This window comes from Semicossyphus pulcher, unplaced genomic scaffold, assembly GCF_022749685.1.
Source record: "Semicossyphus pulcher isolate SPU_LCO1_2020_fin unplaced genomic scaffold, fSemPul1.0.p SCAF_12, whole genome shotgun sequence".
NCBI lineage: Eukaryota > Metazoa > Chordata > Actinopteri > Labriformes > Labridae > Semicossyphus > Semicossyphus pulcher.
The window spans coordinates 8,521,818-8,593,855 of NW_027211626.1; the positions used below are offsets into that span (position 1 = coordinate 8,521,818).

Consider the following 72,038-nt stretch of genomic DNA (forward strand, 5'->3'; position numbering starts at 1 on the left):
AGTTAAAGTTATAATCTCGAAGATCTCAGTTTTGTTCTCTTTGGCCGCACCTATGGTGATAAACGGTAATTGTGGGAGCAATTTGACGTCTACGGTTGGCTCCGGTTGTAACTCTTGATTTTCCTCGCTGACGGTCGCTTTCCTCTTTAGACTGTTTGCTTCATCTGAGCGTCAAATTTGTTTCTTTTTCTTTGGATTTTCACTTCTTTTTGAAGTTGTATCTGTAGTCATCCATCTTTTCTTTGTTTGTTCAGCCATAGTAGATTACTGTTTACTCGCAACACTTGCAGAGAGCGGAAAAGCAGCCGCTTAGCTCCGCCTACCCTCTCTGGCAGAACAACCACTGCTGGCTGATGGAAAACGAGTCACTAACTGGGCGCCGCTTGTGATTTTTGTTACATACCTAAAAGACGTTGTAGTTTGTTTTAAGTTTATCCCACATACACCTCATCCACAACATCCGCAGCTGAAAATAGTCCCCAACAAATGCGCTTATCTGTTTTTTATAAGCTGAACTATATTTGTGAGCGATTATTAAAGATTTATGAGTTCAGTGTGAAAGTATTGAGAGACTCGCTAATGTAGTGATGTTTGTGGTTTTATTAGAGGAGTCTAAAACTAGAGAGAGTCACCAGCCTGGTCCCTTTAGTTGGAAACAATCTTAATGCTTGAACACAATGTATTATTTTGTCTGACATGTAGCAACTCACTTCCTGGGAGAGTTTCCGTTACGTTTGGCCTTTTGGGTTTGTCACTTGTTACCGGGTAAATTGAATCTAGCTGCACAGTAGTCAATGGTTAAATATTCTTTTTATTGTTATTTTCATGAAGCCCTACAACACATTTTATTGGTTGGTCTTAACATCCTCTCATTTACCGCGCGCTCTCCACCAGAATAAAAGAAATGATTGCACGCTTCTCTTCCTGAAATGTGTCCGTCAGCATGTTTAAAGGCTAAAACAGAGGGATTGTTTCGTAATAGGTCTGAGTTTAGTAATCTCTCCAGGCTCCAAAAAGCATGTCTCACTGCTTTATGAAGCCATGACACACTCATATCATCCTTTATGAAGCCAGAAAGCAGCCTGCTAACACACAGGGCCCATCAGAGCCGATCCCATCAGAAGGATGTGGGGCACAGATGAAATTGGGCTCTTTAACTCCCTGTAGCGTAACATGCTAATGCAGGACAATGACTCGCTCATTGCCTGCTATTATAGAACATACCGGAGGCCCAACATGAGAGCTGTGACACAAATGATTGCATGATACATGGAAATGCATACCAGGCCTCTTCTCAAAGCGAGACTCCAACTTTCACTCTCAGGTGTGCTGCTGTTGAGAGTAAAGTTAGAAAATGAAGATTGATGTCTAACATCGCTGATATTAATATATTGATGGTGCTGTCAAACACATTACAAATAACATTTTTTTACTCTATATTGATACATTAGCTCAGGTAATTGATGAAAATCCTGTAAAACTCCTTAATTCTCCCTCTTTAAAGCTATTTGTCTGCCATCTGCTCCACTTAGAGCTCCCTGGGGACGCTCGTGAGCGGCTGAAGGAATCACTGCTGATGGGAGTCCTGGGTGCTCAGGAGGAGGTGAGTCTCTAAGAGAGCGTCGTATTCTATAAAGAACACACATATTTAAACATAGAACAATCAACATTTAGCATTACATAATAATTAAGCAAAATGAGCAAACACGGTTTAACACCATGAGAGGTAGACACTTTAAAGTAGTCCAAACCACAGTGTTAATTTAACCCTGTTTAAGGTTGTAGGATTGTTTCATTATAGTGGACTGTTTTTGACACTGTTGGCTCTGATTTGAGGGACTCAGCGCTAACGTGCTTTGTTAGAAATTAAGTCTGTCACAGTGTCTTTTTACATAAGTTGCACCTACTGTATGTTAACACTGTAAAAGCATCTATGGTTATAATATTGTCACATCTAAAACAACAGTGGACACATAAACTACGCTAAAACAAAGATGATTGTTTTTTTACGCTTCAACACGTTTTATTAAAACAGGCAGCTCAAAGATATTTTCAGAAATGTAGCAACATTTGCCATGAGCGATTCAAAGTCTATATTAATGCTAAGTCCATAAAGTCAGTGTAGATAGTTTAGTGGCGAGCTTTACACCTTAAAGGGATTGTTCAGTTTGTTTGAAGTGTGGTTCTATGAGGTACTTATCAATAGTAAGTGTACTACGTACAGTAGATAACAGTCAGCACGGTCCCTGTTAAGAAGCCGGCTGGAGTTCCTACACGGAAGCTAAGCGAAGCTCCGCTGCAGACGGGGTCACGAATACCGCATACTTTAGCCACTTAAAACAGTCCTACATATAAACAAACATTTCAGTTTAAGACAGCCCCTTCCCACGGATCTATGTCTTATTCTGCACAACGGCCCTCTATACCTACGCATGCAGCGCACGGTATCGGATCAGCTGTTTGTGTCAGCGGTTTGTAGAAGAGACAACAAATAAAAGAAGTATCACTTTAACTTCCTGTAAAGAAACAAGTGAACTCACGGCTCTGTGCGGCCTCAAAGACCTTGAATCTCAATTTAAGCATCTCCTGTTGTCATTAGAGGGATTTATGAGGATAATAGCAAAGATAAAATAGGAAATTAATTTATTTGTTCAGTCAAACCTTCATTTAAGGCTTGAAAAAGTTTTCCCTCATTTGCAATGATACAGAAAATAAGCTGCAAGTCCACAGATTCCACACGAGCCACTGCTATATTTATGTACTCATTTTTTGAGATCAACTTTTTATTGTTCATTTCTTATATTCATGTACATATAACAAGGGACACACCAAACAAATATGAGAAAAAAAAACAAGCAAACCAAAAAAAACAAAACAAACTGTGGCGACAGAAAGTGCAATAGGAGAAGGAAACGACATTAGACGGATTCATATACTGGTAAAATTGTGGGGTTGAAAATGTGTGCAGAAAGTGTGCAGTCATTTTAGGAAATTACTTGAAAAAGACTGCAGACAGTCAGCCTGCTGTAGATCAGGCTCAGAGGCCCACTGTGTTAGCATCCATGGACATATTGCTGTTAAAGTAAGAGGAGGAGTAAGGCACACATGAATGGAGTGTACAACCCAAATACTTACTTACAAAAGTGATTAGGCTGAGAGGCTGAGTCAATCAGTAAACATTCACAACCAGTTGTGACATCATGAGAGACGACACTGTCAGAGTTAATTTGTACGTCTAATTATTAAGAGTTCAGTCCAACAGATTTTAACTCAAACCAGAGATACATAACGCCACAAAGATGAGATTTTTAATGACGTTCTGAGTAAATGTTCTTAAAGATATCCATCCGATCCAAACTATGTATGCTGATGTGATGGAATAAGCTGCAAAGTAGAAGAAGGGGGTTATTTAATCTCTCCGTAATCACGCCGGGCGTTGATGTGAAATGAACTGTAGCCACTCTCCTTGACCAGTTCGCGGTGGTCAGCGGCCCACGTCCACGAGACTAGATTGGATTTATTGCTACTGGGCCAAAGGTAACAAATACATGCAGTATAAAGGCGGAGATGGATGCTATTATCACGGGATGGATTTTGTGCCCATCATGAGGGGCAATCACACGGAATAGATTGATACTGCAAGCAATACTTTTATATTAGGATTATATATCTTAACTGGACGATTCGCTCACACGAAGGCAAAACAGGAAGTGCTGGAACAGAGCCGCTCCGAGGGAGGTGAAGACATCTTCTGCTCATTCATAATGTTTCTGAATTTCTCTTTATACCTTTAAATACAAATATCCGACAGGTCAGACTCTGACTATTATGATTACTCAAGAACCATTATAGCCCAGAGGTTTCAGAGGGCCGAGGTGGAAATATCTTCATCTCATCAGCAGGGTCGGCCGGAGGTTCCCGGGAGTCCGCGGAGAGTCGAGATGGGGTTATGAGAGGTCATGTAGAACAGCTCAGTGTGACAGCAAATCAGAGGCCGACCCTCCGGACGGAGTCACGTGAAACAAAAGGAAACAAGGAGAAGAAACACAAACACAAACCTCTGTGGGCAAACTCCATCAACTTAGAGGTTTCTGCAGCACCGGTGACGTTATGTCTCATTACATCGTCAAATTAAGAAAGATGTTCGTTTAACACAATAATCTTGGATTCTAATGTGATTTTTATTCGGTCCTCCTGCAGAAATTTGGCTACAGTGCTTCTCTTCTTCGTAATCTTTTATTAGGAGCATAAAGAAAGCCTACATATATATTTTAAAGTGTCTGGTAATAGATTTTTAATGTTCATTTGTCTATGCCCGGCAGGCTTGGATCTTTGACATTTGAAATAATTGTTGTTCGAAGGATCATCACCAGGGGAGGCTTGTGAATAGTGTAGGGACGATTTGAGTAAATGACTGTGTCAGCCTGTTTATTTGTAGCATGATTGCCTGAGGCGCTGCCGCAGGACAGCTATTAGAGGGTCTGGCCATAAAGAGATAGAAAGAAAAGCCCAGCGATCACCCAAAAGTTAGCACTTAATGTGACAACTTATCAGACAAAAGCTCCCCACAGAGAGCGGGGAAATGAGAGGGAGAGAGGGAGGGAGGAAGACATCATTGCCCTCAGACAGAATTGCCGGGTGATATAATAGCACAATGACGAGGAAGAAACTGTATTATAATCACAATTATCTGAAGTGGCTGCAGTGTCAAAGATCACATGTCTATTCAGAGTCCCGAGCATCGCCCCATATGTGTTAGCATATTGCACAAAGCTGTCCGATCCATGTCGGCCTGAGGGGAGGCGCGGGGCGCGGGGCGCGGGACGTCCAGCCCTGGATTTAATTAGATCACTCTGATACCCCTCGCCTGTGGCAGGGCCTGAAGTGGTGGTGTTACTGCGTCTGTAAGGGCTGCTACATAAACACTGCAGGTCCCAGTGGGCCTGAGAAGATGCATGTCACTCCCAACATGTAAACACAGACAGGAAATAGACGAGCAGACGGGGGGAGGGAAGGATGTCATAGGTTTTGTCTGCATCATACTTTCAGTTATAATTCTATTATTAAACAAATCACAGCTTTGCATTTATGCGATAATTATCCGAGATGAGTGATTCCTTAAAGTGCATCCCCTTGGTTGGCTGCAAGATTTACAATAAATATATTAAAAATGTTTTATTTTTTCAATTTTACAATTTAAATTTGCACTAGCTTTGTTGCTTTACACAATACTTTGTTTATATAGATGGATTTATTATTGCACTGTGTTGCTGTAGGCCTCACATTCACATAGAATAGTGTTGTTTATGAATTAAATATATTAGGGAAGTTCCTCATTTTAGTCTCAGAGTAGTTTGAGGTCGGAGGTAGAGGTTTAGGTCGGCCCTTAGAATACTGTTGGATTAAAGGTCGGCCGCTAAAGTTTGGGAATGGCTGGCCTCTATAATAATCCACACATTAATATCACAATTCGCAGGAAATTATGAAAAAAGGAGCATCTCAAAATATTGCACAAATGTGTCTCCTATTGGCAAACTGTAGTGCTATGTCGATACTTAAGTTAAGTACCAGAAATACATTTTGATGCATCTTCTTCTCCAACAAATATAATTAAAACCTGACACCCTGAAACCCTCGAAACCAATGAAATACTCTTCTTAAAGGCACAGGCATGTTCAGAGAAGTCTCCTCCGAAAGCTCCCAGCATCGCAGGTCTCCGTGACAACCCCGGGCCGGCCGAAGTATGCTTGTAATCTCTTCTGGCGGGGACGCATCCTGTGGCTCAGGCCGGCTGTGGAGTGGACAGTCCTATTGTTGCACGAAACCTCAAAGGAGAGGAGGAAGATAGGAGGGCACGCGGGAGGCAGGGTGAAAAGACGGGGAGGAAGAGGGCTGTGGATGCAGATGAATATAGAGCAGGTAGTGTCTTCCTCCTATCCTCATACAACTTATATTTTCCACCTTTAAGTTAGTCTTCAATCATCTGAGGGTCAGTTAGTTTTTTTGTGAACTATTTAGTCTGAAGAAAACTACTTCCTGTTGTATTAATAAGGTGCTTTGATATGACAAAGATGCGACTTCCCACGATGAGACGTAGAGGAAGAGTTTCAGCACAGAGAATGAGTGTGTGCTTGTCAGAGGCTGAGGGGGAGGGATCAAGTTTTTTGGGAGATTATGCAAAATCAGGGCCGGTGAGAAGAGGGGGTGGAGCAGAAGGCCAGACAAAGACTGAAGAGGATGCTGCCACTGGCATTTAAATGGGCACAGGATAGTGAGGACTCGAGAAAAGCAGCAAAGGGAAGAAGAAAAGAAGAGGGAGAGAAAGCGTAGAGTTTCTCCGGCATGGCAGACACTTTCTCTGGCTCCTCAAACAGATGCTGAGGCAGATGGTGGTGAATTAACAGAAGATGGGAGAAGAAGAAATGAGAAAGCCTAAAACGGGCCCATGGAGGGCAGACATTAAAGCATTGTGTGTTTGTGTGTGTGTGTGTGTGTTTGTGTGTGAGTGCGCAGGTCCAGGGGAGAGGCTGTTAAACAGTATCTCAGCTGGGAGGACTAAAGAGGATGGGTGGAGGATTCCCAGTCAGAGATAGAGCTCGCGATAATAATCACAGGCGTGAAATTACAATGCTGATATTTGTTGCACCCCAGGGTGTGGTGTGGTGGGGCTACCGGAGCTCGGAGGGCCCACATATCACCAGAGGCCGGCGCAGGCTGACGGTCATCAATGATCAGAAGAGCGGCCCCTCGGCCCCTCCTCCGCCCCGGCAGATCCAAATCAGTCAGCAGAGTCGCAACTTTAAACACCCTGAGCGGTGGAGTCTGAGATAACACAGGAAGAATTTAATTCACAGGAGTTTTAGTTGTATTATTGCTGCAATTAAAATGACATTCATAAGGTTTGTATTGAGTGATATATGCAGGTTTGGATGGTGTTTCCTTCCCCGAACATAGCCACGCTTCATATTTTTTATTGAGTCCCAACACTCTTAAATCCTCCATTTAAAAAAGAAGGTAATAAAATCTTATTTAGTATGAAAAAACAAAATATTTTGAGCTGAATTTGGCTTTTTATCAAGTACAGAGGAATATATTTTTAACTTTAGAGATGGATTTTTGTTATTCCATATGTAGACCATGTTAGTTTTAGAGAGATGTATAATGATCTGGTCATGGTAGCCACACCCACTCGATTGTATTGTGAGTCTTTGGGAGTCAGTTACAGTTTTTGGACTTTAAAGGGGCCATATCTTTGGAATGAGTCTCACATTTTTGTGTGTTTATTGTTCACAGTGAAAAAGTGAAAACTGCATAATTCAATAGAGTTACATGTTTAAAAAGGTCGCCTCTGAAATGGGCCGTTCAGAACCGCTGCAGGTTTCTACGTAGAACCTTGCTTTCGCTGAAATCGACCAATCGTCATTCACCGTCATTGACCTCAGGCTGCCTTCTCGCACTAACTTGTAGTCAAGATTTCAACTTACCATTCCGATACCTCCTGGTGATTCTGGCTCGTACATATAAGGCCGAATAACCGGTCCTAGAGCAGCCGTGTTTTCTTTGGAGTAACAGTGCCGTGCGGCCGCTCCCCCACCTGGGATCGCACATGTGCGGTCACTCCAAATACTGTCAGCCAATCGTGGCTAAGGTCTGACCTTTGAATGGGAAAACGGCTTGATCATTTCAGGAGGAAGGAAAATATATATATATATTTTAACATATTAAAATATGTATGCAGTTTCTTAAAAGAAACAAACTTTACCAACGTGATTCAGGAACACATTACAATAATAGAAACTTGATTGCATAGACAAAATATGTCCCCCGTAAACCTTTATTGTACCAGAGTGAGCTTAAATGTCTCACAAGATTTATACTGTTATATTTAGATGATTGAAGCAACAAAACAACAAACTACATGAGAGACTAGTAAAAAAAAATATGATTGCAGCAGATTTTAAGGGTTTCGTGGTCCACAGACGGCGTTATGAGAAGAGGGGGAAACACTTTGATTTGTCTTTAATTTAAATTAGTTGTAATGAAAAGTAAAATGTTGCTGAGGAAGTTGAAGAAAGTGTTTGTTTACTACAGTAACTATGCAGACATTTGCAACACAGTGCATTTCAATAACCTCATTGTGTTGTCAGTTCCTCTTGTTAAACAGTAAAATCCGAGCCGGAGAGGTGGCTGGACGTTCCTCAGCATGAATATCCTCTTGGCCACGAGCCGAGCTCTGACAAGATATGACACCACATTTTCTTCCTTCCATTCAGCGCAGGAGGTGAAAAAAGAAGGAGCTCATTTTCATGTCCATCATCTCCTGCTCCTGCCTCTGCCTCTGTGAAGGCCCCCTACGCCTCCCCCATTTGTGGGGTGAAAGTGAAAAGTAGATGTGTTGTCAGGGCAAAACTGATAATGGCAGTGAGACACAGACTGATCCCAATTGCCCTGCTTTCAGCCCCTGCCACCCCGGTGCTCCCCGCCACTAAAGGGTCCACTGACAGACGGGACGGGGCGCTGTGGGACTGAGTGCTGAGTTGGCATAAAAACAGGACCAAATAGGCCTTTTTCTTGGCATCGCAGTCTGCACACATAGTTGACTGTTGGAATCGTTACCATCTGCATTTTTACTTCACTCATCATACAAAAGGTCAAGAGTTCAGATTTTTAAAAAGAAAATGAACTAAAGGCCACTTCTTCTTCTTCTTCTTCTTCTTCTTCTTCTTTTCTAAGGCTTTGGACATTAATACAAATGCATAAATGATATCAAAGTTAGTCTCAAGTTTCCACAAAAAACATACACTTGTGTAACTATTCGAAAAAACAATTCATTTTGCCTTTTATACCACTTTTCAAGACTTTGTGGGGTCACGTTTTGATTGACATCTACCTGGCTCCACCCACAAAAACAGCACATGTGACAATCAATGTACTTTATAAGTCTGAGTCATCTGTTTCAGAATCAGAGGAGGAAGAAGAAGAGTTATAAACCAAATTTAGCATTTAGCATACACATGCTACATTAGCTGTGATCTCCCCATTTGCTCTGTAACATTAGCTAGTGCTTTCTTCTTCCCAAACTGAACTCCCTCAACACCAGCATTGTCAATAATTAGCGTCAGCCGCTAATAATAACTTGCAGTGTGTGAGCGTAAAGAGCTAAATGCTGCAGTGCGACTAACTAAGATTCTTACTAAAATGTACAAATTAGTCTTAAAGTTGTAATCTCGAGGATCTCAGTGTCGTTCTCTTTGGCGGCACCTATGGTGATAAACGGTAATTATGGGAGCGCACTTCCAGGATATCCAAACAGTGTCTCATGTGTGACGTCCACGGTTGGCCCCGGTTGTAACTCTTGTTTTTCCTCGCTGACGGTCGCTTTCCTTTTTAGACTGTTTGCTTCATCTGAGCGTTGAGTTTGTTTCTTTTTCTTTGGATTTTCACTTATTTTTGAAGTTGTATCTGTAGTCATCCATCTTTTCTTAGTTTGTTCAGCCATAGTAGATTACTGTTTACTCGCAACACTTGCAGAGAGCGGAAAAGCAGCCGCTTAGCTCCGCCTACCCTCTCTGGCAGACCAACCACTGCTGGCTGATGGAAAACGCGTCACTAACTGGGCGCCGCTTGTGATTTACTCTGCGAAAGTCGCACCAGACACCCAGTCTGTAATACTGCAAATGCAAAGGCTTTCATCAGTGGGCCATATGCTCAATCACCATTGTGTTACCTCATTCGGCGATAGATAGAGACTTAACAGACATTTATTTTTCTTAAAAGTTGAAAATAGTTTGTTGAAAAGTTAAACTAAAGCTAAACTTTTTTTACGTTGTCAGAAGTGTCATTGCTCGTTGATTCACGTTCATACCTCCTGTCCTTTGACTCCTTTTCATTCGACGTGCCTCCTTCTTAACTTCTTATCAGCTTTGGGAAACATTCAGAACCACATTCTAAACTTTGACGTGAATCTGGGACCGGAGCCAGTCGAGCACAGTGCCTCCACTCTGCTCGGCCGTGTTTATTTTCCCCCGTTCGTAAAGTAGCCGAGCGCCCACAATGCACGGTGGTTATCACTTCACAGGCCCATTGCAGCCTGATAGTGTTCACCTCTCAGCAGAGGGAGAGATAACTCAGGGGATCTATCAGCAGAAGGAGCAGAAAGTGAAGGTCATTATAATGTCATCACAAGTTATCCTGCCCACCCCGAAGAGATTTCATATTGTCGTGTGGAGAGTGGATACGGGACATGAAAGGAGGGGAAGGAGACATGTTGACAGACAGGAAGTGAGAAGAGAAAATACTTGGAAATAACAACATGTTACTGTAACATATTTATGCAGAACTATGTTGCATTGGAACAGGTGTAATGTATAAGCTGCCTGTTAGATTTATTCCACAGAGAACAGGCTGGTAAAGATGCACTTTATCTTCAGACATGAAAACAGCCCTTCTGCTCCGGCACAATCCCAGCAGGGGCTTGTGGGAAATTGCTGTTTTTACATTTCTGTATCATTTTCCCACAAGGAATATGGATAACAAATGAAATATTCAGCCCCATTGTCTGATTTATTCCTTTTATTATCCACAAATATCCGCCCGGCAGTCAAAGGATGCCTCGCCTCGTTCAAGGAGGGAGGAGGGGGGAGGAGGCCGTTTCCACTTGGGGCCTGACAGCCTATCAAGTCTGCTCGCATAAACAGGTCAGGATGAGCGCTCCAATATGTTATACTTTAAGCTTCTCACCATGCACAATCACTAAACAGAAATCGAAAATTACTGAGGAAAAAAATCCCACAGGTACGTTTGCAGGTCCCTCTGCAGAAACGACGCACACACGTGGAAGAAGAAGTCAAATAAATAACATTTAATCCACGTAAGAGTCTTAAATAATGGGTCCCTCACACACTCCTTTCCAGCAGGAAGTGTGTCATCCCGCTGCAGTAAAAGCCCCCACATTGTTGTTATGTCTGTTTGCAAAGCGGCGGCGACAGATGCCCCCTTTACGGCGCTGTCGTAACACAATAAGCCTCATCAGATATTAGTAATTGACCATTAATGAACTCCCTATGATAGCCCACTGAGGAATACACACAAGGGCCCCCTGGGAGCACAGGGCAGCGGGGGGAAAGGGCCTCATGGCATTAACATACTCCCAAGGCTACAAGAGGCTTTTAAATGTCCAATCAATAAAGAGCATTAGTTCATCGCGCCCTCTCAGGGACCCTGGAGGTGTCTGTTGTGTGTCGAGAGGCAGCACAAAAAGGGGACGTCGAGAGGCCTTTTCTTTGGGAAGATGAATGTGAGAGTGAAACATGAGCTGCGTGGATTTAATCCTCAATTATCTTATTCATCAGGGACAAATTCACAGCAGTTTTTGTGTGGCTTAACTTCACCTGTGCTGCGTCCCAGAAGCCCTTCTCCAGCAGGACAACATCAACATTTTAAGCGCTACTGTAAAACCAGGACAAGGGCATCACAAATATCATGTGACATTTACTGTACATATCCCATTAGATAGCTATGAATAAAAGCTAGACCTGCTCGGCGCCCGCCGGTTTTATTCTTAATTTTCTCATTTGTGTTATATGGCACAATGAAACGGATATCATTACATAGAATAGCACGATCGTACAAATACCACGCGGTGTCCTTGAAGGCGGCATAATAAATGGTTCATCACTGGCAACCAAATGGCAAGACAAATTTATGGCCGCTGATCTGGCTCATCATCAGAGCAAAGTACTCGGTAAAATTTCATTGTAACTTCCAGGGAAATAAATAAATTTGGCCCCTGACCTTGAGGGGGAAAAAATCTCCTCCCACCCGTCGAGCTGAGATGATGGACCCCCCCTCCTCTCTCTCCCTCTCTTGTTCAATCACCCCCATACATCTTACCTTCTTTGGCACTGTGTCCATACATAGATAGTAGGCTAAAGATAGGTGTCCCACCTTCACTCGCTCCTAACCCCCCTGAGATTTGTGTGCCGTCTCTCTCCGTCTCCTCTCTTTCTTTTGGGCCCCCCCTGAGGAGAAACGACAGAGATCTAGAGGGAGAGAAAGAGAGTGTGCAATGGGCGGAGGCGAGAAAGAGGAAGAAATGACAGCAGAGGAATATGCAGAAAGTCTCCGTTTAAATCAAGATAAAAGACAGAAATAGAAAATAATCGAGGGAACAAACCCCCGGACGCTCACTCCTAATGGAAACACATGGCTGAGGGCTGAGGTGTTGTCAGCAGTCTGCCTCCACACACTGACATTCCCGCCTGATAATCTGGTCCTGCCATAAAATTAGAATAGCAAATACCCCACTGACAGAGATGCATGTCCTCCCTCTCTTGTGCCACCATAAAAAACTCCTGCCGGTGTCTCCCAACGCCACAAACTTCAATTTAAATTTACAGCGCCGCAAAAGGAGAAGTGATATGCATTCAAAGATTTTAATAACCTATTAAGTTATGACTTCAATTTCGTTTTTATGAATATTTTCCTTGGGGAGCGCTGCCATCACCGGAGAAAGACAGAAATTTAAAAAAGACAAATAGTGCCATTAATCTATAACATTTCTCTCCCATTATTCCTGAAAATGAGAAGTTATTTCTGCTCACGCCGTCTTATAATTAGCTCCTTATACTTGACTCACAAGCCAGAAAATGACCGCGTTGGAAAAATGTGAAGTCTGTCATTTGACTGGGAATAAAATCATCATTTGTCTTAATAAAATGTCTCTGTGACAAGCAGCGTTTGAAGTTGATTAGCTTTCAGTAGCTTTATTAATAACAGCTCCTGGATCAGAGGAAGTAAGCCCTCTAATCGGAGCCGCCGCCGAGGCCAAATCTCTCCTTTTATTTTGAAAAATCGCACCACTATAAATCTTGCGACGTCGTTTATTACCCAGCATTGTTCTTTTACTGCATAAACCGGTTTTAAGCCACAAAACTATTAAACTAGTCATCACAACTGCACTTTGTAGAGGCTGAACGTGGGAGTGCAGCGGGCTATAATAGCTTTAATCTGTCTGTTGTTTGTCTCATGGGCATTAAACACCATCTTGATATGAGTGAGACTACAGTGCACACAGGAGGGGGTCCTCATAATATTTAATAGGTCATCAAAGGGAATGGGGGGTAGACTGCTGACATTTGCCGGGATAGTTAGGAGAAACCCCAGGAGTTGTCACATGACTCATTACCAGAGCGCAGTCGACGTGACACTCGCTTGCATCATCGTTCAAAGAGAAAAATCATAATCCGAAAGATATCACCGTTCAAGCCACAACGGCCCCATTAACTAGCATGAGATTCTGATTCTTGTTTCCCCTCTGAAAATAGAGACTAATCAGTTAATAAAACTCCATTACTGCCACTGTGAGTGAGATATTAGCTGTGAAGAACCCTGTGAGTACAGCAGCGATGCTACACATGTGGACTGATTATATTTTCTTTCACTCTTAGTGCAGTTCTCCCTGAAGCATCCAACCAGCTGCCTCTCCAGCTCCCCGTCCTCTACCTCTGGTCAAAGATTAAACCCAAAGGAGATGAAGGGACGTCATTTGGAGCTGCAAGATTTTCCATAAAAGAACAAAATGAAATATGGTGGCCGGGCCAGCTGCTGACCTCCCCGGGCCGCCTGGACAGCAGGTGTCAGAGGACAGAGTGAAGGTAAAAGTTAAAGTGACTCCAGTGTTTTTGTCCTCCTTAAATAGCCCTGAGATATATTTAACCACACATTAGAAATACATGTTGCTATGAAAGCATTGTTTGGGTCACGTAAAGTTTCTGGTGAAGGACCTAAAAATAACTTTTCTTAAGAGGTAAGGTCAAGTCCTTCATTTATTTACAAATACTCAGTGCCATAATGTCTCTACACATGTTTTCCAATTACATAATAACAAAACTATTTGCCTGTATTTATAGCACAGCCTTAGAGAGGCAGGAAATGTGGGGAGGAGAGAGTCTGGGATGACATGCACCAAATGATCAGCAGACCCGGCGTCGAGCCTGCGACCAGTGCGTCAAGGGTTGTGGCCTCTGTGCTCTACCAACTGAGCTAAACCAGCACCCCTTAATCTCGTAGTTAAAGGGGCCATATCTGTTTAATGGATATTCTCATATTTTGCATGGGTTTCACACTTTTGGGTGTTTATTGTTCACAGTGGAAAAAAACAAAACTGCATAACGGGCCGTTCAGACCAGCTGCAGGTTTCTACGTAGAACCTCGCTCTCGCTGAAATCGACCAATCGTCATTCACCGACATTCACCTCAGGCTGCCTTCTTGCACGAGCTTGTAGTCAAGTCATTGTCAAGATTTCAACTCACCAACTCCTGCCGATTCTGGCTCGTACATATAAGGCCGAATAACCCATCCTAGAGCGGCCATGTTTTCTACAACTTTGGAGTGACAGTGCAGTGCGGCCGCTCTGGAGGGCTATGCAGTCACTCAAAATACAGTCAGCCAATCGTGGTTTAGATCTAACCTTTGAATGGCAAACGGCTTGTTCGTTTCAGGAGGAAGGAGAGGCTCTGAAAAATAATTAAATTATAATATGTGTACAATTTATAAAACTTTACCAACGTGATTTAAAAACTTTGTTTTTTTGAAAATTGATCGCATATCTAAAATATGTCCCCTTTAAGGCAATCAGAGCAGAATAAGGTATGTGCACATATTAAGTCGAAAGATTAAGTTAGGTTTAAGTTTAAGGTAGCTAGTTTGATTATGCATTATGCGGGTTTAGTTGGAACACCTTCCAAATTTTGTCAGAGATTTTGTTTGTGATTCTCTGGATGAGTGCGTGCAAAAAAAACTTATAGTGACAATGAGTCTAAATGAATTATTTGTTTATGTCTACAACCATTCTTTTTTTGACTGATATTTTTATTTCGACATGTTAATAAAATAACAGTAGATAAATATCTAAACAAGAAAAGCAATAGAAAATATGAAAAGTAAACCTAAACAACAACATCATCAACCATTACGTGTTCGAGAAGGAGCAGGACTCAGTTTGCTCTTATTTTTTCCAACCCCTTATCCACATTCTTCAAAAGAACCCAGCAGGCCCGCCTTATTACAACATCCAAATCTTTATTAAAACTTTTAACTTTTAACATTTTCAGCGAGCAGGTGAGCAGCTCAGAGGTTGTTTCAGTTATAAAAAGTCAAACACAGATAGCAGAAATGAAAGAGAAATCTTGCTGTAGAGGGCCGCCACCAGCAGGCTTACACACCCAGTCTACATCCTGTGACTCACACTACAGCATCCTACAGGAGCAACATCTATGGCACAGATAATTTGACTTTAAATTGTTTGTCTAAAACCATACATTTGCCTTCAGACATCCCAATTATAGACAAAAATTAAAAAGAAACTGACCCTTTACATTTGTGAAGATGTAAACAAAGTATGGAGAATTCAGCTGTCATGTTCAGGACCCCCTCAAACTTTGGACGCCCCCCTCAGCCCTGCACAGAGCAGCAGTACAGCACTTCCCTGCCCCTCACACATTGATTCCCCTCCCGAGGGCCCAAACCAATTTCTCTTGTTTTCAGACGCTCTCCCTGCCTGAACCTGCAGTGGCCATCACAGACATTCATCCATCCGCCCGGGATGACGATGACTGATCTGGCCTCCAAACGATCAATTTGTATCCCTTTCTCTTTCCCCCTTCTTTCTTCTCTTTCTCTCTTTGTCTCCTTCACTTCATCCTTTTGCTGTTTTTGTTGATGTGCAGAATATGATGAAAAAGTGAAGCTGCAGATCGCTTTGACACCGTGGCATGCGAGAGTAACAACGCAATCACTGTTTGACCTTGGACAAGAGCTAATTCATATGTTCATCTATCTGTGTTTTTGACACATGTAACTTTTCACTCCAGCAGGAGCCGACAGATCATCCCTGCAAACGTACAATAATACTTCTTTACTTGCAGGATTTGATGCTGAGCTGTCGATACCGGGGACGCTGGGACTAAAAATACCATGAAACCAGTAAGTGTGGCTTCAGCATGCCTGATTTGTTCAGCTGTATACGTCTCTCCTTCATTCATTAAGCTGTAATTGGATGTGATTCTCATCCAGGAATGCAGCATCCTCAGATTCCTCCAAGGCATGCAAGGTGATGATGACAGTGTTAGAAAGAGCTGTTAATCCATCTTGTAATTGCAGCGAGCAGACGGCAGGGATGGTCGAGTCTGTGAAAAGGCTGCGGAGGAACATTTGTCACCAGACGGGAACAATAGGAGGCAGTATGTATTTCGGTGCATGTGTCTGAAGGCTTTTGTGGCGTGGTGGTGTATATGTGTCTGTGCATTAATATGTGGCTAATGCTAATGTTGTTTGTGTGTGCACGGTGGGGTATTTATGCGTGTGCTGGGGGACCTTTTTTCTTTCGCTATTCACAGACAATTTGTAAGCCGGCTGTTGAAGCCAGGCCGAGGCCCCGTGGAACAGCTGGAGCCCCTCCATGATTGATAAACGTGGCGGCGAGAACTTCATCTCCCCCTGAATGAAGACAAAGGCCCCACAATGCTGAGCCAGTGTGTTACGCCTGCCTGTCGTTAAGTGCGGACTGCAGACCTGCCCCGGTCCTCAGCTGGGGGAGTCGAGGTGCCAAGAGGGAGGTCAGGACCCAAACTAATTACCATTTTATGACAAAACGGTCTTTTGTCGTCGTTATATAATTGATTTACCTTTCAGGGGGAGATCATTATGAAGTGGCTTTAAGAGGGTGAGATTAAAAGGGGGCAAAAGGGATTAGCTTCAGTCGTACATGCTCTCAGTGTTAAAGGGGGAAGACGCATGTATGCCTGCAAATATAAATAAAACAGAGAGCTCAAATTAAGGACAAAATATGGATGTTTGAAGGAGGAATGTTCTTGTAAAGAAACATATTCATTTACACTTTATACGTCATTAAAAACAGCTGCAAATATATAAAAATAAACATGATGTTAGAAAAAACAAAACTAAGCCTAATTGATATTTAAACAGTAGAAATCAGTGACCCCATGATGAGTGGACAAGCGCTTTGAGCAGCTATGTGCATCCACCATGAAAGTGACACACAAATCAGCATCAACTCTGCATGATTAAAAACATATCAGCACGTTGTATCGATCCGGGCAGATATCACCCTGCATATACCAGACACAGATTCTAACAGAGACGTGTTCAGAGGTTCGCCGCCTCGCTGTCGTAAACTTTTGCTTAGTTTGTGACCCATGCAGGAGCAGGTCAGTGAGTCAGATCAGGGCCAGCTTTGTCAAAGTCACCATGTGGTGATAATCGTTATATTCGGCTGGGATGAATCCCACACAAGGATCCGTTTCCTGTGACTACACATCGCACTGGAAATATGTGTTGAGGCATTTTTATTTTCCAGTTTTTAGTCGACTTTCCCGTCAAAGGCAGCCAGCTTTGAAAGGAGTTAGCTGCTTTTCCTGCAGTTTTTATCACTTTAGAAAAGCCTAACTCATACATCTATTCAATGCATTATTTGCTTGTGTATACAACCCTTTCGCAGCGAGCATTTCCTTCTGTGTGAAACAGATGTTTTGCAAACGTGCTCCCAACTTTCTTTGTGTGGCTCAGAGAGCGATGTAGCCTGGGTACATCCATCCTTGACCTATTTAATGGCTGGCTTCTGTTGAAGACCCGCCGCACAAATTGAAAAGTTTTCAGTCGCTAAGTGAAATGTATGGCTCTGCCTCCGGTCCAGAAAAATTGGGGATTGTTCTATTTTAATTCCAAACTCAATTTCAGACATCCTCCGCGCTGCGACAAAGTGGATTTCTGGGCCATCCATTGCGCAGTGCTTGTCGACATTTGAGCTGCCAGGACGCACGATGAATGAGTGAATATTGATGAACACAAAAGCCATTTTTTTCTGTTATTGTTGGCGTGTAGGTGGAGAAAAGAGGAGAGAGGAGGCGGCCCTTGGATCCCCTGGGATTGAGGAAGCCCTCTCCATATTCAGAATATTCCCTGTGAAGTTCAGAAAGAGATATCAATCTCACTTTGAGGCTCCGGGCCTTCATTTGTTTGTGAGAGATGCGGAGCGCTGCTCAGATGACTGTGCCAATTCTTCAAATCCCACTTACAGTAGGAGTTCACACAAACACACACACACGCACGCACACACGATGCACAGCAGAGCATCTGCCACTTTCCCCACCCAGCCTCTGTGTCCCAGCATCAGTGTGCACAGCGGTGGCGTCTGCACTGTGGCACTCGCAGGTCTTGATTGAGGAAGCAGTCGCGGCTCTGTCGGCAGCTCAGAGTTAAGAATAAAAAATACACCATGGCTGTTTGGGCAGAAGCAACAGCAGTCTGTATCGGATAAATGGGTTAGTTTTTCTATGTCAGTGTTTTCAGGGAAAGGTGTGTGTGTGTGTGTGTGTTCGTATGTGTGTGGGTGTGAGAGAGAGAGATAGAGAGAGACAAAGGTGGTGTTGCTGTATCGATTAATTTCAAATTGCTTCACTGGAAGTTTTTTCTCTTAATGAAGGGTCACTGAGTCACTGACCTCTCAGTATTTTTATCTTTTTTAGACAGCAGGAAGTTAGAAATAGAGGCTTTACTTCAAAATAAAAGGACACAAGACCTCTTAACTGCAGTTTATCCACATGTAGTATTTTCTATTAAAGCATTTAGATAAATTAGAGCAAATTAGGACACGAGAAGATGCTGACTCTGAAATCAGAACAGTCAGAACACATTATCCCATCCTACTCTCCCCTAATTCCCTGTCTGTTCTGTACTGCTCCCCTTCAAAATAAAAGCATAAAAACTTAAAATCAAATTAAATACGTTAAAAAGATAAATTAATATAATAATATAAGTGAAAAGACAGAATTCAACATGTCAAATAAGGATAAAAACTTTGTGTCATTAATATTTAAACACATTTTCTGTGTCCTACAGATTTATTCTTTTTAACCATGTTTTTTCTCGCCCGTTTGTCTCAGGCGGCGGACGCTCTCGCCCTTATTTGTAGCCGTGGTCGGATAATCATGATCAGAGGTAAGAGAGCAGTTTGAGGGAAACACGTGTTAGATTGCCCCAGCAGAACGTTACACCGGTGCTCTGCATGTAGATGCGGAGGTTCTTAGCCGCTGACGGTATACAGCGGGCAGGGCCCATAATGACTCTAAGAAGTGAAATAATTACATGCATCCCCACAAACACAGCCGTTCCTCACCTCAGTGAACACCCCCTCTGTGGCTCGCCCCCTCTCATTGTGTGCTTGATGTGTCCTCGTGTAGCCCACTGCAACACACAGACCCTCACTGTTAGCAGATACTGGCTTTTTAAAAGGCACTGTTTAATTGTTTGAACTCAACTTTATTGATAAAGCTCCTTTCTTACAAACAACAAACAACATATCAAATTTAACAAGACTAAAAATTAAAACAGTAAAAACAATAAAATGTAACAATTCAACAAATAAAAATCTAAAAATAAGACAAAATAAAAGCAGCACTATTTTCTTCCCATCTGTCTCTATTCTCTCCGTCTCTCCTCCCGTCTCTTTAAGACACCAGAGCATCAGGCGTCCCAGTCTGGCTGTGGTTTGGTTTTAGCGAGCCAATGGGCCATGCCGGCCTTTTTTTCCCACAGTGGGCTTCTGAGTGGACTCTCTGCCCTCGCACGCGTTCAGTTGGGCCTGCTTTACCCACACTATTGATTGCAGGTGATGTTCTGGACTCAGTCCAGCTGACCTCGAAGGGGAGTCAGATACATCATTGTCCCGAGAGGAACCTCTGGAGACCGGAGAGAAGCTGCACACGTGTTAAGCAGTCTGACTTTGTCCTGTCGCTAAATCTGTCAACAACAACATCAGGAGCAAGCGTCTGGGCTGTTAGCGTGGAGCCAGAGCTGCACATTCACTCATTCCAATCTGCAACAGAAAGATTCCTCTCAGACAAACATTTATGCGTCAGCTGCTTTGTTTCCTTGAACGGCCATCCATGCACCACATCTTCCTCCACCACCTCACCTTTTCCTTCTGCTCGCTAATTAGAAATCTTAATATGCAATCATGTTAACACTGGGTCTAATTTGTGCGGCGTGCATCTTTGTTTCTTACACACCTCACAGCAATTGATGGATATCCAATGAGACGCCGAGTCGCTGCCAAAGGGAGTCGCTCTGCAGCTTGTGACACATCGCTGAGGCTGGTGGGAAGTACGCCTTAAATTAATTAACATCGGACCTCTTGTAGCTGCTCACTTCTGTAAACAAACATTTTAATATGCAGTAATTAATTAAATCTGCCAAGCTCCTCTGCCCCTCCCATAGATCTCCCTTCATTCTTACTTTCCCCGTCTTGTTAAAGAGTTTATTATGCGCTGCCTGAGATGAGGAGCAAATTCACAACTTAAATTTTCATCTTATCATCTTATCATCTTATGTGTGATCCCATCCAGACCTCACATTTCATATACGACAAACCATATAAGGAGCAAATGTTTCTTGGTGCATGTAAGAAATGGACTATAAATCGTGCATCACACCGTTCTAGCACTCTTTATAAGAGTCTGGCTAAATGAATAATGATTGGTCTGTTGTACGGTCACAAATGTGTGTTTTTGACATCCAATTGAATTTGTCTACGGTGAGTGTGTTGATCATATTTTATGGTCCACTAAAATGTTTTTATGAACAACATTTTCCTTGTTTCGTGTTAAGGTTATAATCTTGAGGATCTCAGTTTTGTCCTCTTTGGCGGCACCTGTGGCGATAAACAGTAATTGCGGGAGCACACTTCCCAGATATCCAGACAGTGTTGCATGTGTGACGTCCACGGTTGGCTCTGGTTGTAACTCTTGATTTTCCTCGCTGACGGTCGCTTTCCTTTTTAGACTGTTTGCTTCATCTGAGCTTCCAATTTGTTTTCTTTGGATTTTCACTTATTTTTGAAGTTGTATCTGTAGTCATCCATCTTTTCTTAGTTTGTTCAGCCATAGTAGATTACTGTTTACTCGCAACACTTGCAGAGAGCGGAAAAGCAGCCGCTTAGCTCCGCCTACCCTCTCTGGCAGACCAACCACTGCTGGGTGATGGACAACGCGTCACTAACTGGGCGCTGCTTTTGATTTTTTTACCAAAAAAGTCGCCACAGACACCCAGTCTGTCATACTGCAAATGCAAAGGCTTTCAGCAGTGGGCTACCATTGTGTTACCTCATTCGGCGATAGATAGAGACTTAACAGACATTTATTAAAATGAAAATCTTCAAGATTATTTCTTCAATTTTGTACTCCAACATGATCCAAGTTAAAAAATATTCATAAACAAGCATTTATATCGACTGAACTGCAACTATAGAATCTGTTAAAGTAGATGCATAAAATCAGAGCGATGTTAACACTTATGTTAATCTTCTAAATGAGCAAACAGGCATTGAGTGGAATCTGCAGGCCGACTACATTAGAATAAAACTGTGCCAAACATCGCTGGATTAAGATTTATTTGGCGAGATTTCTTATTCAAGATAAATAAATTCAAACACTTCAATAAATCCCTCAAATTATCTACAGTGGATAGTTTTGCATTTATCAGAGGAAAAAATAAAAGAGATTGCATGAGTTTATGGAAATCCACATCAGCAGGGAATGGATGCAGACTCAAGGGGCATCGCTGCACAGGTAAGCTGCTTTTGGAGGGTTCATGTAAATCCTAAAGTCCAAAAAGTCAATTACTGGGGCATCTCAAGCGTGTGTTACTGAAAGACTCTGATGTTTTATTGAAGAGAGGCTTTAATTCATCAGGCTGCTCAGCTCCCTTTCATGCAGCTTGGAGAGGGAGAGCAAGGCACCTCCTTCAGATGGCCAGTGTCATATATCACACACACACACACACACACACACACACACACACACAGAGAGAGAGAGAGAACACACACTAATGCCCAAAAACAACTCTCAGGTGGTCTGCTTCACTCCACTGACCAGACCATTACCCCCTACACACACACACACACACACGTCCCTCTCTGTGCAGACCACACAGACTAAACAAGAAATTCTAACTCATCCATGCAGCGTCTTTTGCTCTTCCTGTGCACAATTATCAACATTTCAAACAGGCCAATGACACATTTTGATTACACTAAATTATTCTCTGGGCCTGCAGATCGGAGCTTTTGCCCGGACATGTTCGGATACCGGAATTTGTGAATCTGCCGATAGCGAGTACCGATCCAAAACCAGTGCAAGACTTAAAAAAAAAAACAGCCGTGTAGATTTTGTATGATTGCTATAATTTCTGTGTTGCCTTTATCAGAGAACGTGTGACGAACAGCCTGAGAAAGACTGAATAAATACATCTAGAAAGAGAATAATAAGCATTTATGGAGACGATTTGTCTGATACATCTCTCTTAGTTGTATCTGATTAGGAGCGTTGAAGAGACAATGATTTTTAGCTGCTTTGTTCAAGGCAAGTTTATTTATATATTACATTTCAGCAACGAGACAATTCAAAGTGCTTTACACGAGACAACAAAACAAGACATTAAAAAGCAAAGTGATGATAAAATATAAAAAGACAGGTATGAAATATAAGAATAAAAGTTACAGTGCAGATATAAATAATTGAATAAAAGGCAGCTGTAAACAGGTGAGTCTTCAGCCTTGATTTCAAAGAGGTGTTTCAACAGCAGTTTTCTGGGCGTTTGTTCCCGATATGTGGAGCATTCAGTGTTTTTACTTGTTTTATTTACCTGCTCACTTTGTTTTGATGAGGACTAGACCTTTTTGGATAATTTGGCTCCTGTTAAAAACCTTAGGAACGACACAGGAATGCTAACCTAAAATCAAGATCAGAGAGCTAATGCTAGCTGGACTAGCAACCCCTCGGCTAGCAGCCCCTCCGACCATCTGTCTGCCTAAGCGTTGGAGAAGCACTGATTTTTAACACTGCTTTATTCAGTGTAGCTCTGACTAATGTTACATCCTCTGCTAGCACTGTGCTGTCTGTGTTTGCTATTGTTACATAAGTAAGGACCTGAAATCGGTTCTTCTTTGCTGCTCTAAAACAGTAGTCATCAGTGGCAGCCATGATACCTCCATGCAGGCAGCACAGCGCTTCTTTGCTGTGTATGCTACTGATTTGAAGCAGAGAAGAAGAAATGATTTCAGGTGAAACAAGTTGATTTTATTCTAATAAATCACAGAATCTGATCTGTGCATGACACATGTCTAGTCTTCTTTTAAAGTCTTCTTACGGTTTCATTTTTTTTTACTTGCCTGCCGAGGGACCATGGGCGCAAAATAACAGTTTGCTAAAACCCGGTGCAATACATCTTTCCTTGTTTTGTTTAAGGTTAATGTTTTTGTGCTGCTCAAATAAAGATACATAACATAACTAGCATGCGAGCTTGAGCTTTCTAGCGACACCAGAGGCCTCTCCAGTACTGATATCAGTATCTAAACAACCCCACTCGTGCTGTCTCCTGATGTCATCCGCAGCACCTCGGCAGCTCATTTCCTCCACATAATGTTATTGTATTACGCTGCCATTCCTCTCTGCTGATCACAGTGCGTCTCTGTGCCTTTATTCCCACTGGAAGACGAGTAAACAAACAGTCGTTGCCGGCTGACACAGTCCCATCACATCCCAGCGACTCCTCTGTCTCTAATGTGTCCACAGCTGGAGTGAAGGCTCATGGTGGCATCGCCCAGAGTGAGGCAGGCAGACAGCTTATTTTTCCACTGTGATTAGCTGAAACTGTGGCGCTCATATACAAATGGAAATGGGATGTGCATGAGCGTCCCCCCTCTCCTCACCCTCTCTCTCTCCCTCTCTCTCCCATCTGTCAAGACAATAGATTTTAATCTTTAATCCATGAGCAGCCATTGAATACTCGGGAATTACAAATTACAGATGTTTTACTGTGTTTTTTTATCTCCCACAATCCTCCCTGCCCGCTGTCTGTCTCTTTATTCAGGCCCTTCAGCTACCTGCGATCGCGATGTCAACACACAAAGGTGATCACACACTCACATTCGCCACAAACAAATGTAGAGACAGGGGGAGACGCACACACACATAACACACCCTCATTCTGTGCCATCATGCTACCATATGACACTGTCATCATTTGGTAATTAAACCCTTGCTGGCTTTAAATATGAAAAGCTGGCAAGAGTTGATGATGATGATACTGGCTGTCGCTCAGCACAGATTTCCAGCAAACCGTCCAGACGTCAGGCAGGAAGCATATTGTCCCGCTGTTGTCTTAGTTTGGACGTCTGCATCCCTCCAGAAGAGAAGAGTCTGAATCAGAGGAAGTTTAGAGATCGCACAGGGAAATGAAAGTGTTACTTCTAGGCAGTGAGAGAATAAAGGGAGAAGAAGTTATTAAATAAATATAACATGAAGTCCTCGCTAAAACAAAGGAGAAATATATATGTAGTAATCACGTAAATGATTTTGACAGACATCTGGCAAGTTTTGGATGCTTTAAGAGAATCATTTACATGAAGTTTTTTTTATACACAATAATCGCAATTTCATATTTTTTTGCAATTTGAGCATTCGCAATAAACACATCGTAAAAGTCTGAAATTATCGCAATGAATAAGAAATTGTTTTATGTAAAAAGGTTGTTCAGACCCGGGATGACCCGCTTATAAAAGCCGATTGTCTCTGTTCCCATTGCCAGTGAAGTATCCTGCTTTTCTGCTGCGTCACGTCTGACATCGCTAATGCGTCCTTAACAGGGTTACTAAACGTTGAAGATGTTACGGCGGTTAGGTCTTTATTGTATCTATTACTCATTCAGTCTGTCATTCAGTTTGGAACGATGTTCGAGCGCTGCTCGGACGGTAGCTGAGATGACGAAGAGTCGCAGAAGTTACCGACAGAGCATAGCATCGCGCCGGAAAGGGGTAGGAGATTAGCGTGTCGACGCGGGTTTTGTGTTCCCATCAATGCTGATCGGAGACGGGGCGATAATTACCCGGGTCTGAATGCTGATTGTAACCTCTCCCACGGAGCAAAAAAGCTGGATGTTAGCGGGTTTTTGGACCAGTGGGAAAGCAGCTTAAGCAAGCAAAACATGTAACCTTTTAAATAGAGCCCTGGGTATGATGGCCGTGCTTTTATACCATTTTAATGCAACCAGATGAAGCTAGCTATCAGCTGCCCTCAGATTCATTTGGTTATGTAGTTTTGAAAAAAAAAAAGCTTTTTGGATTTATTTTTGATTCAGGAAGGAAACAAAGTATTAAAAACTGCAGATAGAAACCAAAAGTTAAAGCTAATATGCACGCTTCAATATTTGGTTATTGAACAATATAGTTGCAGAGTTTTCTCATATGGTGCGGGCCTGGTACATTTGTAACAGATAAGTAGCAGTGACGAATGAATACATGTTTGATAGCTGGAATAGTTATTGAACATTGCATCCATATTGAACCAATAGCACAGGTGATGTAACGTTAATGTTAAAGGTAACGTTCATCAACTGTTTATTTCTGAGATGTTATACGAAGGATGTTTAACACCTGAAAGAAGCGCATCTGGGCTGCATGTGTAAATGTGTGGTGCAGCCCGGTGCATGGAGTTACAGTGGCCCCCGAGTGAGGAAGAGGAGGGGGTGCCGGGGAGGGTAGAGATGGAGGTGGGGGCATGGAGGGTGAAGGAGGGAGGTTTATTTAATGTTCAGCCCGTGAGCAAGTGGGACACTATTTTTAAGAAGAGGGGGAGAGGAGGGAGGAGGGCTTCTGAGGATGAAGGGTGGAAGTGCAGGTGAGAACTTTGGCTGTCCGTAGAGAGGAGAGGAAGAGACACACACACACACTCCCTCCCTTTCAGCCCTCTGGCAATCTTGGACAGAGTAGATACCATTGACCAGTCTAATGGACTACGCCATAAGATCTCCCACACTCACACACACACAACAGCCTAACCAAAATCACTCCTCTCCCTCTCCCTTCACTCGGCCTCTCCTGCAGACTCCGGTCATAACCCGTAAATGTGCTGCGAGGCTGCGAGGAGAGCTTAGGTTCCATTACTGACGGCCCACACGGCTTTATGGCCGTTTAAGCTCCTCCATTTGGGTTCCTCCCATCCGGACGTTCCTGCAGGACCCCCGGTGTGTCGCCCAGACGGATAGAGGGAGAGGACGCTTATTAAGATCATTTATGTTGAGATTACGGAGGCAGGTCGGCTTTTCAACTCCCAGAAATGAACAATTACACTGTGGAAACAACAAAATAGTGTGTTTTTGTCCATCATAGCTGTTTCTTTTTAGTTATGGAGGAATATAGAGAAGCTTACACACACATTTAACTTGAGTATTATGGCCTAAGTAGTTTATTTATATATAAACTTGCAAGTCACTATTTTAAAGGTCACTCTTTAATGTCGCCCATGTTTATGCGTATGCTTTTATTTTGAAATTTCATTCAAATGCACTTGTTTTCAGTCAAATTTAAGGAGGCAGAATACATTTTCTACTCAATTAATTTATTTAAATAACTTCAACACGAGCCGGTTATGGAGATCTAATACACAGAACTGAGAGATGCAAAGTATATTTGTTTTTTAGTCACATTTTAGGGCAGAAATTACTCATTTCATTTACTAAAATGTATATAACTGTGCACATATCATGAAGGTCTAATGCACAGCACTGAGAGTTTCAGAGCCGGCCACAGTTTAAATGACATTTTAAGTAAGGGACACATCTATTTAAAGCTGAGTATCTTAGATATAAAGTATCCCATAATATCCATTACCGGTCCGTGGTCCAGTGGCAGTCTTATTGCCGCTTCTGATCTCCAAGCACTGTAAAGAGACTTATAACACAAAATGTTTGTTAAATAGCCGATAGAGAGGCTATAATCTTTTAATGTTGGATTTTATAGCTTTACCACGCTCTGCCGTTCTTGTGGATATTGTAATATTGCATTTTTACTGGTTATTCATCTGTTAATGTTCCAGTTACTAACTTTTATTCTCTCCCTTATACTTTTCTTTTTTTTTTTTTTTGTATTCGCTCAGACTGTTAAACACACAGAGAAAGTTTCCTCTGGGAACTTTATGTATGTGTGACTGGATCTCTGGAGAGGAGCAGTTTGAGGCGACTGTTTGATGGAGTTCGGATGTCAGAAGCAGGTTGGATAAGACAAAATGTGTATCTGAAGATGTACGAATAATAACACATGCAGAATATTTAGATTAAAATATTTACATGAGTTAAGTTCTGAAGAGTATTGATTGAACTCTTATTATTGTGTTGTGTATGGCCTTTTCCTCTCTCTCCCTCTCTCTCCCCCTCTCTCTCTATCTCTCTCTCTCTCTCTCTCTCTCTCAGTACATGTTTACCGATGGTGTTCCTGCACATCAAAGTGTCGTAGCTCACTTCCGCCCAACAAAATGATTCATTTCGTTTTCATAAATCATCAATTAATTATTAGCATTATTACTTTTTGACGCATTTTAGCTTCTCAAACGCTGACCACTACTAATTTCGATTGTTTTTATTTTTGCTACATTAGCTAGCATACATAATTCACAACATTTTAATCAATGTAAGCTGAGTTTAAGCGTTAAAAATACAGGAAAAGCTGCTTAACGACCAAACAATTCAATCGATTTCCAGTAAAAGACCCAAAAAAATACATCACGTGAAAAAATAATTTCAGTAAATACATATGACGTTTTAAAATGCACATCCAGCTGTTCGAGCCTGTTTCAGCCACGATATATTCAAGTTTAACACTTATTTTTAATTCAGCAGCCGCATCCCTCTCTCTTCTTTGATTTCTGTTTTTTCTCTCTTTCTTTATCAATCTCTAGCTCATTGGAGCACACTTGCTTCCGCTTTTTGTTGTCGCCTAAACCGTTTAGTTTTGGATGATCGCTCAAAGATTCTGACAAGCAGCGGGGAGAAGCGCGACGCCCAGCCGGGGAGGGAGCGCACGAGGCCGGACAGATCTGCTGGGCTGCATCGGGGGAGACGCACCATTAGACAGGGGGGAGAGGCACGGCTGAGAGCGCGGGTCGATCAGGTAAGGATTTCTCCCTCTGACTCACACTAATGTCACTGTTTGTTTGCAGGTGTGTTTGGCTGCACTGCGTGGGGCGAAACTGTGAGGAGGCAGCAGCTCAAAGATTTTTATTTTATTTTATTTTTTAAAGATCAAACAAAGCATGGTGGGCTTTTACTTTGATATTTTTTAGTGACAATGCATTTCCTGTTCGTTTTTTGTTCGTGTTTACTGCCATAAATTAAGCTCAATATTTTTTTATTTTATTTTATGTATTATTATTATTATTATTATTATTATTATTATTATTATTATTATTATGGACATCACCTTTCTCGTGGCTGTAATTGAAAACATAGATCACTATCTAATTCACCTCTCTGTTTTGGGTGTAGATGGGAAGATCAATGGGAAACAGTTGTAATGATCTAATTAATTATGGCAAAATTAAAAGCAAGTACAAAATCAATCTGTGATGGTGTCGAGGATATGGAGTCAAATTGATATCCATCTGCTCCCGTTATACAGCACATGAATAAGCAATCTAAGGACGCAGCTGATATCCTGCAGTTTGCCATAGCCTGCACATATGGCTCCGGGTGTCAGGAGACACCAAATCATTGTGGGACATTACATGTGACTCCCGGTATGATGCGGATGTTTTGGCTAATAGAGGAAAAATAGATCCAGGGGAACTGTAGAGTGAATTATAATTTGGTAAAATAAGCTCTTAAATGGGCTGAAATGCAGGAGAGAGCTGCGAGTGCAAGTGTAAGCAGGTGAGTGTTTACTTCACTGACAACTGGATTTCTCAGTGTCGTATTTATTTAAGCGTGTCTGTTTATCTAAGGTGTAAAAATCACATTTATTCAATTTTTTTTCTTCATTAAAATGACTCACCAACTTTATGTTTATCCAAAACTGCTTTTACAAGACTTAAATGAAGTTAATAATCTTTAGACACCCAAACTTTGAACTTCCAGTGGCTTCTAAAGTGTCAAAGGATCTTAAACAAATGTAGGCTAATCCATTCCTACCAAGTAAAAATGAAAACTTGAACGTCCCAAACAAATATTTGCTTTCAGATCAAATACACAGAATAATTACATGTTTAAGTTATGAAAGGCCCCTGACTTGACTGACACGTGTGGGCACACAGAACACGCGCGCAGTAAAGAAACAAACAGGAAGATGAACACAGGAATATCGATTGTTGGCGTGCACGCGCGTTTCAGGCCATATGTTTCCAAAAAACGGAAGAAAAGGATTTGTTTTGTCCTCCGTGGAGATTCATCATCCTCCCCTCCCTCTCTGTCGTCTCTGTGCCTCCACTCCCAGGCTGTGTTCCTATTCAAACACCAGTAACAGTCAAAGTATAATTATTCGTTTTAAATCATTTGTATTAGGAAGTATTATTTACAATGGGGATGCAGTTTTTTTATAAAGTACAGGCCCAACAGTCCTCCTCTAATATAAATAAAAAACATGTTATTTAAAGTGTCTGAAATGCACAGAAACCCAGTGCCCCTGCGCGGTGGTGAAACTGTTCCCACACTCGTTCTTGTATAACGCAGGAGAGAAAATCGAAAACAATAATCGCATTAGGTGCTCGCTGTCTGGGCTTTTAAACGGGGTGAAGTCAGGACTAACAGTTTCTTAATTATCACGCCGTTTGTTGTGCTGCAGCGCTGTGACACGGGCACGTCACCGTGGCAGTGCAGGGAGGTGTACGGGGGGCAAATCGGGCTGTTGTGGGGGAAATAGCAGCAGCTTTAGGGCAAAAGTGCACTGACGTGTGAAATTACAGCCCATGGTGCTACATATTGTACCAGAAGCTCCCTGCCCAAAAAAAAAAGCAGAAACAAAAAGAGGAATCGTCCTCAAACTTGTCCAGAGGGCAGCCGGACGCAACACGGAAACCACGACACCCTCCAAAATAAAACATCATTATTATTATTATTATTAGCCTATTATTAGTATTAATATTAATCTGTCTCTCAATAGAAAATGCATTCAGTCACGTTAATGCATTGCAGTTTATTACATTATTAGATAACTTGTATACCAAAATAAAATACCTCAGAAACACTGCAATAAGAAATAATTTGTAGACTATTATTCTGAAAAACAAGCTTTAAAGCAGAACTGAACGTGAACCTCGTCCTTCTTCTCTTTAAAGTAAATCATTTAAAAATCTATGACTCTTCTTTGATTGAGTGTTTCTCTCTTTGTCTCCTCTCGGATTAAGTTCCACCGGAAGAGATTAGGAGTGCATAATTCTGCTACAGTAGGCTTACCCGCAACCTTTGACCCGGCCTGCCCCAGCAGCTCCAGCCTACCTGCCTGCCTGCCTGCCTGCAGGAGCACAGTGGGCCGCGTAACCCTCTGTGTGAGCGCCATCTACAGAGCGAAGCTGCGCACAGGCTGAGGATGGTGGTGATGATGGCCTACCGACCGACTCCCTCTCTGCAGGTTCACCTTGTGCATCTCCTGTCCAAACACACACATCTAAATACAGCCAGGGCAGAAACACTGCAGCTTTACAGACGCTTCAAATGTTGCAGAGATTTTAAATAAATAAAATTAAATAAAATGTATCTGATTTATTTTAAAACAGAAAGAAGAAGAATGATGCAAAGAAACGTTTGGGGTTACATGCCATAAAAAGCATGACGTTTTTAACAAAATAAAAGACTTTTTGTTACAAAATATGATCTTAGTTTTGTTTTATATTTCGAAAAAGTAAGCTGATAATTTTAAACTCTAAACCAGAGGTTAAAAAGCGGGTTTTTGAGCTGCATATTGCGTTGAGAAAATTGAGAAATAGTGTGTTTAAATTCAAAGAGAAATTCTAATGATGTTTGCTTTTAATATTTAGTTTAAGCGTCTTCATTATCACTTAAAACTGTAGTGCCAACAACAGAAATCTTCGCCCCAGAGTCAAAGTCTCCTCCTGTGTTTTTATTGGGACTCCTTCATGTAAAAGCGTTCGAGAAGCGTCTCTTTAAACAACACACAGCAGCCTGACAGCGCTTTACCTCTACTCTTCCCCCCTGCCTTTAATTTCCTTGATTCTTCACCCCAAAGTCTCATCATTTCCCATTTCGTCTCCCTCCCCTTCCTGGCTGTCGGATGCAGGGACCTCCTCATTTGAGCTGCAGGTTTTTACGTGGGCGAATCACAAAGTGTTGGAATCTATTGCCTTTGTCTGACAAGTCATCCATCTCTATGCGAGGGATCTGTGGGATGGAGGCAGCGGCAGCAGCAGCAGGAGGAGGAGGGGGAGGAGGGGGGTGATCTGTGGGACTGCAGCTTTTAGAAACAGACACACAAGGAGAGGGGTTTCATTCTCAGCCCAAAGCTCCGCTCAGGCACAGCCCATTCCGGAGGAGAGGGGGACACACACACTGCTCCGCGCTGCTCCGTGTCCATGTTGTTGTCATCTCCGCCCAGATCTGATTAGAGCGCGAGCCCGAAGGTCCTTCGCCAGAGGAGAGGGATTGTTTTCGGCCGCAGCGGACCCTTGGACCCTCAGCTATACCGCTTTTGTTTTCCTCATGATGTCCCTGAAACACAAACTGTGAGCCGGTTTGAGTCCATGTTGCTGCGGCCGGTGCGCTCTGCACACGCGCGGGTCATGCTCTGCACCTGACAGCCTCTCTGCACACTCTGAGTTTGAGCACGAGGAAAACTCCACAAGAAGTTGACTTGCTGCAGCCTGCGGACTCTCCCCACTCGGACTGTTTAACACCAGGTCCTTGATATTTTTTCACCTTTAGAGCTGCATCAAGGAGGCGAAACGGCGACCTCAGTCGATTACCTTTCTTTCCTTTGCTATCCCATGGATATTCACTGCAAAGCAGACCCCTTCTCGGCGATGCACCGTGAGTATTCTCAATAAGTTTACGCACTAAACTCTTCCGTGGTGCGACTTTAATTCGTGCGCAAATTAGATGGAAGGAGTGCCGTCTAATTCACACAGAAAGCATGCTTGAAATGTGCTCTTACGTATTTTATTTTTCATTTTAAGTCCATTTAGAGTTTTTATCACAGTAGCCTCATTAAGATGATGCAGCTTATAAATATTAAACATGTTAGAATAAGCCCAAATTGAATCCTTAATAACATTGTAAATGTTTCTGTGACAGTCTTTTTAAAGTTGTTTCAGTGACGTTGTGTTTGCTAATAATAAAAATAAGAACTAATTCATTATAGACGGCTGCTAAAAAAAAAATAGACCTTTAATATTTTTAAAGGCACGTGAGGTTTGTTTTTATTCATATTTTTTCCCTGTGAAACTTTATTGACTCGGGTGTTAATTAAAATAAGAAAACGTGTATTGAGCTACTTTCAGAGAATTAACGGAACCAATTTAAATACAAAGCTTTTATGAGCTGTGAGATGACAGTCAGAGACACAGCAGCACGCTGTGTGTAAATGTCGCTTTCTCTCACTTTAAACATTTCACAATAAAAGAGAAAAAACAAGAAGCTCTGAGTGCTCGTGTCCTGCTCCTCACGATATGAGTAAAGAAGACCCGGACTGCGTGTAAATTATTTATTCCTCCCCAATCGCGCCGTCCGCGTTTGTAATATGAGTTATCAAAGCTCATTTTAATTATTTACAATAATTGTGCGAGGAAAATTAAACAGGTTGAAACGTAATATCCGCGACATGTGTTAGGCTGCGGAGGAGGAGAGGCTGCTGGAAAATATACAGCCTACAGAGTCCAATGTTTTCTTACAGTCAGAGAGGACTTTTATTTTTATTATTGGGGTTAAAACACGGCAGGGAGGTGTTTACATTTGTATTTAATAACGTTTATTTTATTGGGCTTTTATTTTCTTTATTTCCGGTTTGATTTCCTTTAAATTATACTGTGAGGCAGATTTAATTTCTATCATATTTTAACTCTATTATTATTATTATTTAAAATTCCAGAATTTGTTAGAAATATTTTTCAATTATTGCAGCAACATCGACTGTAAGGCAAACCTTTAAATGTGTGTGTGCTTCTGTATAAGCTACGTATACTATCTATACATTATATGTATGTAGCTGTATATATATTAATAATTAGATTCAACCTTTTGGACTGAAAATAAACACGTTAAAGATCATTTAAAAAACAAACAGTCAGAGCCCCCCGTGTCCTCTGCAGGTATGTAATGTTATGCTCCCCTGTGCTGCTGTTGTGTCCCACGCAGGGCACGGCGGTGTGAACCAGCTCGGCGGGGTGTTTGTGAACGGCAGACCCCTCCCGGACGTGGTGCGGCAGCGGATCGTGGAGCTGGCCCACCAGGGCGTCCGGCCCTGCGACATCTCCAGACAGCTACGGGTCAGTCACGGCTGTGTCAGCAAAATCCTCGGCAGGTAAAAGAGGGGATCCACCACCACCAACCACCACCAGAGCCCTTTAATGTGTGTCAAACATCAATCTTCTGTAGAGCTCGTATATGCGCACCCAGCTCTATTTCAGCCTCAGTCATCGGTTATATAGGCAGCTCATTTTTTTTCTTTCTTTACCTTTTTTTTTTTTTTGCTTGAACACAGCAGTTCTGCGTCCGAGATTTTCTATCCATCACCTGCAGCCTTTGCGAGAGAAAAGCGTCATAATCAGGAATTAAATTTAAAGCTAAAAACATTACGCATAAAATCTGCCAGAGGAACGTGAGGCTGTTTTGATTTTACAGGAGATTTCAGAGGTCTGAAAGCGGATGTTTCAGGTCTACAAACAATAATGTGAATATTTTTGGCAGATAAAGAAAAAACAGCACACTGTAAACTCCCCTTTGAATGCCAGACTCCATTAGAAAAACAGCACACTCTTATTTCCCCATCAGTCCACTTTACACGTGAGAAATTAGCTCGATTATAAAATCTGACTTCAGAGCACAAATGCTGTGAGATAATATTTTGAAATATATTTTTTTCAGCTATCAGAAGGCATTTCAGAGGTATTTCATTTCACACACACTGAATGTTTGTCACCAACATTTACAGACAGGTCATGGTGGCATGTCGTGCATGCTGCTGTAAGCTCATGGAGACTGAAAAAATGAGGTCCAAACTGTCCTTTGTTCTGTCCGTCTCACTGCTTATATTGTGTGATTTTAATGACACTGCTTTTCGTTGAGAAATCCGCTCTGTTCACCTCCCAGCTGACACTCAGTTAGGCCCATAAAACAGCACATATCCAGACCAGTTGATAGAATAAAGCCGCCATCATATTTGAAGGTAGTTTTAATTTTTTTTTGCCTATAAGGTCGGCGGAGATTTGTTTCCACACAGACGATATTTAATCCACTTTTCCCATCAATCAGACTGGATTGTTGAATTAAAAAAAAAAGGTTGCATTCAGGAACAAACCTCTCTGTCCCCATGCAGGTACTATGAAACCGGCAGTATTAAACCCGGAGTCATTGGTGGCTCCAAACCAAAGGTTGCAACTCCGAAAGTGGTGGATAAAATAGCTGAATATAAGCGGCAGAATCCAACCATGTTCGCTTGGGAGATACGGGACCGACTACTGGCTGAGGCCGTCTGCGACAACGACACCGTCCCCAGCGTTTCATCCATCAACAGGTAGGAGAGAATAACCGTTTTTTATTTAATTAATTGTGGAAAAAAAAGTGTGCCGAATTGTTCCAAACTGCTTAAATTATCTGAGAAACATCGTTATTTTTTATGTCTCTCTATGTGTGTGCGTAAAATCTTTGAGCGAGCCAAAATTAAATAAAAAATCAGACGAGACCTTGCAGGGGGACAAAAATCACCATGCGTAAATGGGATAAATCAGCTCCTAAATGAGCAGATAACTATTTTATCTGCACGCTGAGCTATAGGTAGTCCTAGCCTGAGACTATTCCCCATCCGGGGTGGTCTCACATGTGCAATTCAATCCCCTGTGCGGCCCTCCACAACACAGCCAGCACGGGGGCTGAGGCTGGGGCCACGAAGAATCACATCTGTCTCGATAAAAACCGATCAATACCGCGTAACCAGATCCAGAGGCGGAGGGAAATACCCAACAAAGTCGTTCAATACGCGGACCACACTGCGACAGGGGCGCAGCAGCCTCTTTATTGCCAACCAATTGCTCTGTTTTCCAACACGGAGGTGACTGTGGAGCGACAAAACATCACACGTTTACGCTCATGGTGCGGTTGAACAATTCAGAATATTCCGGTTTTAAACACACACAATTATCAGCATTATTATCCTCATTGTTGCTCTTATTATTCGTTTTAAATAATGCAATAAATCAAGAAATTAAAGACCACTTCCGCCCTGAAACAGTGCTGATTTACGCGTAAAAAGGACTATAAAAGAGTTTCTGTTCCAAAGCAGCAGACACCCTACACCCTCACCTTTCCTCGTGAAGCGGGACAGCAGTGGACAAAGTGTCTTTAGACAGAGGACACCGGTGAAAAGCCCCATGTGTGCATGTGTGTGCAAAGTGAAAAAAAAAAGCCCCATAGTGGCTGCGAGTGATGAACTTTGGTTAGGAGGCACTGTTCCAGAGAGCTGGTCATCCGCATTACATTTTAATGAGCTGAAGAGAGTCTCATAACACACACGCAGCTAAATGCAGAGATGGATGAATGTTTATCAAAAAATATATAAAGAAAAAAAATATTAGAAAATCAGACTGTAGAGGAAATGATGCTTTCAACAGGTCTTTCTCTGATTTCACCTGTTGTTTGTAAAACAGAGCAAGTGTATTCAAGTGTGCATGGACGCATTATTATTATTATTATTATTATTATTATTGCAAAATATGTCTTTAAAAATGTACTTGTTTTTTACATAAATTCTGTCCTTTAAAACGAAGTTTTCCTGCAGATTAATGATTAAAATCAGATCTTGTTACAGTCGACAAAACTGCCCTTTTGTTATTCTAATGATAATAATCTTTATTTATAGAGCAGCTCTTAAAGTCAAAGTGAAAAGTGCCTCTGAGGCAGCAAAATAAAACTCTCAGTTTATACAACTATCAGGTTTCAAAAGAAAATAATTATAAATAGAGTTTCATTCTTAAACAAAACAATATGTAGAGTTTATTCTTGAAGTTTATTCCCTTAAATGTTAATTAGCATTAAAGAAAAGTTAATTCATATTAATCTTACAGCATAAAAACACACAGGAGTGTTTTAAAATGTTTTCAAACCTTAACTCCAGTAATAATTACCTGTGATCTCCACATTACCGCCTGTTTAAACGTGTTTCGTGCTGTTGGTCTCGCAGGGAGGTTTGGGAAAGATGTGGAGGAGGAAGAGGGTGAGGAAGAGGAGTGAAGCAGGCGGGCAGAGGGGGGGGGAGAGAGAAAGAGACAGTGGACCCCTGGTGGTCTCTGTGGTTACAGAGGTCTGACCTCTGCTCTGTTGACTAAAGAGGATGTCCTGGCTTTAAACACATTTTTCCTGCATGAATTATTAAAGATTACACAGAGACTGGGTTGCACTTTGTTTTGCTGCCGCAGAGAGGAGTTTCCACCCGCTGGAGACGGAGGCGTACACACGAGGTCCTAAGCGGCTTTCAATCATATTGATCCACATTTTAATCTTTCTTTGGAGATTTTTATTATTATTTATTTATTTTTTACAACACCCAAACACAGAAGTCGTTAATTCAGCCATCCAGATTGCTTATTCAATAGCAACAGCATAGACTTGAAACAAAGTCCTTGAATTTATGAGGCTCCCTCGAGTCATGAGGTCAGATAACTGTTGTGGCGAGATGTTAGAAATTCAAATAAAATATTGATGTGTGTTTTCTGGAGGAGCCTTTGTTGCCCTGCCTGAAGGAGAGAGTGTGGAGGACACATGAGATAGTGAGGGGAATGAAAAGAGTCTGATGTACATTTTTGCCCCTGAGGAACTTAACCCCTTCGCTGCCTGATGCAGAGCTGATGGCTCGTTGCTGCATGCACGAAGCTCCCTCTCCTCATCTGCAGTCTGTAAAAGTCTGTTTTTGTCACACCTCTCCTGTGAGAGGGGCTTCCATGTGGGGATTTCTGTCGGTGCACAACGCTGCCTGTTAGTCAATGATCTCACGTTCATCTGTCAATCAAAAGATTACCACAGTCATGGTTTAATGTAATGCGATCACGTCCCATAAGAGCTAAAGCTGAGCTAGGCTAAATCCCACTGTACCTTAAACAGAACTACAACCAAATGTGCAAATGTTACCTCATCTCTAAGGCCTCTAATTTCTAATTATCACATTATTGTGACTCTTTATTTTTACTTCTTTATGTCATTAAACGTGGACGTGGTCTCAGGTTGGGCCAATAAGACACTATCGCTTTCCTGTCACATGTAATTTATAGATCACCATTTGCATTTGCTCTTCCTCGCTTGCCATTCGTCGTCAACTTTTCTATCCCGGAGTCCCAATCAATATACGCCCTGATCCTCGGTGAGCCTGCGGGATTCCTTAGTGCTACACCGAGCAGCAAAAAGACAGAAAAACTACAACAGACAGCGGAGAGGTGGCCGAGACCACGGGAGGAGGTAAAAGGAGAGAATTGGAGAAGGGAGAGAAAGAGATGAGGGGTGTTTGGAAAGACAGACATCGTGGAGTACAGTACGCAGAGGAGAAATGAGAAAAGAGGATGAGGTCTGGAGAGAGAGGAGTGAAAGATCAGGCCTGAGCGATGGAGAGATAAAGAGAGCGAGCGAGGAGAAAGGAGGGAGTGGGGAGCAGGAGAGGGAGATTATTAGAGTTGGCCAGGTAGAGCCAGTGAAGCTGATCATTGAGGTGAATTGATGTGATTTCATGCTTTGTTTGCAAGATCATTCAGACCAAAGTGCAATGAAGACTTTCCCGCCACATCACATCTTACTGGTGTGGGGACTTTATCATATTTCTAACCTCAAAATCCAGCTAGATTGAATCCACAATCTCAGGGGGCAGAACCCATTCAGCCTCACACAGGAGAGCAGAGATTGGCCCTAAAGCCCCGAGATTGGCTATTTGTGACAGGAGGGGCCTGAATATGAGGGTACAAGCGGCCCCCAAACGACGGAGCACTTGTACATGCACGGGTGTAAGTGGACCTGATGTGGCGTGTTTAAGTGTCCCGGGGCCGGTGTGAAATCTCCATGCTCTGGAAGCGCTATTGATTGATCCGTGTCTGTTGTTCACTTTGCCAGGATTATCCGCACCAAAGTCCAGCAGCAATTCCACCCGTCCCCTGATGGATCCGTCACGCCGCTCTCCACGCCGGGCCACACTATAGGTGAGCGAGACTACACACAGATTACGGCAAATGAGCCAATACAGAAAATACACGTACTTTTACACATGTACACTCAAGTAAGAGACGCGCTTCTTCTTCTGTCTCCGTCAGTGCCCAGCACGGCCTCGCCCCCTGTGACCAGCGCCTCCAACGACCCCGTAGGATCCTACTCCATCAACGGCATTCTGGGCATCCCCCGCTCCAACGGCGAGAAGAGGAAACGAGACGAAGGTAAGGAAAGAAGAACACACCAAAATCCCCTTGTGTTTTTGTTTTTTTTCCCCCATCCTTTTAATTCTCTCCATCACTCCTACATTTTTTCCGTGTGTGTGAGGAAGAGGATGGCATTTATGACAGCGCTGCAGCCGAGTGTGTTTCTGTGTGCTGTCTCCAGTGACTTGTTATGTTGTATATCAGGCCGGGGCGAGTGTTAAGATCGAGTGTTGCGATTCAATCAGCTTTTTTTTCTTTTTGATGCCCTTATGTTTTAATATACGCCTACAGAGCTGCATCTCTATTTTATACCATGCTCAGATGTACTGTAGATATCACATATAGCTGTCATACAACTCTAATCCCCTCTTGGCAAACGTCAGCGCTGCTGCTTCTATTTCTATAAAGTAACAAAAGGCAGAAAAAGAAGCTGTCTGTTATTTACTTTTTGCACATTTTTGACACATTTTACTTTATTCTATGAAGCCGGGCAGCATTTAAACATCCAATTTAAAGGCTGTATTCCAGCCTCTACACCACCAGGGGACTGGCATGAAAACAGACCTAGATATGCTCAAAGATTAAGTGCAAGCTTATCCGGTCCAAGCCAGAATTTCTCATTCCAAGGCACGAGAGTGGACACACACCGCCTGAGGGCTAATAGATTATCGGTTTTGCAAACAATTGGCTTTTTTAATGCCTATGAATTAACATGTCCCTGGTGGAGGCCTGAACAGGTGTAGGAACAGACCGGTGCAGGCAGGCAGGCAGGCAGGCAGGCAGGGAGGGAGGGGGGCTGCGCGCGCTCGTGTGTGTGTGTGTGTGTGTGTGGGTGTGTGTGTGTGTGTGTGTGCATGTGTGTGTTTCTGTGTGCTGCTTTGCGGTGGCTGATGGGATGATATGGTTGAAAATGATCTCAAAGAGCACTCATCACAACAGGCCACTTCCTTCTTTTATGTTTCTGTCTCTTTAGTTCTCTGGAGTGGCAACCACTTGGATGGAAGGAAAATAGGACATTGTAAGTTGAAGTTAGACAACCTTCTCTTTTTGCTTTCGGTCAATCCGACCACAATGCTTTCCTCTCTGTCACTGTCTGTGCTCTTTCGGGGTTATGAGCTTATGAGGATGAGGCAGGGAGGATGTTTTCCAGCAGATAATCTGCCGAGAAATTAATATGAATGAAGCTAAAGTGGCTGGAAAATCCTGTTTTCCATGTAATGGCATGCAGGTCGATATACAGTAATCACAACAAAGCTTATTTGAAATTGATATCAGGCAAAGAAAACAAGATGCGGTGTATTATATAATAACATTCCTCTTTTTTAATCATCCTTAACTGTAACTTTCCTTTAAATTTTTGGCTGTGAAGTCAAGTGTTGTTTTTTATGCTCATTTTTAATCGCCAACATTTTTTAAATTATTCAGCATTATTGTTCTTTAACAAACAAATCTATAAGGATGATTTTAGCTTCCAGAATTCGACAAGAATATGCAAAAGCAGACTTGTATCTGCTGTAGTGTTCACGTCACCTCGTCAGGCGACTCCATAAATGCATAAAGAGGGCAAACGGACGAGTAAGCGGATGCATTAAAAATGAGGACCTCACGCAGCACAGAGGTTTCATGTGTAGTTTTTGTTGCACCTGTTTGTGTCCACACTCTTGTTATGTGACCCTGCTGAACATGAAAAGCTTTGCATAGAATTGTCACAGTGGTGCCGTGTGATCCCGGTGTGGCTGAAGTCGCCGTCTGCCCTTTGAGGAAGAAAAAGGTCCCCATTACTGCGGGCCTGTGGAGATAATGTAGTGTGACACGCGTTATGTACACCGGGTCCCCCCGTAAGAAGAGCTTCAGGGACGGAGGTGCCATAAGAGCCATTAATCTGTCCTTGTCATGTGTTATTGCAAATTAAAAGTAGCATGTTACACTGGACGGCTGCATGTGGAGATGGGAGGAGGAGGAGGAGGAGAGACAGAAAGAGGAGCAGGGGGAGGAGGGAAGAAGGAGGTCTCAATGAGAGTTGAGCATGGATTAGTTTTAGGATTCGTACACGCACACACACACACCTGGGCACGGAGACGTGCGTGTGTAAAGTGTGTCTGTTTGCAACTTTAGATGCTCCTCGCACACTGAACATAGTGACATTTAAAAGAATTTGCAATTCTGCAGAGAAAAGCTATTAATTCACAAATTAACATCTCCCCCCCCTCCCCTCCCTCTATCTTGGATGTGCAAGCTATCGCAAAGACAAAAGAAATAGCCTTAAGGGGGGAAAGAGAGAGTCTCAGCCCTATCTGTGCAGAGATTGGTTTGCATGTCTGCAAGCAGCGATACCAATTATGCCAGTGCTGGGAGAATGCGTCTCAATGTGCACCCCCATAACCCCCCCCCCCCCCCCACCCGCTTCTCCTCTCACCATCAGCACCACCACCCTGAATCTATCCATAGCCAGATTTATTTGTGTATCTCATTACAGGAAATGGAATGTTGTTCCTGCCAAATGCATTAATAGTGAAGTGGGGAAATTAGCCTGTTGTACAGCACGCTCTCGCTCAGTCATTTAAACCTATGGTGGAAGTGGAAGCCAAGAAAAGAGGGAGAGGGGAGGATTGGATGACGACTGCAGAGTGATTGTCAAATGTGTAATATAGAGCAGGAAGTGCGTGCTTTTATTTTAAAGTTTGGGCCTTCAGTCGTTTTTCAAAATAAGAGTTTGATCTAATTATCATCTCATTCTCTCTGGTGTGGTTTTTATTCGAGCCTCATCTTTCTCTAAGTCCAGTGTTTTCCTCGCCTTGCCCACAGTGACAGGTCACTCCTGACCCTGCTGCAGTCTGCAGTCAGGTTGACGTGACCTCACTGTATGTTTCTCTCATCGCGTCCTGCGCGGAGCCCAGTGCGGCGCAGCTCCGGGGAGGACAGGCAGGTGATAAATTAGAACGGAGAAAGCAAAGGTCATAACTTGTGATTGTAGCGTGGGTGTGTGATGAGTGTAGAAGGAGCTTATGAGAGTGTGAGCGGCCCGGCAGGTTGTTCATTCATGACATAAAAAGAGAGAGAGAGAGAGAGTCGTATCAGCCGTGTTCGATGGGGGCAGAAAGAGATGAATACAGTGGCTGTTTTGATTTGTTCAAATGTGATATTTGGCCCTTTTGAAGATTGTCTTCTCTGTATCTTTTAGCACATGCGACCCGTTTGTGGAGGTGGTGTTTGGATTTGAACCTGGGCCGACACTGGTTGGCTAGCCAAGCCAGTCCATGACAATGAGTCAATAGAGGATCACTTTAGAAAATAAATGCATCCAGAGCGAGGCAGAAATAAATGGAATCATGAGCGCCATGATGGCCCTGATGGGGTGTGTGTGTGTGTGAGGGAGAAAAGCTCAGGTTTGAGAGGGGCCACAGAGCGTAACACGGAGACAAGAAGCTGTTAGGGCCCCGACAGTAGAGGAGGACACAAAGGGTCCATTTCTCCCCCCTCCTCCTCTGCTCTATCTCTTTAGTTCCTCCTCTTCAACATTTAATTCCCCCTCTTATCGTCCACCCTTCTTCTCGCCGAGTCTTTGCGGGTTAACCGTTCAGCAACATGGCAGCGCGAGACCCAGCGTACAGTTGTAAACAATATACAATGAGAGCCGTCACAAAAATATAGAGAGGGAATTCACTCAATGGAGAGGAATCATGTCAGAGAAAAGTCAATTACGGGCAGCGATGCCGAGAATTAATGGAGCGATGCATTACTCAGCTTGAGGAGGGAGAAACGGCGAGAGAAAAGAGGGGATACGTTAATTGCATTTCCACAAATACTCGCAGCACAGGGTGGCAACGCTAAACGACAGACTGTGTCCAGAGGAGAGAGAGGAGAGGAGGACAAAGAGGAAAGAGGAGAGGATGGATCACACCAAATATTTTTGACTTATTTGACTTAATTTCTTTTTACATATTTTGTTAAGACAGTTTTTCTTTGTTGCACTGCAGAAATCTTCTCTCTTACTGCAGTTGCACATTTTGATTTGAAGAAAAGGAGATTTTTTTCAGTGTATTTCAAAAAAAATATGAAACATTTTTGGCCAAACAGACGTTTTTCAGGAGGCAGTTTCGTGTCTGTGTCCAAAACACTTGTGCAGGAATCAAACCAGCAACCTCACAGTTGAAGGACAACCCGCTCTTCCACCTGATCTACAACAAACCTCTTTTATTTCATAGACTCACAAACTGCTGCAAAATAGTTCTTTTTATTTTGACTTGACATTTAAAATCAGAGTAAACAGAATAACTCCTCAGAATGCCGTCGCTGCGGCGTCAGTGCTGGCACTCAGCGCAGACATCACACGAGCGGGGCTCTGCCTGCTGACAGTCAGTACACTGGTTGGTGGTGCTAAATCGAATTAATAAAGCTCTTAAACACGCCACAACATAACAGGATCTTAACAGCCATGGCAGTGCTGCTGCCTCTCCCCCCCTCTCTCTCTCCTCCCCCACCCCACCCACCTCTCTCCTTTCCGCTTCAGAGCTTTCATAAATATAGCTAGCTTACAGGGGAGGAGTGTTCACCCTCTGGGTATACCAGTTTGTTTGTGCTCTCTCTCTCTCCCTCTCTCTCTCTCTCTCTCTCTCTTTTTTTCAAGCATAACTGCATTTTTAAAAACATCAACAAATGATCCACAATTTGCGATGGCATCATTTCACCTATCAGTGGAGGACTCGCAGCCTCTGATCTGGGAAACCCCGCGCCATTGATTTACGGAGAGCGCCAGGCGGTGTGGAGGAATTCATTTGCCTTTCAAACAAGCAAACCCCCCCCCACCACCCCACCACCACCAGCCCCCTCCCACCTCTCCTCTCCTCTGAGTTATCTTATCACAGGAACAGGGGAGATGAAAGAAGGACATAAAGTACCACCGTGCCACCGCAGGACGTTAACATCCCCCTTAGAGACAAAGCAAAACAGAACAGCTTTTGATACCATTGTGGTCTGTGTCACAGTGGCTACTGTCGTTGGTTAGCTCTGTAGGTGTGTGTGCACAAGCGGCTGCAAGTGCACAAGAATTAGCTCGTTTAGTGCAGCTTTAAGATTCTTTTTTTACCGTATTGTTTAGCAAAGAGGAGCAGCTGCACTTTAGTGATAAAAAGCTGCATTTTTGTCTACTTAAAATGTTTGAATACATCGAATACGCTGCGGCAAAAATTAAAGGAATTAACATAATTCAAATGTCTTTTAGTGCCTGCTTCATAGTGTAGCCAGAATAACATGTAAAACAGGCATCCAGTCATCTTACCTCCCTAAATCTGACTTTTAAGGTCGGCCAGTATCTCTACTTTAAAAATGTGTCCCTATATTTTGAGTGTTATATATTACTTAAAAAGGTCAAACAGAGTCCGTCTGTTAAAGCTGATCAAAGAAAGTATTGACCAGAGAGTAAGCCGCTTTAGTGTGGGATGTGTGAAAGTCACCGCTGGAGAGTCTTGTTTTTATCTCGGTTTGTCTCCTCACACTTTGGTGTTAAAGCGAAGAGACGCAGTCAGCTGGTGCTGTGGGAGAGATAAGAGAATACCTGCTGAGACACCCAGAGGGGTTGAAGAAACACAGCGAAAATGAAACAAGGCAGTCAATGAGACACACACACACACACACACACACACACACAGAATCTGACAGCCGGGCTTCACACCCCGCTTGACACGCTGACTGTCAAAGGATGAATCTGATTTATTGCAGCTATCTTATGATATATGTCAAACATGAAGCTCTAATGGCGACTTCACAAAATAAATGATTTACTAGTTTTTACATTTAAAGGCCAAATCCGTAATTCTTTTAACACATACATCTGAAATATATTGACATACATAACTGAAGAGTTAGTGATGAAAAAATATAAAAAAAGAGGATTTAAAGGGGCCGTGTCTTTTAAATGGATATTCTCATATTTTGCTTTTAGTTTATTGTTCACAGTGAAAAAGTGAAAACTGCATAATTCTGTTTTTCCAGAGTTATATTTTTAAAAAGGTCGCCTCTGAAACGGGCCGTTCAGAACAGCTGCAGGTTTCTACGTAGAACCTGAAATCGACCAATCGCCATTCACCGTCATTCACCTCAGGCTGCCTTCTTGCACGAGCTTCAAGTCGATGTCAAGATTTCAACTCACCATTCCGATACCTCCTGGCGATTCTGGCACGTACATATAAGGCCGAATAACCAATCCCAGAGCGGCCATGTTTTCTACAACTTTGGAGTGACAGTGCGGCCTCCCTCGCGTTGGATCGCACACGTGGGGGGAGGGGCTACACGGTCACTCCAAATACTGTCAGCCAGTCGTGGCTAAGTTCTAACCTTTGAATGGCTTGTTCGCTTCAGGAGGAAGGAGAGGCTCCGAAAAATAGTTAAATTAAAATATGTAAACGTTTTATGGTGTAAACAACCTTTAACGGCACCACTTAGCGCCCAAATAGATTTAGTTTTGTGTTTAACTGCCGGTCAGTCAATTATCAGGCTCCACAATTAGAATTTTTACTTTATAAGACGTTCTTTGCTCACGTTTCCATCAGAAAAAGGGCTTCAAAAAGCATCCTACAGTGAGAAGCTACGTCCTCTTGCAGCCAAACGGGCCTGATTAAGCGTGTGAGGGGGTGCTGAGCATAAGCACGCTCCTCCACAGTGAATGACAAACAGTTGCTATTGATCCGGCTCGCCTCTTTTCTCAGACCAGCTGATACGAGGTAATTAATGACTCCATTTTCTTCTGTACCACAGACAACAATTGAGTCTCATACAGCAACACGAATGCTTGCCCCCCCCTCCCGACCCCCGACCCGAGGGAGCTGTTTGGGTATCAAAAAAATGGCGCTAAAATCATCGTTAGAAAAAACCCACGAGGCAGGAGAAAAAAGTGATTCCTTTATAAATGTTAGACAAAGCTAAAGTCGATATATTTTACCTGTGAAACACACACACACACTGCCGTCTACACACGCACACTCATACCCAATTGCAGTCCTCTATTCCATTCTCTCCATGGATCTATTTCTTGGTGCGAGTCGGGTTCATCCTCTGGCCTCAGCCATTGAAAAAAGGTCAAGCAGCCGAGCAGAATGGCAATAACGCCCCTGAAATGGTACCATCAGTGGAACATGATTGATCAATTGAATTCCATAGCACAGAAAAATGTGGGATTAAGTAGAGTATTATACGCACAATGAGTTGAGGCATGATGTTCATTCCAAGTTCATTTCGCCTCCCCTCCTCTGCCGGCGGATCAGGCAATCAATAGCGGCCTTGCATATCATATATCACCGCCGGCTCGCCCAGGAGAGAACATAATCTGCTGCAAATTTAGAATGACAGATTTGTATGGGAGCTAAAGCCCTCATCCGCTGTTGGCGGCCGGGTAAAAGGGAGGAAGGGGAGGGCGGCAGGAGGCGGGAAGTGGAGTGGAGGTTCCTGGGATGCCGGGCTGGAGGTTTTAGCTGCAGAATCGCTTTTTTTTTTTTTTTTTTGCTTCAGGACTTGATGAGGGAGCAGAAGGAGAGCTGCAGCAGCACCCGTGGGCTCCCTGGCCGCGCTGATAGGGTCAGAGATCAGGCGAACGAGGGAAGCACAGGCTCATTTGTTTATATAGAGTGTGACCAAGTAAGGAAATGCATACGCTTGCCCTCGACGCCCCGTCCTCATTCGGCCCTGAGTGCCGTCCCCACTCCATTCTGTTTTCCAGAAGACAGGCAATATGCGTGGGGGATGGAGGGAGAGAAAGAGAGACAGAGAGAGAGAGAGGGAAGGGTAATATGTTCAGGAGGAAATAGTGCAGTTAAATAATGGCTCTCCATTTCCCGCCGGCAGAATGAGAGGCTCTGTATGTAATCGCCAGCCCCAGTTTCTCCTCCTGAAACACGCGCTCTCCTTTACAAGTATATATTTGCACTGAAGGTAATCCATCAATTACCATGGACCTATCACATGATGACCGTGCTGATGGCGGCCACGACGAGAGGTGGGGGGGGAGGCGGAGAGCTGCTTGAGTGAGTGTATATGTGTGTGAGGGGAAGACAGAGAGGGAGATAAAAGGCAGACATGCTGGTGGGTCTCCCTGAATTTACTCCTCCTCCTCATCCTCCATCTTTCTCCCACCCGTTCCCGCTGAGCTCAAAACTAATTCTCCTCACGCTAATCTCACAGAGTGCTAGAATAAAGTCAGGTAAAAAGACTGGAGCTATGTCCTGATGTAGAACGTCTCCCCCCTCCTTTTCCTTTCTTCCTCCCCCTCTTTCTCTAGATGGCTCTGATGGCTCGGGCCCCGGCAGCGACTCTCAGGGCAGCGTGGAGAGTTTAAGGAAGCACCTGCGAGCGGACGCCTTCACCCAGCAGCAGCTGGAGGCCCTGGACCGCGTGTTTGAACGTCCGTCTTACCCGGATGTCTTCCCCACTTCAGAACACATCAAACCTGAACAGGTAATTCTTTTTTACCCCCTTACATTTACTGTTTTTACACCAACATCCTGGCCTCCTAATCCGTCCTGTAGCTGCAGCAGTGAGTGATAAAATAACCTGTACTTATAACGCTGTACATTTTTTTAACTACCTCAGAGGTGACAAAAAGCTCGGTGCAACTTCTCACTCAGAGCAACCTACAAGCCTGCAGCCTATTACAGCGGATAACCTTTATTTACATTCATTAGACTGTTAAACAACAAGAGGACTATTAATTTTTCCATTGGAACTCTATGTGGGTGCCCATGCAGCCTTAGCAGTGCCCTAATTGAGTTCATTTTCATCTCTGCGCGATCGCGGGGAATTACAGCGGCGATAAATCAGAGGGACAGCCCCTCAGCCTGCTATACAGCCCCTAATGCAGCTAATTACCAAAGTGATTTCTACGGCGAGATCAATACCAAAACGAATTGGAAATGACTTGCAATCACAAAGACTGGAGGAGAAGGTATTAAAAAGGCGAGGAGAAGGTGGAGGAGGGGGGAGAAAAACGGCATCAGAATAGTCCAGAAAAATCAGTTTTAATTTAATGTAATATTAATCAGGCTGCTTTCCACTCGCTCTGCGCGCCTCCTCTTTTCTCCCGGCTTCCAACACCCCCTCCTTTTCTTAAACTGGTGAAAAGGTGGGATATTAGGCTATTAGGGGCTTGTCTGGTGTCTGCGTCAGGGCATTAAAAAGCCATTTTGAAGAGGCCAGGCTGAATAGGCCTCATCCCTCCCACACTTCTGGCAGCCATGTGGTCGGGTCATTCAGGCCCCTCTGTGCTCGCCACTCGCCCTCCGCCCAGCCCTGCCCAGCCCTGCCCACAGCCCATCTGCATGACAAAATGGCTCTTGTGCTGCGGAGGCCCAGCGGAATAGAGAGGAACATCCAGCCCAGTGCCAGGGAACAGTTGTAAGCAGACAATTAGAGTTTATCTGGGATAGAAGCAGACAAGCCCGGGGTCACCAGCTCGCCCCTGTGGGACCCCGGCCCATTGAGACAAACAGATGCACGCTGATACAAACACTCGCAGACACAAACGTGTGCGCACACACTTATCCTTTCAAAGAAGAAGAGGAGTCGGGTCAGGAAGTGTCATCTCATTAACAAGCAGGATTCATCACAGCTGCTGGAGGAGTCTTAACCTCAGATTAAAGTGAATAAATACTTAAGAGACTCGTTGGAGGTTGATCCTCACATTAAGTTTGATTGTGCGGTTCTGATCCCTTTCACTGATGTCATTTGTGCTTGTCATCGGTCGGTGCTACTTTGTTTACATGTTATTGTTTTTTATTTATAAGTACTTCTGTAGAGGCAGCTAAATGTGAGCAGCAGTCGAGTCCAAACTAATTTTACCTCCAGTGAAAAATAAAGTATCATGCGTATTATCAACGTACAATATAATACGATATTATTGTATTATATTGTATCGCTTATCAGATTGTATTGTATTATATTGTGTCATATTATATCGTATTGTATCTTATGGTACCATATCGTATAGCATAACATCATATGATGTATCGTATCGTATAGTCCCGTACAGCACCAGACTGTATTGTATGGTAACGTAGTGTATCATGAGTATCATATCGTTTCATATTATATCGTATCCTACCGTATTGTATAGCATGACATCATATGATATATCGTATTGTATCGTATCTTATCGTATCGTCCAGTTCCATACTGTATGGTATCGTATTGTATCGTACCGTACTGTGTCGTATCGTACCGTAACGCACTGTATTGTATCGTATCGTATCGTATCGTATCGTATCGTATCGTACTGTATCGTACTGTATCGTACTGTATCGTATCGTATAACCTCTCATCGCATTGTATGATACATATGATATTGTATCGCAGTAAAGTAAGTGCTGCATTTCTTAGACTGAGGAACGGTGAAACATGAAAGCCGTCTGCAGCTGTATTCATGTTTCATCCAAACTGAAACAAAACGCTATAAAACCTCAGATTTAAAGTTCAATAAAAGAACAAACGGCGTAAATCAATACACACCATTTTATCATTTTATTAACCCGTTTTTATGTGTCCATTCTGGATAAAAAGCACAAAGGCTGATTCTGAGGTTGTACTCCCCTTTAAAAAAGCACACCACATGTCTCTCCTGTAACAAAGCCCTGAATGTCTCCTCCCTTGACTGGTCACAGGGATGACTGCAGTGGAGCACAAAGAGCCAGCTGACACCCCGTCCTTTCACTCCTCTCCCAATCCCTCTCTCATCCCTCTCTCCCTTCCTGCCTGCTCCTCAGACAAGCCCTAATGCATGCATACATCATAGGTCTTGGTAAAGCATGGGGAGCGAGGACGGGTCGGGTTGGCGTTGGTGGTGGTGGTGGGGCGGGGGGGTTACTCACAGAATTCACAGGAGATATTCAGAAGGAAACACAGCGAGAAGATCGCAGGCAGCTTCCTCTGATACACCAGGGGCTTCCATCAGGCATATGTTATATAGTGTCTCCTTAAGAGGGAAATCTGCTCCAAATCTAGCTCAAAAAGTGGGATTTTATGCAGTCTATGAGGACAATCAACAACATTATGGCCCAATGTGGTGTTATTTTCTCTATTAAAAGTGTCCTCCACTGACATATCTTTGCATTTGTTGTGTGTTTGTCCACAGGCGAATGAATACTCCCTCCCATCCCTGAACAGTGGCCTGGAAGACGTGAAGCCGAGCCTTTCCAGCAGCGCCAGCTCCGAGCTCGCCTCCAGTGTCTCCCAGAGCTACTCTGTTGTGACAGGTACAATCCGACTCACGCTAGATTGATCCCTAAAAGAATAAAACACAGCTGCAGCGGGTCGAGGACATCAGGTCGAAACTTAGAGACACAGGCGTTGGGTTTTTTAGCTGCTGCTGCTGCTGCTGCTGCAAAGTCTCTCCATGTCTCTGTACGGCATCTTCACATGCTCTGCAGAAGGTTGGAATAGAACCAAGCATTTTATATTCTTTATTATAGCAAAGTCCAACTCCTCTCTCTAGTCAAGTGAGCTTTTACAACTGTTTTCCAGATTTGACTCATTTTTGCAAAGCCTCACTCTAACTCAATCCCATATTTAAGGCCACATGTGCTGGAAAAACACTGCAAACTCTCATTTAACATTTACAGGAATAAAGTTTTATATATAAAACTAAGCTAAGTTTTCCTCGTGATACTGCATCATCACTTGCTCATGGCGCACATTATCCAGCGATACAAAACTGAATGAAAAAAAAGCTCTTTTCGAGGCGCCGCGTGTGTTTATTTTTCTGCGGTACAGAGCGAGAGCGATATATCATCTGAGCCCATTAAATCCTACAGGCCTTTCACACGCCCGCTCCTAACTGGCTATTGTGTTAGCCTGGATTGGCCCGCTAACAGATTGACTGGGAGCACTTCTCATGAGAGACAGCTGCTGTTCTCGCCGCGACACGACGTTGTCATCAAAGGCTATGATAGCCTGTTGATTGACAGCGGCTGGAGTGGCAGCGTGGCTGGCTGGCTGCCTCATGCTGTGGAGAAAAAGAGAGAGAGACGGATACAGTGAGAGAAACGCAGGTTTTTTTTCCAACCTCTGAACTCTTGTTTTTATACTAACTTCCACTGAGAGCCAACAGGTAATGGCAGGTGCGGTGTATTAAATATCTTATAGTATCTGTATCATATAACCCGCCTGTACTGCACTATGGCTTCTTTCGCTCTGCTGTCCAGCTTGATGTCCGCCTGCTTAATTGAAATATTGTTTCTGCAGTGCCTCTTTCCCAGGAGAGGTTAGGTTTACTGACTTGAGAATAATATACCAGCCTTTTAATAAAACGCACATAATGATGCAGCGGGCATCTTAGTCAATGAGTCCACTGTGTGTGTGTGTGTGTGTGTGTGTGTGAGCGCGTAGGTAAAGAGGAGGACAGCATGATTGAAAACTGTGCCGGCCCTTCTCAAATGATCCCTATAGTCCGGCCCCGGACGCCGGCACAGAGCTGCGGGAAAAGAAAGGCCCCTTTTTTATGCCTGAATATGTGGGAGGTAGATTTGCCCCAGAAAGTTGGGCCCCAGGAGAAGAAAGGTGTGTTTTTGTCTTTTATGCCGGGGCTCCTCCTATGAAAGCGGTCTCGCTCCGGGGAGCACACTCATAGCAGGTGGCCTTCAAGCCACCTGGGGGCCTGGGGGCCTCCTAAAGCGATACATGTGAGGGCCACAGCTTGCATAATTAGGAGGCGAAACTTTTCTTAAAGTGGAGTTTGACAACATGCTTCAGCACAACATATTTATTTATTTTGAGCACCAAATTAAACCCAGAAGTAATTTCCAGTAAACTTTTATTACTTAATTTTAACGACTATGCAAAGTAATGCACGAGGCCTTTGATTGGATGTAGGTTGTCAGTGCATAATATTATTTTTCCTGCCATTAGCAAACCCTGTAAATAGGAATGTATGCCAAGGCTGAAAAATGCTAAATTACCTTCTCACTTAGGCTGGGATCCAATTATCAATAAATTATGCTCTCATATTGGATGGAGCTACGAGGTTATATTCGTTCTTTAAATGTTTTCTGCTCCCAATTAAAATTCATACAGTTATTGATCTTGTTGATTTTTATGTCCCGAGATTTGCATAATCTATTAAAGATGAATGATTAATGAAGAGCTCAGTTTTTGCAGTTCCGAGGGTGCTAAAGCGAAAGCAATGTCGGCCATTTTTGTGTCCTCTGTTTACCCTAATGTGTGAACGAGACAGTTACCTTGGAACAAATCAGAGAGGGAGTCAGGGCACTGGAACGCACCGCTGGCATTTAGAACGACGCACCAATCAATCTTTAGCTTTTAATATGTAAATAAAAAGATTTGTTATGTTGTGAAAAAGACTAAATTAAGAGAAACATAACAAAGCTGGTTTCTAGCTTATAGCGGCGGTTAGATTATGTTCAACCAAAATGTAATCGTTTATTAATCAGTATCATGTTTGTGCTTGTATTGTGCATTTCCCACTGCTTAAACAGGCGACTTTTTTCTGCTGCAGAGAACGTGTTTTATGTGTCTGTGTTTAGTAGATGAAGACTGTGTGCACTGATTGAACAACGTGCTGTTTTTAACCCCTGCTCTCTAGCTCTGTTTCTGCACAGTTGCGTGTTAACACCAGAGCATACAACAGGCTTTATATGTGGCACAAATTATGTGCTTTCTTATAAGTAGTTAAATCAGGTTAAGCCCAGTGAGAGCACAGTCGCCTCTGTGCAGGCTGTGCTTGATAATCACTCTCACCGGGTGTAAATGGGCACCCCTCCAGCCTGTTACAACTCCAGCACATGCGATGATCCAAAGCTTTTCCCTTGTACCCTCATGTCTATATTTCCTCTCTCTTACTATGAGCAATAAAGGAGAAAAAGAGGGAAAAACATGCTTTATTTCCGACTAATTTAAACCGATAAGAGCCCAGTTTGTGACTTGGCAGTTGCAGCTTGTCTCTGCTGGGTGGCAGAGACAAGCAGCCACCTAACCTGCAGAGCCTGGTGTGTGGCCTGGTGACAAACGGCTTGTCTGAGCCTCGCAGCCCCGAGCTGGGAAATTAATGTTTATATCAACTCCCACAATAGCACACTAACCGTTAAGCACACATTTGATAATGAATAACTTTGAATCGGTGGATGGGGTGTTCGGCCCTGCAAAGATTCTTTACTCATTTGCAGTTGGACGCAGCGTTTGACTTCATTCCTATGATCCATTCTGTTGTATAAACGACCACCTCGATGATGCACGAGAGGGAAGACTGAGGTCTAACCGGCTGTACTTGATGCAATGAAGTTTGGTGTGATCTTGATCGTTCTGTAGGTATGAAAAGTTCTCCGCAGATTGAGTGTCAGCGTTTGAAAACAAGCTCAGTAAATGGTTTGCACGCAGAAGTTCCTGGGTGTACGTTTAAAGATGAAATGCCCACTTGAGAGCAGGCTGTTGCAGCTATATCTGGACGCATCACTCCGAGGACGGCTGTAGCTTCTAAACAGTTCATTTCTATGGTTGATGGGGTCTGTGGACGTAGCAGAGACAGATGTTGGAGAACTCTATAGCGTCTCCGCTCTCTCAGAGCTGTGCTTGCCGGGGAAGAAGAGTCCCCAAGGACCCCGAGTTTATCTTCCATCTCCATCATCAGGGCCTGTGATTTGACAGGCTCCCTTTACCCGCGCTCTGCCTCGTCTCCAGGACAATAAGCAACACCATGTCTGATTAGTTTCAGAGTTCAGTGGTCTTGAACGATGCGTTTTGTAGCGGTTGTTGTTGCGTCGTAACCTGTTGTCTGTTTGACAACGGTTGCTCAGGCGCTCAGGAAACAGAAGCCAAGGGTGGTACACAGGAGGTCCAAGATGCACTGTAAACAGACTTGTCTTAATGCGTGGCGCCCTCAGCCTGGTCTTAAAGGTCAGATTCATGTCCAGAAGTTTTGATATTAAAGTAGGTGCTCATGAGAAAGAAAATAATGAGCCAGGCTCATTTATAAAGAACAATCCAAAGTGACTGAATGATTTAAGGCCAACAAATGCCTGTTTTCAGGCGGTTGTTATGCACTTAAATCAACCTCACAGTAACTAGACTTTTGCAAGCTGTTCAACTTTAAAGACTTTAACAGACTGCATGTAGATATAATGAACTAAAGAGCTCAGCGTTTGCACTCATTCCTACATTTTGACCCCTTTTCCAGCACATTTATGTCACACTTGTTCAGTAGAAGAGACAAACTTTAGGTCCATCCAATTAAATGCAGAGCCCACTCATTAGAACATCCCTTCTCCTGCCGGAGATTCATGTCCACCACTCTTTTTAATGGTTTGATCATAAGGTAAAAACGTACATTGTTAGAGACGGTGTTGTTCCTTATCTTGCATTTGTCTCAATGAGATGAGAGTATTCAGTGTAATTGCACTTCCTCTGTCTGAGTCCACATTTACAGCTGCCACGGAGACAAAGAGAGCTGCAGAACCTGCTGCAGACTTCTCTGGGAAACAGTCAGTTACGTTGCCTGATTTCCTGGCATAAGGTTCATAGGGCTGACAGGGCTGCATCCCCCCCCTTCCATAGAACAGCCCTTATCTTAATGAGGAATCGCAACACACAGTCCTGTTGTAAAATAACAATGACGGGGGAAGCAGCTAATGAGGCTATCATGGTGTCGGGAAAGAGCCATCTCTCCCCGCAGGCCCCAGCGAACAGAGCGGGCTCTGCGGCAGACGTGGCGAGGCCGGAGACGGAGACAGAGCTCACATTGATTGCACGGGTTCAAGAGGCAGAGCCGGTGAAATGAAAGATGCCAAGACTCATCAGCTAAATTAGATCAAAGTGTGGAGTTCTGAACTGTCTGCAGGCCGATTGTTTGGGTATTTGTGGGAGTGATTTTGTTGTGAGAAAGCAGCCGTGAGATTATGTTGTTTGTTTTCCCAAAACCTTTGGGAAATTTTTTACGCATTTGAGCTTGATTGATCAGGCGCGATGTGTTGTTGCAACATTTCACTGGTGTATGTTCCCCACTTAGTCGAATGAATTACTGCTGGGTGCATATGAGATTATTATTATAAGCTATGTAAATGAACAAATCAACTGCTTGAGGCTGCTTATCTATTCAGGAGTCATATGAAGTGTCTGATCCTGAGTCGGTAAAAGATACAGAGTTAATCTTTTGTTACAGTCGTCCCTCGTTCTTTAGGCTCCTTTTTCTCTGCCTTAAAGGGGCCGTATGTTTTAAATGGATGTTCTCATATGTTGCACGAGTTTCACATTTTTGGATGTTTATTGTTCACAGTGAAAACTGCATAATTTAGTTTTTCCAGAATGACATTTTTAAAAAGGTCGCCTCTGAAATGGGCCGTTCAGAACAGCTGCAGGTTTCTACATAGAACCTTGCTTTAGCTGAAATCGTCATGCACGGTCATTCACCTCAGGCTGCCTTCTCGCTAGCTTGTAGTCAAGTCAAGATTTCAGCTCACCATTCAGATACCTCCTGGCGATTCTGGCTCGTACATATAAGGCTGAATAACCGATCCTAGAGCGGCCATGTTTTCTACCACTTTGGAGTGACAGCGCAGTGTGGCCGTGATGCCACGTGGGGGAGGGGCTACGCGGTCACTCCAAATACTGTCAGCCAATCGTGGCTAAGGTCTGACCTTTGAATGGCAAAACGTCTTGTTTGTTTCAGGAGGGAGAGGCTCCGAGAAATAATTAAATTAAAATATGTAAACAATTTTTAAAACGAAACAAACTTTACCAACGTGATGCAAAAACACATTAGAATAATAGAAAATGTATTGCATCGCTAAAATACGTCCCCTTTAACTAATAATTTTTCAAACTTAATCTAACATAACATTAAATTTGGTTGTCTTAGACCAAAAGTCGTGCTGCTTTTAAGTTTTGGAGGCCCAGATAAGAGACGTCGTTCTCCCTAATGTGTCGTTCCTGAAAGGGAGCTACAGCTGACCCATTCTGACATTTAATTGCAGGATGGGAAACTAAAGTATTAAAGTTGGAGGCCTGCTTGTGTATTTAAAAATTAAACTCACGCCACAAAAGCGAACAATCTACCGTACATCTGAGTGACTGATGTGATTGTACAGTACGTGTGGAGTTGAATGTCTACATTACATCCATCTCTTCTCTTTTTCTTCCATCTGCCAGACTCCCACCCATCATACCCACCCTCCATGTGTGTAAAGCGGGAGCCCCATGAGGCATCCTTTGCCCCCTTCACCCCCTCCTCCGCTCTAGCTGACATCTTGCCCCACCAGTCCAGCCTCTCTGTAGAAGCTCCCAGCTACCCTGCCCCTGCCCACGGCCTCTGCTACAGCCAGTATGCCAGCCAGCCCTTTGTAGCAGGTACTACTTTACCCATAAGCCCCTGAAATCAGATCAAACTCCAATCAAGCTCAATCACTTGATTTAATTCTGCGATAATTTGTTAAGATTCACTCATTTTCAAACATCAAGAGTAAAGCGTCTGCTGCTCACGTGGCTCCAGCCGCCATGTTTTATGGCTCTGCTGTTTGGCCCTCATTAACAGCGCCCACTCTCTCCCCCCCTGCTCCTCCCCAGCGCTGACCCCTTACTCATCTCCCAAGTTAACAAAAGGCCTCCAGGTCTTTCCAGCCTCGTGACAGGCCCGAGGTCTGAGGGGCCAGAGGAGGCCAAAACAGGGAGGGAGGGTGCAGAGGCGGAGATGCAGAGCGGATGCTGGGGCCTGCTATGGACCTGTGTCTCCCTGTCCTGTGTGACCCTTCATCCACTGTTGTCATTGTTCTTTGCAGGAGTGAATGTGGAGCAGAGAGAGGCTGATTATTGTTACCATGTAGCAGACGTACTCTCTGTTTTAATACCTTTAAAATAACCTGAAATTTGGTCCCCTATGAGTGTACCTAGCTTTTGACCGAATGCATGCTCACGCTGGCTTTTCCAGAAACAGCATTAGTAGTTCAGAACATGCAACATGTGCATCATGAAACAAACAACACGCTGCAACATTTTTCCTTTAATATTTCTCTTTAAATTCCTGCACGATGATCGTGCATACTCTAGGAAACTTTACGGTGTGATTTATTTGCGTTACTTGTTGTTCTCACTGACTTTATGCAGCACTTTGGTGTTCCCTGTTATAAATATAATTGCAGCATTTATTGTGCAGAGGAGAAATCATTGTTCCCTATAAAACGGAGTGGAAAAATACAAACTACACTTTAACTTAGTTGATTTACCAACAATGAAAGAAGCATCGCAGTAAGTCGTGATGATGCACATTAAATGCTCACGCCTGTCTCCGAGGAGTTAAGTTTCCTTACTAATTTGGAAAAGCAAATGTACTGTCACTTGAATTAAGTTTTTAACAACATAACGAGGAAAACCTTTTTTATTAACAGAGATAATGATTCCATTTGTTTTACGATAATATTCAGTCCTGTAAAAGAGAATCCCCTCACAGCAACTAAAGCACTTTTACCTTTTTATCTTTCGGCACTTGCAGACTTTGGTTAAGCAAAGTAAAACATCCTGTTAAGGAAAAGTCTGCATTTTATTTTTTATGATTACCATTTTTTTTTCTTGCACAGAGTACAAGATAATATCCATCATCATCACAAAATATAACCTCCCCACCCTAAAGCCCACAACTCGTCACACAATTGGCCTCAGTTGTCAACATAAATACACTCCATCATATGCAGCAGACTTAAAGTAACAATGTCGAACGTTTTCATTTAAATAAATGTCTGTTAAGTCTCTATCACTGCAAGAGGTAACACAATGTCGACTCAGCCTATGGCCCACTGATGAAAGCCTTTGCATTTGCAGTATTACAGACTGGCTGTCTGTGGCGACATTCGCAGAAAAAAATCACATGCGGCGCCCAGTTAGTGACGCATTTTCCATCAGCCAGCAGTGGTTGGTCTGCCAGAGAGGGTAGGCGGAGCTAAGCGGCTGCACTTCTGGTTTCTGTAAGCATTGCGAGTGAACAGTAATCTACTATGGCTGAACAAACAAAGAAAAGATTGATGACTACAGATACAATTTCAAAAATAAGTGAAAATCCAAAGAAAAAGAAACAAACTCGACGCTCAGATGAAGGCAAACAGTCTAAAAAGGAAAGCGACCGTCAGCGAGGAAAATCAAGAGTTACAACCATGACAAAGGGAGCCAACCTTAAACTGAAATCTTCGAGATTGTATCTTCAAATATATAAATAAGTGCGGTACAGGTACATAACTTTGTCCATGCATACAGTCGATTAAGGCACTAAACACAAAATGCAACTCCTCACAGAGACTGATCCACATCAGGCACCGTCCAAAAAGGTTAAATGTTTCTCTCATTTTCTCATGTTCACATTCAGTCTACCAAACTGTTTTTAAGACACCCCCTCAGTTTTCCATCCTCTGAGGAGACGATGTTTTCTTTACTGACATTTATCTGAAACCACAAACTTTCCCTGACCTGATTGACAGCGTGTTGTTTCCTTAAACATATGTGACTCTGAATGCGAAACGCTGCAGCTCTTTTTCCACTCAAACACATTGTGTATAAACAAAAAACCAAACAGGGATTTCATGCACACTTTTTGTACTGCATTACATTTATTTACCTTCTTAAAGACAGGGTTGAAATGTTGTATATCATTAACCTTCATCATACCAGCATCCTTGTAAGTCTTTCCCTCCTGTGTGCCTGCAGGTCGAGACATGGCCAGCACCACCTTACCTGGCTACCCGCCTCACGTCCCCCCCACAGGACAAGGCAGCTACCCCACCTCCACCCTCGCTGGAATGGTTCCTGGTAGGTGACACCGCTCCCTTTTTTTACGACGCCATTAATTCTACTTTTACATGCTTTCTTTTCACCACACAGTCCCCTTCAGTTGATCTTGTTGAGGGTGAACAAGTTGCCTCTAACAGCGTTCATGTAACAGTTAAAACGCTGCAGAGAGACTGAGGAGACCTTAAAGCGCTCCTCTGACTCACAGGATTGAAGCAGGCTTGTTAGAGCTTTGTTAGACTGCGGTTAGCGTGCGGTTAGCGTCCGCGTACGAGGACATTAGATGAACTCGATAGGCGATCACCACAATCAGTGGCCGTGAGATAGGACAGTTCCTCTCAGTTACACTCCAGCTCCCAGCGCTCATTACCCTCGCCGTGTCCACACAGCGCGCTCTCCCCGGCCCCGTCGATAAACACTGCTTTTTTCGCCTCTCCCTCGCCTCCCCGGACACCCAGGGCTGCAGAGCGTATCTCTTTCCCCTCTACTTAACCTGCAGTTCAGGTTCACAGCAAACAGTTAAGGGTCAAAACACAGAGGCGTGGAGGGCCTGTAAATATTTAAATCACTATCTCTCTCAGGGTTGAGCTCGAGTTACACGGCCAGCGGTGAGGATGCTACAGCTGCCAGCGCGTGTAGATCTCTCCACAAACAACCAAAACACAATTGCTTTTATTGCTCGGAGACTCGTTCCTTTCACGCTGACCTATAATCAAAGCCGGCGCGCAGTATTTACAAGTGTGCATGAGGGTAACATTTTAAGATATACATCGATTTAAAGGTGAGATCTCGAATGAAATCACTCGTGCTTCGTTGGATTATTAGCCGCTGGAGAGTGCTTATGGATTTACTCACCAAGCAGCACAGCTCCCTTCTTAATCCAGAGGTCGCTCGTAGTTTTTTTCACCTGTGTGTGAATCACTAAGATTTAGTGACTGGCCCCAAACACTGTTAAAGCAAAGGCCATTCTTCAGCAGCTTCATATAAAAGCCGGCCTTTATAGTCTCGTAAAAAGAAAGAAACCTGTGGACCCACGGCGTCACCCCCTCGGCCTCCTCTCCTCGTCCTTTCCTCCACGACCCGAGCAGGGAGGACGAAGAGCGGACGAGAGTTTTAGAGAAGCTATTAGGGAGTTTTGAAGGAGGAAAATGTGCTGAAATTCTCACCTAACGACAGAGTAGAAAGACTAACAGAGGATTCATCGATCAATCAGTTTACTTTACGTGAGACAAGCGGCTCTTAAAGGGGACATCTTTTAAATGGATTAAATGTATTTAATGTGTTTCACATATTTGGGTGCTTATTGCTCAAGTGAATATAATTCAGTGTTTTTTCCAGAATGACATGTTTAAAAAGGTTGCCTCTGAAACGGACCGTTCAGAACAGCTGCAGGTTTCTACGTAGAACCTTGCTTTAGCTGAAATCGACCAATCGTCATTCACCTCAGGCTGCCTTCTTGCACAAACTTGTAGTCAAGTCAAGATTTCAGCTTACCATTCCGATACCTCCAGCCGATTCTGGGTCGAACATATAAGGCTGAATAACCCCATCCTAGAGCAGCCATGTTTTCTACAACTTTGGAGTGACAACGCAGTGCGGCCGCGATGCCACGTGGGGGAGGGGCTACGCGGTCACTCCAAATACTGTCAGCCAATCGTGGCTAAGGTCTGACCTTTGAATGTCAAAACAGCTTGTTTGTTTCAGGAGGGAGAGGCTCCGAGAAATAATGAAATTAAAATATGTAAACATTTTTTAAAACAAAACCAACTTTACCAACGTGATTCAAAAACACATCAGAATAATAGAAAATTGATTGCATAGCTAAAATTGTCCATATGTCCACGCCAAACACACGTTGCTGGGCGACCACTTTGTAAGATAACTGCATGTAACTTTGTGATTTTGACTTTTGACAGAAGCTGTGTTGTTCCATCCCTCCTCATGTGTGTTTTATTGATTTGTTCTGCAGGAGGGGACTTTTCCGGAAACCCTTACTCTCATCCACAATACACCACTTACAACGAAGCATGGCGGTTCAGCAATCCAGCGTTACTAAGTAAGTCTCTTTCACACTGTTACGTAAACTCTTCTTGTCATGATCTAAAATTAGAATCAGGAATAAAAATCTCCAGGCTGATGTTTGACCTCGTGGTTTCCAACGCCTCGCTCTTCTGTTAACTTTCAGGTTCCCCTTATTATTATAGTGCCGCATCCCGTGGCTCCGCACCTCCCACTGCTGCCACTGCCTACGACCGCCACTAGTTATTACGGGGACCAGCTCAAACTGCAGGGCCAGGGCTACGGCCTCCATATTGTCCCCGTCTGAGAAACTCTGAGGTCAAAGGGAAGCGAGGAGGACTCCTAAAGGAAACCCCGTGATGTTTCGTGATGTGGAGGAAGGATCGGCGAGGTCGACGCCGGTGCATCTAAAGCCCCCGAGCTTCAGCGTTTCACACTTTCGGGTCAAACGGACCCCCCGCGGGCGTTCAGAACTCACCCATCATGCCCTCAATCTCTCACAGGCCTGAACATTTCCAGAATGACTTTAAGAGATTATATAAATATATATATTATAAAATATAAATTGAAGAAAAAGCAGTGTGAAGAAAACCATGTGGAAACAAAATGTTGTGGGTTTTTATTTTTGTTTCTTTGTTGCTGTTGTTGTTGTTGTTATTTTATTCATGGATCCTCACATTCCTCTCATGTGATGAACCGCAGTATTTTTCTGCTCTAAAGAGAAAAGTCCGGGGGAGACGGTGACAAAGGTCCCATAGCTTGACGGTGCAGCGGCTTGAAGGAGAGTCGTGGGGCTTCTTAACGAGATCCTGATTCACAGTGTAGGACGGCTTCACTCTGGTGCTTTGACTGCGTCTTCTGCTCCCATTCCTCCACCTGCATCATCAGACAAACAGCATGTCCTCCATGTTTACTGACCCTGCAGCCCGGTGGTTACACCCCTCTCCCTGTGGCAAACAATCAGATGTAAAAATGTAAATCATTTTTCTAAAGTATTTAAAAACACGGCGGCTCTCGCCAGCATTTTAAATACTTTAATTTATTTTTTCTGTCACTATTTTCAATGTAAAAAAATCAAAGATTTGTTCAGAGTAGACGTCACATTTCCCTCATTCTCCAGTCATGTCCATGCATGATCCTCATTTTTTTTTTGCACTATAACCTCAGCTTATTTAATTTATTGGGTACATTCACTAATTTTAATTAACCGAACAATTCTACACACAATGTTGAAATATTTACGTCGGCGTAAAAACACAAAGCAGACAAACAGACAGACGTGTATTTGTGATGCGTTCAAGGACCTGAGGAGTCTTTAAGCCATGGCCTTGTGGCTACACGAACCAACTCTCCTGGGTTTTACTCCATTCTGCTACTTAGTCATACCACTAGATGCCTACACAGTTTAAACAGCTGTTTGCAGCGGAGCAGACCGACTGTAAACTAGCTTCAACAATTGCCTTACAAACCTGTTTTATCAAAATAAAGTCATGCCTGTTTAAGGAAATTAATTGCCTTTACAAACTCGACCCCGCTCCTTGATTTACACTCTGCTCTCCATCGGGACTGAAAGGAAACACTGATCAGTTTGCGTTTTGGATAATATTTTGTGAATGTACTTTTAACTACATTTGCCAAAGACTTAGTTTGATATTTAATATTTTATTTACAGTATATGTATGCATAAATAAAGCAGTATTATCTTTGAATAAGTAGTTGACACTGAACACAACATAATGACTGTAATGAAGAAGGCGAAACTCCATCGGTTGCAACAAAATGCTGCTTTGTAGAACGATTTGTGAATAATGTGAAGACAATTCTTCTCTGTAAATAATGTCACACACACCGTTGCAGTATCATACTAATGTACTGGCTCCCTTTGTAGATATACAGACCAGAAAAAAACATGCATTACATTTGTGTCTTAATGTAATGTTGTGCTCTGAGGAAAAAGGCACAACTCCTGTATGACCTGCGGCTGCATATACTGTCGCAGCGGGTTCCAGATGCTAACATCACGTAGCTTGTCTGTGTCATTATACTTTTGTTTTCATGATAATGTCATGATGATGTTTTATGTCACTATGCAATGAGTTAAATGGCTTTCTGTATCATCTTTTGTTGTTGGGCTCAGATTAAGTAATCCCCACGGAGAACAGCATCGAAGCTAAGACGTAAAAAAAGACAGCGGTTTTCCCGCTTTCGCTCCACAAATGAAGATCAAACTGAAGTCCTTGGCAACAATCAAAGATATCGTCCTGTTTGCTGTTAGATGTTGTGATCATTATGTTAATCCAAATTACAGTCATCTGTGCCTCCATGTATAGAAACACCCTCCTCATCTCCGCTCCCTCCCTCCACTCTCTCAACTCTTAAGGCATCCGAGATGGAGTTTAATTCTACACAAGCAAAAACATCCTCTGCTACCAGGGTTAGCTGTCATAGTTAAGGGGAATCAGACAAAAACAGACTGCGGTCCTGCTCTTCAGGAGAAGCTATCCTCCACACATTGCACTTGGGATTTGCCTTTTTCTGTCCACACGTAGCTCGACATATCTGAGAATGAAACACCGGCGCAGAGTGCAAGCGAAGCTGCCTCCAGAGGACCTGGTGTTCTGCTGTTGTAAAGATGATACAGGAGACGCGTCACGGACATGAAAGAAAAAAAAAAAAAGGATTCCTGATGAAAATCTACACGGAAAGCCTCGTGGCCTCAATCATTGTTCTGTTTCAGTTCTGTTCCAATTCTTTTTGTGCACATGAGAAATAAATTCTTTTATATGTCAGTCGTTGACTCGGTGTCCCCTCATTATTAACCCCATAGGAAAATGATTCAGGGTTCAAGGTTCCTGCTGCTGCTGGGGTATTGATGTTTGCTTTTATGAACAGGAGGCGCTCGAACGGGTTACAGTCCAAATATGAATTACACATCCTGCTCTGCGGCATGTGTGGTCATTATTGTGGTTGCTATTGCTAATATAAGTCACAGCTCCACTATTATTATTGGCTTTGATACTATAACACGTCTATCTCTCTGTCCCACTCTCTCTGCCCATCCAGTCGCGGCAGACAGCTGTCCAACAATGAGTCTGGTTCTGCTCCAGGTTTCTGCCTGTTAACTCAAGTTTTTTTCTTGCCACTGTTGCCAAGCGCTTGCTCATGTTGGATTAATGTCGGGTCTCTGTAAGTAAAGTTACAAAGAGTCCGGTCTAGACCTGCTCTTTGTGCAAACATCGTGCTCTGCAGCAATGGCATTACTTTTCTTTTGATTTAGTGCTATAAAAATGTTTTGATTCATTCTTGTTTAAAGTTGTAATATCGAAGATCTCGTTCTCTTTGGCGGCACCTATGGCGATAAACGGTAATTGCGGGAGCACACTTCCCAGATATCCAGACAGTGTTGCATGTGTGACGTCCACGGTTGGCTCCGGTTGTAACTCTTGATTTTCCTCGCTGACGGTCGCTTTCCTTTTCAGACTGTTTGCTTCATCTGAGCGTCGAGTTTGTTTCTTTTTCTTTGGATTTTCACTTATTGTTGAAGTTGTATCTGTAGTCATCCATCTTTTCTTTGTTTGTTCAGCCATAGTAGATTACTGTTTACTGCTTTTACACTCACAGAGAGCGGAAAAGCAGCCGCTTAGCTCCGCCTACCCTCTCTGGCAGACCGACCACAGCTGGGTGATGGAAAATGCGTCACTAACTGGGCGCCGCTTGTGATTTACTCCGCAAATGTCGCACCAGACACCCAGACTGTAATACTGCAAATGCACAGGCTTTCATCAGTGGGCCATAGGCTCAATCACCATTGTGTTACCTCATTCGACATTAGATAGTGACTTAACAGACATTCATTTAAATGAAAATCTTCTTAACGTGGGAAGAAATACGGCTAATAAAAGGAAGAGAAAGGAGGGTGAAACAAAGACGCAGGGCAGTTGGGAAGTGCAGAGAGCGATCTTCCGACTCCAGTCTATTTAATGATGCATCGTTTTCCTCCTGCTCCAACACTCTGCTGCTGCCTCACCTCCTCTCTGAAACACACTCGCTTTTTATTCAATTTCCCTTCTTCCTCTGCCTATTGTTTATTTCATGGATCCCCTGTGAAGCATCAAAAGCTGCTGTTTCTGTCAGCCCCCTAACTGTCCTATGTGTTTGTCATTCAGGCCTTGTTAAAAGATAAAACACACACACACACATACACGCTAACACTCCTTCCCTCTCCCAGCTGAGAATTCCCAGTGGTAAAATTATTCCATTTAGACGGGAACTTTTTTGTCACTACCCTGTCTAAATTGGCATATCTGGCTCTCTGGTAGAAACCAATAAACTGTGAACCCCGGATGCATCTGTCAGTCAAGCTCATCTTTACTTTAGCGGGCCAGATGACAACAACAGGAGAATAGACACACACACACACACACACAGCAGCAGCAGAATGGGGCGCACTGATTGGCTCTCATCAGTTAGGCATTACGAAAAGCACCTGTCATCCTCGGGGCTTCTCAAACGCCGCGCAGAGAGGCCCTGCCATGGGGGCCAACGGGGCCTCGTGCAAGATTTACTCAAACACTTCACCCTCATTGTCAGCGTGGCTCGGTGATGCCCCGCAGCTCGGCCTCTGTGGCATGATTCATGTCTGTCACTGATAATATATACAGTGAGATAAGCCCATTTTAAAGAGATGGGAGCAGTATGAAGCAATCCTGTGCAAAGTGAAAGTTTTGCTCAGACACAAACATATTGCAATAATTGTATAATATATAACTTTTTTATAACCTTGTCTGAGCATCTTAATTGAGGTTAATTAAGGATATCTGTAAGTAAATGAGGAGCACTTTATTATAATATTTCCCCCCCTTATGCGCTTCTTCTCCACTACATTTATCCGATAGCTTTACTTACTAGTTATTTGTCATTAAAGTCACCTGAAACCTAATTCACCTTCTAACTATGTCATGTTCATATTTAGCTATGCGATAATATCGCCTAGGTAACGCAACCAAGCCATCGTGTAGCGTTGCATTCCTAGCTTTATGAACGAAAATGGGCATTTCCGCTAACGTAGCATGTGCATGCTAACTGCTAACTATGATATGGTTAGCAAAGCATTTTGTAACACAGTGACCAAAAGACATGGATAATTATGCTCTGTTTCTGATCGACTCAAACATATTGGCTGTGTTTGAAGTGGCATACTATGTACTGTATACATACTACGTACTGCTATCGGCCGTAGTATGTAGTACGGAGCTGTTCAAATGTATCATTGCATTATGCTACGCCAGGCGTCACGTTCCAGTTCTGGAAAGCAGAAGCAAACGATAGCCGAACAAAGCAAACAGCTGTTTCTTTTGCTATGAAGAAAGCCAGCCAGTGTTGTTACCAAGTCATCTTTGCTCAAGTCCCAAGTAAGTCTCAAGTCATTTGGTCCAAGTCTCAATCAAGTCTCGAGTCATTTTTTTCTTTGGCAAGTCAAGTCAAGTCACAGGTTATGTCGAGTCAAGTCAAGTGGAGTCCTTAGTTAAGGCAAGTCAAGTCCCGAGTCAAGTCTTTTTTTCCACCCAAGATGCAGCACTCTTAACTGTAGTATCCGGTCTTCATAAAGAGAAAAGACAAGGTGTTTGTAGCCCGTCTAATAATGATATTATTGGCCAATTTATATAACGTGTTCAAAAAGTATGAATTGTATCTGTGTTATCTTGGCACAGACGCAGCCATGATGATGTTCTGCTCTGAGACCGTATTGAGTAGTAACGAGTACGACTGATGAGGCTTCTCTTTGGGGGCTTTCATGTTGCATGTTGCCATAGCGAGGAGGTTGAGTGACATCCAGTCATCCAATCATGACAATCATATACTGGGGAGCTTTTTGAGTCGTCCAATCATGACAATCACATACGGGGAGCTTTTTGATGATTCCCAGTTTGTGCTGCGTACATACTTGATAGTTAGACAGAAACTTGACAACTTTGAATTTTACAGCATTCAAACTTATGAACACACTCAAGTCATCCGAGTCATCATGGCTCAAGTCAAGTCAAGTCTCAAGTCATTAACTTGCAAGTCCAAGTCGAGTCTCAAGTAATTTATTTTTTCTCAAGTCACAAGTCATTGAAACAATGACTCGAGTCAACTTAAGTCCAAGTCCCTGGTTCCAGCGCTTTGCATTGTGGGATACGGTAGGCGAGGTAGACTGGTCTGATGCGTGCTGGAGATTTTTTCTGAATCAGTACGACATCCAGGTATTTTTGGCATTTTGCTTTTGTTTGCAGACTACATACGACATGTTGACCAAACCAGTACGTACTGCTAGTATAGTATGACATTTTAAACACAGCCAATGTGTAGGGTTGCATTACATGCACCGGTATTGTCTGCAGAGCCGCGAAGATGCTGAACTGGACCACTGGAGCCTTCAAAACTCGCTCTACTGACTGTGCTCCAAGTCCCTCATGTTCACTCTGAGCCTTTAGTTTTTGTGCTCCAAACGTGGAATTACAGACAACACATTCTCAGGGTGGAAAAATGAAGGCGACAGCCTCAAAGCACTTCACCTCAGCTTGCAATTGTGTTTTTGGTTGTTTTAATTGTGTCACTCTTATGTATCTCGTCATCAATGCAAATGAGGGAAACCTCGATGATTTTCGAGGCTTTCTCAACTTTTATAGAGTCATATTGTAACTATTTTAAGCCAAATTTCCATCAGATTTCTGATGTGGTTTTTAAATAAGGACGGCATCGGTTTATAAAATACAATATATCAGCCCTTACAAACTGCTTTGGGTCCCCTGTCACAGGTTTCAGATGTCTAACAGAAAGACAACTTCTCATATGGTTCCACTTAAATTACTGTCCACGGAGGGGTCAAAGAGGTCAACTATATACCGTATAGCGCAATATTTTACAGGGGAAGGGAAATTAGGAGATTCATTGAAAATATGAAAAACAATTTGTGTAGCAAAACGTTAAATTCTCTTTTTCTATCCCAGATTCTTTTAGTGACTCTTTAGATGACTGGACTAAGCTACCGAAGAGTAGCTTCATTTGGACTTGGACTCAGCTGCATGAATACTAACAATCCAGTAATATAATACAGGACGATTCATCAGCCACATGGGCAAACTTAAAGAACACTTAACACTTAAAGTGCGTGCTGCTTAAACCGTCTTTGATTTGACTGTCATGGACATTTAAATGCCGAACGTTAACCTGTAATCGTTTGTTGTTTTATTGGTGTATTGGTACTTTAAGATTCCCTGTTTCCTTCAAACAGAATGAACCCTGACTGAGTACAGAGATCAGGCCTGGATGAATCTCAGAACTGATGCGAGCGCCCGTGTCGTTCGGAGACGAGGAGCGGTGGTGGTCCAGCAGTGACGTCCTGTCATCCGCCTGCATGGGAGCCTGTCATCAGCCTCATCATGTGGCTGTCAGAGTTGATGCAGGCGAGGGGAGAGGCCAACCCCGCTGTGTCAATCAACGAGCCCTCATTAGAAGCGGCTTTAATTAGTGGCTGCACGGGCGCAGTATTGTTCACAACGGCGCCTTCGTTAACTCTGTTAATCCCAAATGGGGGTTTGGATTGAGAAGAGGGAGCGGTACAGCGATCCAGAGGAATAAAGTGAAGCTACTTTATGTGCTGGAAAGAGTTGTTTCCTGCTTTTCTGTGGAGCTGATTCTGATTCTGATTGTCCTCAATAAGATATAAGAACGTCCTTGAAGAAGTGTCTGCGTGTCCAAACTTCAAAGGTTGCGAAAACAGCCTTAAAATAAATCGTGATTTAATATTAAGATCATTTCCGTGTGGCAGGGGAGTCAGAGAGTTCAGGCCCGGCCTGTGATGATCCTGATCCTGACAGAGCGATGATTATGAGGTTATTTTCACTGTCGGCGGGTGAGACCATCCAGGCGACAAGAACATGACTTTGTGATGTTTGTAATGAGTGAGCATTGATTGACTCAACACGGCCTAAAGAGGTTTTCCTCCGTGTTCGAGCTCGCAGGATGCTCGGGCTCTGTGTGCGTTCCGTACTGTAGAAAGTCTGCAATTAGAATAATGAGCAGTCAGAGAGCTGTCTGCAGGAGTGCTGCGATTCTCAACCCAGGCCTCATCTGCCAACTGTATGCTATTACACCATCCCCATCCCCGTTAGATCAGTCAGCAGCGCAGAGCGAGTCCCCTTCAGGAGCTAAATTATCCTTTTGAATGGCCATTGTGCGACACATTGTGTAATTAAGCACTAAATATGTCTCGCTACCTGATTATGTCACCCGCTGAAATGAGCAGAGGGATGGCGTTTCTGTGTTTGTGTGTGTACGTCGAGTGTTTGGGAGGAAGTGTGTGAGGGCGTAACAAAAGGCCCAAACGTGTTACTGACCTGCGCGCCCCCTTCAAGCTGAGAGAGGGGCTTCTCTCCAGCCTGAGGGGTCAACAACAGCTTCTGCAGAAGAAGAAGAGACGAGGCAAAGAGGGGAGAAAGAAAAGTGGGAGGCCACAATCACCAACCCCCACCACCTCTGACTAGCTCCCCCTAACACACACACACACACACACACACCCCGACGCCTCCTCCCCTACCCAACACCCAGTCACTGTCAGGCCAAACACATGATGAATTGCCCTGTCAACAGAATTCATTCAGGGACCAATTAATTCAGCAGAAATGAACTAGAGCCATCAGTCGCTGAAAAACTCAGTGCAAAGAGAGCAAAGTAGCCCCACTTCAGAAAAACGAGGAAGCGAGGGGAGGGAACGAGGGAGAGAGAGAGAGAGAGAGAGAGAGGGGCGAGGGGAGCGGAGACGAGAGGGCAAGCGAAAGAGAGAGGGAGAGCGTGGTGGAAGTTAGTCTGACAGAAATTGGTCATTTAATGCTTTAGCGCACTGGAGACAGCCCCTGTCATAGACGGAGGCATGGCAGGGGCTCCCCTGGTATTTTATTTATTAATTATCCTATGCAGCGAGGGGCCTTTAACTGTCTGCGTCCGGCCCCGTCAGCCCCACTCGCTGTCATTTTCTCTCCACAAACAGATCCTTTAACACCGTGCTCCAGGTTAATGGAGACAAAGCCAATATCCAACCAACCTTGCCTTCTCCCCCAAATACAGTATTCATCTGTTTCCTTATCCAGGTAATTATGTCTCAGACGATCTCCTGAATATGTCGTTGGGATGCTAATAAACCACTTTGGAGCCGGCGCGCAGAACACGTCTGACCTTTTCAACTCGCCGCTTCATGGTGGCTACGCCTCCCGAGGAGGCCGGCAATTATTTACACCTTATCGGGAATAAACACAGGCCCGAATCATTTCACGATGGCTGCATATTAACTCGGGACAAACTTGTGCGTACTTCCTGGAAACTGACTGCTGATGTGCAGCATGATTCAGTGTGAACTCTTTGATGCTTCGGACAGTAAAGCTACCTGTCAGGAGGGATTCTGCTCCCATAACTCAGATATGTGTCACCTTAAATGCTCCAAAGTCCAACAGAACCGTGCATGCCAGGGGCTGTTTTGTTGGCGGTGACAAATTAGCGCTCTGAAGGGCGATATCAACACCAGCTAATTAAGGTGTCGTGTGATTTTTTGGGCTCCAGATCAAGAATCTGCTGAATCATCCCGCGGGTGATTATGATGTCCATATGGTCAACGTACAGCGAGGGAAACACTATCGGCCCTCTGCGGCGCCGGCTCTGCCAAAAGTTTGATCTTGTCTTTTGTGGCGGTGTTGGGTGGTGTTCATTCAAGGCTCTGAATTATTAAGCGCATCTTTTCTTTAAGCGCAGGATCCTCTGGTGGAAAACACGGGATGAGGGGCAGCTGGGAGGCTGCCTGCCACTGGCTCCCCCTCCGCTCTGACATCAGGAAGTGAAATCCAACACCGTTTCCACTGTCGCTCATTGATGGGCTCGTGTACCTTGGATGCCCCCGTCTTAGTGTCACTTAAGGAATTATCACACCTCATGTGACATAAAGGTGATTTTAGGATAGGTGTGTGGTGGTTTAAAGTCGCATGCGGTGTATTTACATCATCCAAACTACACGTTTTCCCTTTCAGCAAAAGGACGAGTAATTACTCCAGTGACTCCTGGCGCTTATAAACTCATTTCTCCTCCTCTCTCTGTCTCATTCCTCTCAATTCACTCCTTTACTGTAGTGCTAAGCTCAGTGAAAACACACCTAATAGACAACACTGGCACACAAGCCAAGTGAACCTGACAAATGGAACAGAAAAGCTAACAGAGAAGAAAGAGGTGCTTAGGCCGACTGTCACAGGTAAAGTGCTTCCCTGATTTCTGTTTACTCACCGGGCTCGAGAACTTGACTTGTTTTCCTGCAGCTCAGTGAAGAGGTTCTGTCTGGGAGTCGGCTGCTTGTCAGCCAGCGAAAAAAAACGCTCGTTTAGCATCGAATTTTGGCGCTGGAGAAAGTTACCAAGAGCAGCTTTAAAGAGAGCAAAAACACGGCAAACTAAAGGAAGTATTTGGTTTCAATTAAACCAACGAGAAGTATTTAAGAAGCGTTTTAATTACTGCAGCTTGCACACACCCTCACCAAACTCCAGCTTCAATTAAACACACACACACACACTCTTTTATCATCTGCATAAAAAAAAATGCATGGAATTAGAAATGTAAAAAAGGACGGGAAAACGAAACGTACAGAAAGAAAAACTGCATCCGAACAGAGAGGAGATGTGCTGTAGAATATAATTAATTAAATGAGACTAATTAGGAACATGAGAGCAGGTGCCAGGCTCGGAGCTGACAGGGAAGACAGCGAGACAACATGCCAGCACGAAAAAAGAAAAAGCACAGCCGAACACACACACACACACACACACATATGCACACAAACACACACAGCTGCGGTTATGAGGGTGTATCGTGACAGGCACGGGGACAAAACAACTTTCTGCGTTTTGTCATGTGAAACCCCGCAGGAATACTCCTGACAGGAAGCAGAGACCCAGGCACCGTGGGGGTCTCTTGCCTTTGTCTCACACACATTCTCTTTATTATTTTGTTCTGCAATGGTGGAAGGAAGTTTGCACCAGCCAAAGATTTCTCTCCCCCTAATTATTTCTGCACAGGCTCGAGACTGGAAGCGGTGGAAAATCACAGACGGCTTTTTTTCCTCCTCTTAGACCTCTTAAAATGCTCCCCATTCTTCTGCAGGTCACATTAAGAAGACAGTGTTTAATTATGGGACAAAGTGATTGGAAGAAGAAGAACTGTCTATAAGAATACATTGAATCATTTACTCTTTAATACTTTTACAAATTAAACTAAACGCTGACAAAACACTCATCTTCTATTTGGAGCCTCACAGAGGAATTAACTCGTTTCTGTGTCCTTTCAGTCTGCAGACATGATTCTACGTTGACGTACACGAACAGACTGAAAATAACCTGATTCAGTTTTAAGCTAACCGCAGCCTTAACCCCTGCAAAACTAACGTGTGTGATTGCGTGTGATTGCAACAAAACTACACCGTCCATAAGGAATAATAGAATCTAATTTATTGCAGAGTAAATGGAATCTAACTTTGAAGTCGACCGATTGACAGGATGCTGATCTGCAGCTTTTTTCTAAAACATTTGTCGATTGTAGTTTCTCTTATGCGAACAGCAGTTTTTCTGTATTTGTTGTCACTGTAAATTTAATCTCTTTGGGTGTTTAGGTGTGTTAACCCAGGGGTTTCCAACCCCCCGGTCTACGGACCGCTACCAGGCCGTAGGTTGTTCGGTACCGGGCCGCAAAACACAACGGTGTCCTTGACATTTCAAACATACGTGGTGTCAGAACCGTCG

The 72,038-nt window shown here is 43.4% G+C and overlaps 1 protein-coding gene across 6 annotated transcripts; it reads left to right on the plus strand.

Annotated features, from left to right (window-relative positions):
- Positions 1-31,833: 31,833 nt before the first annotated feature.
- On the plus strand, positions 31,834-60,532 carry pax2a (paired box 2a). 6 transcript variants are annotated; one of them, XM_069658304.1, is made up of 11 exons: positions 31,840-31,882; positions 33,194-33,371; positions 34,386-34,583; positions 38,156-38,241; positions 38,353-38,472; positions 39,428-39,472; positions 46,724-46,899; positions 49,568-49,688; positions 58,126-58,227; positions 60,176-60,262; positions 60,392-60,468. In XM_069658304.1, exons 1-11 carry the CDS (start codon positions 31,840-31,842, stop codon positions 60,466-60,468), a joined length of 1,233 nt encoding a protein of 410 aa, XP_069514405.1. The 6 variants fall into 6 exon arrangements, with proteins under 6 accessions (XP_069514409.1, XP_069514405.1, XP_069514406.1 ...); XM_069658305.1 differs by having other exon boundaries at positions 33,206-33,371; XM_069658308.1 differs by lacking the exon at positions 39,428-39,472 and having other exon boundaries at positions 31,834-31,882; positions 33,203-33,371.
- Positions 60,533-72,038: the final 11,506 nt, after the last annotated feature.

Excerpts from the sequence above, each read along its gene's own strand:
- pax2a (XM_069658304.1), top strand. The coding sequence starts at position 31,840 with ATGGATATTCACTGCAAAGCAGACCCCTTCTCGGCGATGCACC. Across the intron at positions 33,372-34,385 it reads GTCAGCAAAATCCTCGGCAG|GTACTATGAAACCGGCAGTA; the intron begins GTAAAAGAGGGG and ends GTCCCCATGCAG. Across the intron at positions 60,263-60,391 it reads CAGCAATCCAGCGTTACTAA|GTTCCCCTTATTATTATAGT; the intron begins GTAAGTCTCTTT and ends GTTAACTTTCAG.